The sequence below is a fragment of the Beta vulgaris genome, chromosome 9 (assembly GCF_026745355.1).
Source record: "Beta vulgaris subsp. vulgaris cultivar EL10 chromosome 9, EL10.2, whole genome shotgun sequence".
Taxonomy (NCBI): Eukaryota; Viridiplantae; Streptophyta; class Magnoliopsida; order Caryophyllales; family Amaranthaceae; genus Beta; species Beta vulgaris.
In genome coordinates this window covers 48,000,851-48,071,396 of record NC_079210.1, presented here as the reverse complement: position 1 = coordinate 48,071,396, position 70,546 = coordinate 48,000,851, and the positions used below count along the sequence as shown (strand labels likewise).

Below are 70,546 nucleotides of genomic sequence, written 5' to 3'. Positions count from 1 at the left end.
GGGTGGCCAGTGTTTGTTGATGATCTTATTGGTGCAAGGAGAAAATAGCATCATTTCTGCAGAAGGGATGTCGTGAACGTTTTGTTATTCTACATGTTTTTACTCACACTAGCATGATTTGGTAATATACTACTCGAATAGAGAATCCAGATTGGCCTAGTCATTGTAAGGTCCTCCTTTCACTCCTGTGACAGAAGTTCAATTCTCACCCCTTGCAAGAAGGATCCCCAATTTCCCCCTTTCCTTGCAAGGGAATTCTCCTTACCTTAAAAAAGAAAAATACTACTCGAATATAACTATACAAGGTCTTTTTTCTTCTTCTCAGAACTAGTGTAAAGAAGCTAATCCCTAATTTCCTATTACAAAGCACCACTATCGGTGAAGCGTTTAAACATGAAGAACCGCTACTAGAGTAACGGTGTACCTTAATAAACACATTTCTTTGTTTCCTAGATAGATCGCTACTGGGAGTAGCAGGTTATTACAACGATAATAAAAGAAATTAATTTTTCTTGCACCTAGTCTTACGTGGACCATATACTGGGAATTATTTTACACTTTGACGTAATATAGGAATTATTTCTTATTTTAACAATATTTAGGGAAAAAATTCAAAGAAACCCTATAATCTTTTTAAATTCACATAGAACTCAAGTCAAGCAACCTATTTCAGATAAGTGCGGCCTAGTTGACTAGAAAAGAAAATTTAAAATTATACGATTAGAAATTTTACCAAAATTTCCTATTTTTCATAGCGAATCTCCCAATTTCATTGAAAATTATATCATGATCATAAATAAAGATGACTATGAAAATCTGATGGTCCAAAATAATTAGGTTTTTTAATATCAGCCAAAAATCTTTATGATCCATTAAATTTCACATGGTCATCTTTATTATGACGATGATAAAAACATCCAAATTATATTATGCTTTGGTTTGTATACTTTTCTCATATCAAAATAATAATAATTGGGTAACCTGATTTTCTAGAACACTTGAAGTTTGGGAAATTTTACTTGAGAGTATAAGAAGAGAAAGAAGATGGTAAGCAGACACGTGAATTTCGCAGCACAACCTTTGCACTTGATTGTATCTTCTTTAAGAGTTAGGAACAATGGGCGTGAGAGTGTAAAATAACTTGCATTTGGTAGGTATCACACCAAGTATAATCATAGTTATAAATTGGTGTGAGACTAAGTTTTATAGCATATGTAGCACGTTGTCACATTTGAACTTACTTAGACAAGAAAGAAAGAAACAGGTGGTTAAATGGAGGTAGAGAAAATTCTTCACATGAAGGAAGGACTTGGGCAAAGTAGTTATGCAAAGAACTCCTCACTTCAGGTTTTTTTCTTCACCATGTTATCCACATTCATTTCCTACATCTACCCTGAAAATGATACTTCCTCTTTTTCTTTTAATTTGAATGTGACACATTCACTTTTTCACGTATGTTAATGTAAAACTTTAAAACATACTTCCTCTATTCTAAAATAAGTGAAACTAGGAGTATCCACCATCCCATGGCCGGACCGAAACCGATAGACCTTCGGTTCGGTCTGGACCTTAATTTTCCCGGTCTTTAAAGTCACAAAAAAAAAATCAGAAATTCCGGTCAAATTTCCGAATTTGGACCGGACATGAAACTTGGAATCGGGATTTTCTTTGGACCGAGGACCGAATTGGAATTTTCGGCCCGATCTAACTAGTCTTTGCTAAGCACAAAGTGAAATACTTCTCTAAAAAATGGAGAAAGTGTATTTGTAAACATTTTAAAGAGTACATATTAAGACGAATCTAACAAATCCCACATCACTATATTAAGGTGAAATTTGTAAATAGTGTAAAATGTCAAAATATCATATCTAAAAAGAAAGGAAGGAAGTGCAAATATTCGTATCTAGAAAGTCATTATAAGAGAAGCGTAATCTAGTGATTTAGTCAATTGACATAGTATAAACTTATCTTACAAATAATCCTTGTATAATCAGGACATTCTCATAACTCCTATAAAATACTTGTTAAAGCCTCATATATAAAAATAAATTATGATAGAAAAATCAAGATAATCACCAAAACTCTATGACTCAAAGAAACATATGCTTCAAAGTCTCAAAGAATGACAATCACCTAAGCCATTACCATATGCTCTATTACATATCAGTGTGAAAGGCTTTGAAAACCATAACCAATATTTATATTGTTCACCCATAAACTAGCTTTAGATACATAAAACTATTACACTTTTTGAGCTACTAACCACCTCAGATTGAATGTGCCAAGACATCCCAATTTTCATCGAGTACTGAGAAGAATATATATATATATATATATATATATATATATTATAATATATAATATATTATATATATATATATTATATATATATATATATATATTATATATATATATATATATTATATATATTATATATATATATATATATATTTTAATAGGGTAAGGAGAAACGACCTTGACAAGTTGGGGGAAATAAAGGAAATCCCAACATGTCAAGGGTGAGAATCGATCCAAAGACATCCTGAAACCGGGAGGGAAGCTCTAACCACTAGGCTATCCCTCACTCTCGTATTAAGAATAATATGAAACGAGTTGATCAATATAAGAGGTTTTCAGAAGAAATACGTACACATCTTTAATTAGAAAATGTTGAGTCAATGGGGGAATTGGTTATAAAAGGAAATTTCTTATCTTTCATAGAATCAACTCACTCATACAAACATGACATGCAAGAATTATTCTAGCCATAACAAAAGAAGAGGGTAAAAGCAAGTTTGAAGAGTACACATAACGATTTTGTTTGTTTGTTTTGGAACAGAAAACTATGATAGCAAAGTCAAGACCAGCAATACAAGAAAGCATAAGAGAACTGTACCATGCATTACTGCCAGAATCCCTTATGATAGCAGACTTTGGTTGTTCATCTGGGCCTAATTCTCTGCTGGTAGTCTCGGAGATCATTGATACAATCGATCAAGAACGACAAAGTTTGAATCGGAAATCCCCTATGTTTGGGGTGTTTCTCAATGATCTTCCAGGGAACGATTACAATGCCATCTTTAACTTGCTCCCAAGTTTATACGAGAGTCTACAGCAAGAAAAAGGAAGTGATTTCGGACCATGCTTTGTATCAGGCACGCCCAAGTCATTCTATGGAAGAGTCTTTCCTGATCAATTTCTACACTTTGTCCACTCTTCCTACAGTATACATTGGCTTTCTCAGGTAAAAACATATGACTGATACATATTACATATACTACTTTTTTTAAGCAACACTCTTTGGAAGTCTGTATTTGCTGTTTTTGGTCTAAGCTAGTCTAAAACTGACCCTCAGTGTGGCTTATTCTGTTATTATTGTTTTGTCTGAATCTGAGCCTACCCTCAAGCTAGTTAGTAGTTACTCTAACTTTCCTTTTCACCTCAAGTACCCGTATCGAATTCAAGATCCTTCACAATCCAATATGGCTACGGACACTTTGTGCTAAAACTATGAAAACTATTCACAAAAAGAAACAAATTGGTACTTGGACACATACCCTAGCTAACACAAGTACGTGAGTTCAGGTAACATAGCTCTTCAGAAAATTGCTTCCTCAGAAAAAAAAAAAAACACAAGAAAAAGAAGTCTTGACAAGCAAGCTTGATATAGATGCTTTTAGATCTCTGCTAATTATAATGTTTATGCACAGAAAATAAATATATCTTCAGTTCCTCAAAGTATAGTTGTGCATTTTCCTGGAACAATTCACTCTTAAATTGAATGCGGTATCGAGATGGCAGGTACCAAAAGGATTGGGAAGTAAGACTGGAGAAGCACTGAACAAGGGAAATATTTACATCACAAAAACGAGCCCTCCAGAGATATCACATGCATTTTTTGCACAGTTTAAGAGAGACTTCACTGTCTTCTTAAACTCACGAGCAAAGGAGTTGGTGTCTGGGGGACAAATGGTCTTGACTCTGCAGGGTAGCATCCAGAGAGATGACCCTGACTCAATCTGGGAGTTGCTTGGCTCTACCCTCCACAATATGGTTTTAGAGGTGAATACTTCCTCGGTCTTTTTATACTTTCGCTTAAAGAAAAAAAGTTCAACGAAAAAAAAATAACTCCAATAGTGGTTTGCAGGGTATAATTGAACAGGAAAAACTGGACAGATTCGACATGCCATTTTATGCACCTACACTCGAGGAGGTGAGAAAATTGGTTGAGGCTGAAGGATCATATTCGATTAACAAACTTGAAACTTTTACAGTTGATTGGAGCGTTGACACCAATCAAAGCCTTAACAACAGAGCCAAATTTGTTGCCAAGACTATAAGAGCTGTTACAGAGTCTATACTTGCAACTGCATTTGGTGAGGCAGTCATGAATGATTTGTTTGTTATGTTCGAAATGAGGGTCAAGGAACGTATGGCTCAAGAACGAAGTGAATACTTAAACATTGTGGTGTCAATGATTAAGAGAGACTATAGTTAATCTCAGAATAACTGTTGTATGGCTCCATAGCATAAAGTGTCAAGGAAAAATCTTTACTAGTTTGAAATAGATGCTCTAGAAGCAGAGCAAGATCTCTTATAATTATAATATTGATGCACATATTTTTCAGTTCTTAGAAGTATAATTGTACATTCTCCTGGAAACAGTTATGTGTTCTTTCATAAACTGGATGCAGGATTGAGATGGCAGGTACCAAAAGAATCTGAAAGTAGGACTGAAGAAGCATTGAACAAGGGATATATATGCATCACAAACACAATCTCACCAGAGATATCACTGGCATATTACACACAGTTTAGGAGGGACTTCACGCTCTTCCTGAGGTTTTGGAGGTGACAGTGACTGCTTCGTCGGTGTTTCAACTTGGCTTTAGAAGGGGGGAGAATGTTCGGCTAAGGAAAGATAAGTTCATATATGACTTGTGATCGCAAAAAAATAAAACAGGTTTAATAAGAGCGTAACATCTCAGTTTTCACAACTAAATAAGTTTGGATAAGGGTTCATAACTCCTGATAAGAAGCTCAATGTTTGAGAAGCGGAAAAAAAAGGTAAATTAATCAAACAGAACCTAGATAGCAGCTCTAGTGGTTTGCAGGGGGTAATTGAACAGGAGATACTGGCTAGATTCACCATGCCAATTTATGAGCCTACACTTGAGGAGGTGACTAAAATTTGTTGAGGCCGAATGATCATTTCCGATTAACAAACTTGAATTTAGAGTTGATTGGAATGTTAACTAAAACTAAAACCTAAAAAAGAGAGTCAAATTTGTTGCAAATACTATAGAGCAGCTACAGAATCTCTCCTTGCAACTGCATATAGTTAGGCAGCCTGCAGCCATGAATGATTTTTGTTTCTTAGATTTGAAACAAGTGTCAAAGAACGTATAGCTTGAAAACGAAGTGAATACTTAAACATTGGGGGTGTTTGGGAATTAGAGTTTTGGAGCAAAAAGAGAGGACTGGGCTACTTTTATGATTTTGACTAGTCAAAAACTCTAAAAGGGTGTTTGGCAAAAGAGAGTTTTAGAGAGAGTTTTGGAATAAAAACTCTCAAAATAAAAAAGCTCCTATTAGGAGTTTTTTCTTCAGAGGATTAAGTAGAAATATGTTTAATGACTTTTTTGCCTCTAATAATAATACTACACATATGTATTAAAATGTTTATAAATGTCAATTAACACAAACAAATGGCAATAAGCTTTTAGTAATCAGTTAATTTTTATCAAACACATTTATAAAAAAGTTGTCAAATCAGTCAAATTGGCTGAACAAAAAGTTAAGAGCAAACTCTAAACTCTAACCGCTAAACTCTATTTACCAAACAGGACCATCGTGATCTCACCGTCTCAGTCCTCAAGAGAGACAAACGTTAGTAATGCTCGATGTCATATATGGTTAAGGAAAGAAATTATAGTGCATCCATAAATTACATGATCTATTAAAGTGCACTGTTGTTATTAAGCACATAGGCTCCGTTTGATAGGGTGTAAAATATTTTCCATGAAAATGAGTTTTCCTTTTCCTTTCATTTTCCGTTGTTTGGTTTGACAAAGGGTGTAAAACAAGATTTCCATCAAGGGAGCTTTAGGTGAAAATCATTTTCCTTTCAAAAAGAAGGGAAAATACATTTTCCTCCCTCTTCCTTAGCAACTTTTTACTATCCTCTTATCTATCCTCTCCCTTCCCCTTCCATTTGTCTCTTTCCCATAACTTTTTTTACATTGAACCAAACAAAGGAAAATTAGTTTTGCATTTGAATTTTCCATTGTAAAATGTTTTACATGAAAAATCATTTTACATTGAAAATGTCTTACATCCAACCAAACGGAGCCATAATGCGAGAAAATGTATCAAACATTCTCTTAAGAATTTGGCATCGCTCGGTTTTCTCAAGGAATCAACGGTCTCCTACATTATAAATATTTTATGCAGCTTCAAGAGGTATACTTGCAATGTAGGAGGTATACTTGCAATGTAGGAGAGGTCTGAGTTCAGTTCACAGTTACTCCTTCCATCCAAATATTTTTGTCACTAAAATTATTTTCAATGTCCTAAAAAGAATTTATGTCAGAAAATTCATGGAGAACTAAAGTTGTTAGGGTCATAGGGATGCAGTTAATTGGAAAACAAGGGTTTTGCTAACCAAATATGGTATTAAGTCCCCGTACTTCTAAATTCAACCTAATATCCATTCGCAGTCAGAGATAAATGATGGTATGAGAATGACTTTGTATGTAATATTGTACAGAAAGTCTCATATCAATATCTATGGTAATGAATAATGTGCGCATGCCTTATTAAAGTTCAGTTACCAATCTATACCACCAGGTAATAGAAAGTTGTGACGAAAAAAAGAAGTGTATTTAAGATTGGACAGGCATTATTATGAATATTGCCACGAGAAACATATAGAAAGACCTATTAACTCATTTGCTTCTGATGCTAAATGGATCTTTAGTATCAAGTTTGACATTTTCTAACAGAAAAAAGCACCCTATGTAGTATGTACACAGTACAGACGCAAGGCAATTGTCAATTTTATTGGGGTTAGGAGCGCAAGCGGAAGCAACTAGTGATAATGAGAAAATTAGGTAAAAGATGAACAAGATAAGTAGAAATAAACACACACAATTTAACGTGAGAAAAACCCTCAAAAGAGGTAAAAAAAACCCACGACAACGAGCACTAATATTATCCAATATATGAAAAGGAATGAGAGTACAACCCCGAAGGGTAATAGAGTATGGTATGACTCTCCAACTAATATTGGTTCTAATTTGATTGAGCTAATGTGTATAGGTATTGTGTGTATAGCTCTTGTGTGTCTTTTTGAAACAAAAGGAGCATGACAGGTATTTATAATAAGCTACAAGTTGTCATAAACCTTGACCTTCAACACCAAGTATTTGCATTAGCCTTGGAGCCCAAGGACACAAGTAATAACCTTAAAGGCCAAGGGTCTTCACAAGCCTTGGAGGCCAAAGGGTCTTCAAAGTCTTGGAGAAAAAAGAAAATAACTTGTAGTAGCTAGAATTTATGACATAGACAATTAGTAAAACTGAAAGGGATAATGTCTCACTGTTTAAACTTGGTTTCTAGATCTTTTCTTATGTTTTCCACATAAATTTAATGCTTGACCCTACTGACTGACTCTTTGACTATTACACTACACTAACCACCGTTTATAATTGGTCAAACATGAAGGCATGACCAGCAACTTTGTGAACTTTTTAAATCAAAGTCAACCTGGTCAATCTAACGTGTAGAAAATAGCCAACAGAAAGAAACAATGGAATTTTCTCAAAAGCCACTGTTTAGAGGGCCACTCAATTAATAATTGTTAATTATGTTCATAATAATAAATAAGAAAGTATATTGAATACAAAAGTCAAAAAGATAGCATAATGGATTTTCGATACACTATTTGTTTGAGTGTACTACTTTTATAGTTGTAAGAGATAAAAAATTGTTTACAACCATTAAGAACCACAGATATCTCATTCAAAATACTTCTAGGTGTTGTTTAATTAACCAAAGAATAGATAGAAAGTTAAATTTCCTAGGAAGTTCAAGAAGATGGTGTTGTTTGGTTCACAACATGGGAGTTAGAACTTCTATAAAATGGAGGAATTTACTTACTTAGGTCCCCTAGGATAGTGGAAATTTTCATGAAAAGTTGAACTTTTCATAAACAACCAAACAAGACTATACATCTCCTAGGAAACAATGTTTCATGTGTGAACCAAATTCCTAGGAAAGACTAATACCTACATAGTACCAAACAAGCACTAAGTTTCACTTTAGTATCAACGTATCTTCTAAGGCTCTGACACTATAAATACAAACACAGAGGGAAAGACCCAACACCACACCCAGAGACACTCCAGACTTCAATTTTTAAAATAAGATTAGAAAACCCTCTGAAAATGTTTGACACCAACATCCATATGCCAACACTTAAAACGATCATCTCCACTGCTACATCTGCTGCTGCAGCAGCTATGCTGATACGTAGTCTAGCTAATGACTATGTGCCCAATGAATTTCAATACTACATTTCCTGTAAAATTCAATCTCTCTTTGCTTCATTCTCCTCCGAAGTAACCATAATCATCAATGAAGCTGATGGAATGGTTGAGAACCAGCTCTTCCATGCTGCAGACCTTTACTTGGGGACCAAACTCTCCCCTTTAACCCATAGGTTCCGAGCCACCTTACCTATCAAAGAGACCAAAATTGTGCTCTCCATGGATAAAAATCAAGAGGTGATTGATGTATTTAATGGTGTCAAGCTCACTTGGAGAAGAGTATCTCAACAAATAGAAACAGAGGGGCGATGGGGCTCCAACTCTTATTCTGAGATTCAATATTACACATTGAGCTTCCACAAAAAGCACAAAGAGATGGTGTCCACCAGCTACTTCCAGCATATCCTAGAACAAGAACAGGTGCTCAAGAAACAAAAAAGGACCCCAAAGCTGCACACCTTGGACCCTGAACTAAGGCATATGACCATGGGGAGTGATTGGCAATCGGTGAATCTCGATCACCCAGCTACTTTTGATACTCTAGCCATGGATATCGAGATGAAGAAGACGATCATGGAGGATTTGGACAGGTTCGTAAGGAGGAAAAATTTCTATAGAAAAGTTGGGAAGGCCTGGAAACGTGGCTATTTGCTTTTTGGACCTCCAGGTACTGGAAAATCTAGTCTGATTGCAGCCATGGCTAATTACCTGAATTTTGATATATATGATCTGGAGTTGACGGACATTAGGAGGAACTCTGACCTTAGGAGACTACTGATAGCAACTGCTAATAGATCAATACTTGTGGTGGAAGATATTGATTGCTCTGTCGACTTACAAAACACGATGAAGGAACGCAAGAAACTCCAGTATCCACAACATTTTGGTGCAGACGGAGACAATAAGGTAACTATTTACTTCGTTTCTACATGAATGCAGCAATTTGACTTTTATATTATACACATACTAGAGGTGTCAAACATATGAGGTTGGGTTGTGTTCGTGTCATACATAAATGGATTGGAATACCCCGACATGAAAACAAACACGACCCCAATTATTAAACAGGTAACACGAACCTAACCCATTTAACTAATATCCTCTACTTTTGTTGTTTTCTATCATCAAACCGAATCTCACTACATGACAGTCAAAAATTATGAATTTTCAATATGATAAATATTAAACCAGATCTTTTAAAACATCTTAAACTTTGATTAGAGGTATCTAATAATTTAAGATGTATCAATATAGGTAGTGTTTCTCATACTTCCATAATCTACTATCATTGTGTTGATTCTGCACCATTCAAAAAAAAAAAACTAAAGCGTTACTAACAAATCGGGGAAGGGGTCTTAAACCAAATTAATGTTGCAAGATAATCATATTTCAATAATCTAGCAAAAGTTGCCACATGCATTCTCTATACAAGCCCACATCAACTCTGCTTCTTAGCTTTGAGCTCCAAAATTTGAAAATAATGGAAAATTATTAGAAAATTGAAAATCGTAATGAAAATAAACTCTATAAAAAAATTGCTTACCTAATCTAAAATTACGGTAGATTGAATCTTGGACTTGGAGAAAGACTTAAAAAGGGGACCATTAGAGGGGATCTCCTCGATTTCCCTCTCTAGGTTCTTCTCCAAGTCCAAAGGACTAAATCTTCCATATTTTTGGAATATATAAGTCATTTCTTTATAGAATTTATTTCATTATGGTTTTCAATTTTCTAATGACTTCTATTATTTTCAGATTTAGAGCTAAAAGCGAGGGAACAGAGTTTGATGTAGGCTTGTATAGAGAATGCATGGCGGCTTTTGTTAGATGATTGGAATATGATTAACCTTAAAATATTAATATTGTAATTTGGTTTAGGAACCCCTTTGTAGTTTGTAAGTAATACATTTAGTTTTCAAATTAGATGGTGCACAAACAACACACTGATAGTAGATTATGGAAGTACAGGAAAAACTACCTATATCGGTACCTTTTCTTAAATACTTTTAATTATTAGATAACTCTAATCAAATTTTATGATGCTTTAAAAAATTGTCTTAATAATATATTATGTTGAAAATTCATAATTTTTGACTATCAAGATTCCATTTGATAATTGAAAACAACAAAAATAGAAGATATTAGTTAAATGGGTTAATTGGGTTAAGTTTGTGTTACCTGTTTCAATAATTGGGTTGTGTAATTGTGTTCATGTTTAGAATTTTTGACCCGCTTATTAAAAGGATCATGTTTGTATCAGGGTATCTCAACCAGTTTATGGATGACAAGAACATACCCAACCTCACTGTTTGACAGCTCTATCTATACTTCACCACATCTTTTTACTTACATATACTTCGTACAAAACAAATGTCATTGTAAGTGTTGTTAGATTAGTCTTAATATATGTTTCTAGAAAAATAAAGTCTTCATAGTTTTTCCTAATAGCTAATCAAAGAAATTAATGATCAAAGTCATGCATTGGCAAGCATGCAACTCTAAATGTTGTATTCATTTAGAAACATAGCAAATATAAGTATCAAAGAGCAATTATAACATCCAATGACTTTTTATTGACATTTTTGTGTTCAAAAAAAACCTAGGTGACGCTGTCAGGCTTGCTTAATTTCATTGATGGGTTATGGTCAAGCTGTGGAGATGAAAGAATCATTGTGTTCACAACAAATCACAAAGACCGACTGGATCCAGCTCTTTTACGACCAGGACGAATGGATATGCACATTCACATGTCCTATTGCACCCCATCGGCACTAAGAACACTCTCCTCCAATTACCTTGGGATCACAGAGCACCCACTTTTGATGGAAATTGAACAACTGATGCAAGAAGCAAAGGTCACCCCTGCAGAAGTAGGGGAACAAATGATGAAGAGTGAAGACTTAGAGGATACATTAAAAAGGCTCATGAGTTTTCTTGTTGACAAGAAGAGAAGTGAGGATCTCAAAAGTACTCAGCAGAAAGAGATAGTAGAAGTAGAAAGTAAGGAGTTGGAAGAGGAGAATAGCAGTTGTGAGCAAGACGAGATCAAGAAATGAATGCAAATACGCATATCTTGAGTTCAGTCAATAGTATTAGCAAAAACATCATCCAGTAATGTTAATTATGTAAACCCTACAATTGCCACCTATTTATAAAAGTGTAACACTATACATAAATTTTAAAAAAATAAAACACAACATCATAGTTTCAGTAAATCAAAGATGAAAGAGTATATGGACTCACAGTAACTTGTAGGAAAGCATCTAAATAAGAAAAAGAGAGTAAGCTTTAAACTGCCATCTTCATTTCAATTTTCTGATGAGGATCATATCCGACGAGTTCGAAATCAGTTGCTACAAAAGAATCTATATTCTTGTTCTGAGGGTTGATCTTCAAAACCTAATTAGAACAAAAATTAACTTTCATTTGAAAAGAGAAATCCAAAAGATTAAACAAGTGACTTTCCCACTTCAAGATCAAAGCAATATCACATCATGTTCATATGATACTTACAGGAAAAGGCTTAGGCAGATTGTGTAGTTGTTCTTGTAGTGGATCAATATGGTTACGATAAACATGAGTATCCCCAATGACATGAATAAAATCCCCAGGAAGAAGATCTGCAAGAAAGAGAAATCTTGTAAGCACATATAACTATATCAGCAACTAACCTTTAGCAAAATGAAGTTAAACAGCAATTACAATCTGCCAAAACTGAAACAGCATCATCGATATGGAGCAGAATCCATGTATCAAATATGACCTCATTGGTCCCATAGGATGCAACATTCAAGTAAAGTGTTTGGACATTTTAACCACCAAGGCCATGTTCATTTCAGTTCGATAAAATAATATTCAGTAAAAATCAGTGTTGATTAACAAATAGTCAGTTATAATCAGCAACAATCAGATTTAATCATTGTACAGGAACACACTAGAGAATCAGAAAACATGAGCTTTTATCAGTAAAAAGCAGTTATCATCATTCCAATCAGTAAAAATATGTTTTGATCAGTAAAATTAAGTTCAGTTCAATAAACTTAGGTGAAGTGAACTGGTCCAAGCAATTAGAATATTTACAGAGCAAGAGTCTCAAGGCAATGCGTACCACAGACATGAGCAATCATGCATGTCAAAAGAGCATAAGATGCAATATTAAAGGGAACCCCCAAGCCCATGTCTGCTGATCGTTGGTACATTTGACAGGATAGCTCACCATTTGCTACATAGAACTGTAACAGAGACAATAACTCAGTAAGTACTATAGAAAAAAAATACATAAAAGCAGACATGTACTTTGATCCCAACCTGTGCAAACATGTGACACGGAGGCAATGCCATCAATTTAAGATCAGAAGGATTCCAAGCTGAGAGGATGATACGTCTATCATCCGGCTTATTCTTAATCTTGTGGATAACATCTAGCAACTGATCAAATCCTTGCCCAGAGTAATCAGCATGCATGTCGGTATATCTGTAGAGTTCAAACGTAGGACTGAGAACTAACATCTGGCTTCTTTATGAGTAGCAACATATAATAACTTTTCAAACATCATGAACCAACCTAGCCCCAAAGTGCCTCCACTGAAACCCATAAACAGGTCCTAAGTCGCCTTCTTCTCTGTCTGGAAGCCCAATGCTGCAACAGGATAGACGCATGTCAAACGAATTATTGCACAAAATTAGTGTTCCAGTCGACAAATTTATGTAGCAAGTTGACAATTTACCTCTCAAGGTAAATTTTGGATGCATTTCCATCCCATATATGTATGCCTTTCTCCTGCAGGACCTGGAAACAAATCAAAACACTTTTTACATCACGAATGTCAGGCAACAGATTCAAAAGTCACTCAGACTAGCACAGCCATGGACATTGGATGCAAGGAATAATAATAATCTCAAAAGAAGGAGGATACAAAATATGTTCCTTTACGGAAGTGTATGTTCCTCTGAGGGTGAGCTTCGGGATCTTAAACTTAAAGTATCAATAAGAGAATTGCCCTTGGTTCTTGAGAAACTGTGGTGGGACAATTTGCCTTCCCCCCCCCCCCTTCCCTTCTATAAATGGTAAGGGTGTGAAGACACTTCAAAATTGTGCTACTGATTTTTTTTGCTTTTAAGTCACTAAGCCAATATGTCAGAAAACAGCACTGAAGACTACAGAACCTCCACTGTACACCAACGTGTACCTAGAGCTAAGTGTAACCAAGGCTAATTTCTTTTTGCTTCTTTTGAGCTTTCACAAAGAGCAATAAAATAGCTTGGGTGTACCTACTACCTAGAGCTAGGTAAACCTGAGTATATAATATAAATAGCTTAGTCTATTAATTAATGGAATAAGCAGTATATAGTAGTCTCTACGGGGAAAGAAACATTATGTCTCAAAGGTATTTCAGGTCTCATGTTAATACTTGATCAAGAGTCTTAGCTAGGAAAGCCTAGTATCCAGATTCACAGAAGTAACTCATTAACTGTAAGAAAGGAATAACTTCATTAAGTTACTTTTTTTGGGAGAAACAACTTCACTAAATTTGAAAGGAATGTTGGAGCCAACAAAAAATGAAGCTCGGAGTTTAATTTGGAAGAGGAAAGCATACAGTTAGATTACAATCCGATATCAATACCTTAGCACTTGTTGAACCGCTGATAAACCATAATAATTCCTCAACAACACCTCGCCAAAACACCCTCTACAATATTAAATAACAAAACCATGTGTCAGCATATAGATAAGAGTCCACATAGACATCTCACACAAGTAATATCGACACTCACAAATTCAGCTTGGCTTGATAATATCAGAATCTAAAGCTACCTGATACGTACGAGGTATGACTAGTCAAGTCAGGAAGCTACTTCAAGCAAAAATGAATTGCGAGGAGCAAAAATAGCTGAAAGCTATGTCAGATAAAAACTATTAAATTGATATACATGCCTTGGTTGTAAGAAGAGGGAAAGTCTTCCGCAAATTGAACCGCATCTGTGGACAGAAGCAAAATTATTAAAAACTACAAACCAAAACAACAATAAAGAAGAGCTTAAAATAATTAGACTAATTATGCACCTGGCAACCAAATTTTGATAGGGTACCAGTCCCCGTCCTATCATCCTTGAGATTCCCACTTGACAGGATCTCTTTAACTAGCTGAAGGTACAAATGCTCCTCATGTCTATCAAATACCAATTGAGGCAGGAAGGAGAAGTCCTGCACCTCAAACTTACCAGTAGCTGACTTGGAGCCATTACTCTGACTACAAATATCAACCGCAGTCCTCACACGTGCATACGTGACAAAAGAGTATCGTATATCATTCTCGACATAAGGGAACGATGAATACCAAGGCTGAAACAAAGAACTATCCACGGGGGGAATAAATGTGTCACATTCTATATCGGTCTCAATCTCTGTCATATGAATCGCATCACAATCTGGAGCATTTAGTGCTTCCCTGAATCCAATAAAAGACAACAAAAAATAAGTATGCAAAAATAAAGAAGTTTCTTTCCAAAATATACATAGTAACACAAAATGAATTCCCACCTCAATATCTGCCCACCACCAATGACAAACACCTTCTCAATTGAAAGATCATACGGGCACATTGCCAACAGTCTTAAGGCAGAGTCCATGCTATCACAACCCTTAACCTTATCCAGATCACCAGCATCAAAATCCCGCGAACGAGTGAGAACAATGTTAAGTCTACCTGGCAAAGGCCGAAACTTAAGAGGAATACTCTCCCAAGTCTTTCTCCCCATTATTACAGCATTCATTCTATCAGAATTAGATGTTTGCAAAGTAACATCCTTGAAGAATTTAAGGTCAAATGGCAAATTCCATGGCAATTTCCCATCTTTGCCAATACCCATTTCCTTAGTTGCAGCAACTACTACTTGGTACGACCTTCTCAAGTCTGTTTTCTCATCGATTGTTCCATTAAGAACGTTTCTAACCTCACTAGCCATCGAAACGCCGCAAATATTGATGAAAATCTGCGATATAAAGCAGTAAAAAAGCTCGAAATTGGAAATGGTTTAAGCATCAAACATTTCTCAATTGAAAACGCAAAATTAGGGCAAACAATAAAATATACACTAAAAACTGCAAAAGATTAATTTGACTCAAGAAATTGAACAAGATTACAGCAAATATCGGAAATTTTAGGGTTTAACTATATGATTATTTCACATTGCGATTATTGATGAGTTGAATTTAAATCACATGAAAATATATACTTACCGATAATCGCGATCTAAGGGAAAAGATCGATTTGATTTTGACAACAGTAGTACCAATTTTTGGAGAATTTAGTAGCTCAAAAAGAGCAAATGAGTCAAAAAGAGTAGAGAAGAAAGAAGTGAGACTGTGAGCTTGTTCATACAAGTAAAAAGCGCGCAAATTCGCGCCAGTACATGTGGTGGTTGTCTTGTTGATACTTTAGGGCCTAAGGGCCTGTTCTCTTCGGCATAAAACAGTTGAACTGAACTGAACTGAATTGAACTAAACTGAATTGAACTGAACTGATCTAAATTGAACTGAACTGATCTGAACTGAACTGAATTGAACTGAACTGAATAGTGATATGTGAGAGTAAAAGTATTGTCAAGAGCTGAACTGAACTGAACTGGTCTGAACTGAATTGAACTGATCTGAACTGAACTGAATTGAACTGAACTGAACTGAACTGAACTCAATTGAACTGAACTGAACTGAACTGGAAATAAACTGGGGAGAACAGGCCCTAAGACTAGTATTTAAAACATCCCAATTGAGGATATGATTTGATATGATATGATATGAAATGATATTCGGTTCTTTTGAAAGATCCATCGAAAGTCTTTTATAAACTGAAGTTCTCAATCCATCTATATATAAGAAATAGGAAGATGGAACTTTTAAAGAGGTATAAAAATTGTAAAGTGTTACATTTAGTGACTCGTACCGTCGTACGTATGAAAAAATAGAGTTATGTACGATTTTGTTAGATTCGTTTATGTATATAAACTTAAGATATGAATTACTACTATATATTGTCAAAGATATGAATAGTCAAGGTGTTGCATTGATAAGCATGAAAGTCTAGTTGTTGCAAGTTTGCAAATATTAAAAGATGAAGTATATTGTGGAGAAAATTGAATTAAAAAAATATAGAGTTTTGGAATTATTAAAGAAAATATTAAATTTATAAACGGAAGAGTTTTACAACAACATACAGAAGAGAAAGTATCTAAAAAAAGATGTTGAATTTATTGACACACCTTATAATTCTACCTCAAAAAGAAATATTTGGTGGGAGCACTTATTGAGATATATAGATTACATATGACTTAAGATCCCCAACATTCTTAGATATAAAATTTCTACAAATTTTTTAAATGCTACCAGATTCATAGGTAAATATAGTCATGATTTCTTGTTTGATTCGTCTCAATAAATACTTTATTAATACTTAATCATTAAAACTTTTACAAATACGTAATAATAGATATTTTAAGTCCAATAATGCTATATTTGGATAGCAAGATTACATTTCAAATCCTGGATTTGGATGAAATCTATTGTTTGGATAGCATGGGATTTGAAATTATGGAATTTGTCCAAATTCTTATCAAAAGCCTATATTAGTAGAATTTCAAATTCAAGCTATTACCTTGTCATTTGAAATTCTCTTCTCATACATATCCCAACTCCATAAATAAACCCACACTTTCTAATATTTTCTTTCTCTCTCTTTTAGCAAACCCACACTTTTCTCTCTCCTCCATTAAACCTCTATTTCTCTATCCTCTATCAAACCCTCTTTACAAAACAGTTATTAGAAATTGAAATACAAACTTTAAATTCCAGATTTCAATTCCATTATTTGAAATAAAATACAAGTTTCCAAACACTACCTAATATCATTGACAAACACGCACAATTAAAATATAAAATATTAAAAAAAAAAGTAAGTAAAATGTGAGAGCGAACACCTAACTCTCGTAGTGCTCCCTTAAGCACTTATAAGGCTTTGTAATATTATTTGTATACCATATATGTTTGAATCTCGCAAATTCTCTAAATTTATAGCATTATTCTATTTGAATTAATAATAACGAAATTCGAGATGTAAAATTGCAGTTCATATCTAATCAGTAAACAATTTGTTTAAATTAAACTTAACTATTCTAATCATCTAACTTTTGTGAAATGAATTGTAAAAAACTTAATAATTTTGAAAATTCAAAGCACTTTTGTAGTGTAAAAAACAAAAATGGAAGAAAGCAAGAAGAGAACAATAAGCAGGCCTTCAGCAGTGAATTTATTATCGGTTAATTAGAAACCATGTAGTGACTTCCAATCACGCAAAAATACATTAGGGGTGCTCCGAGGAAGATGGTACAATAGATGACTAATAACTCTAATACTATTACAAAGCATGGTGCACCCTCCAGGCAAGGCTTGCCCAAGATACATCATTATGACTACAATTGCCGAGTACACGAACCTCTTTATGTTGAATGAGAACAAAGGTTTTTCGACGTCTATAACAATTACAGACCGGTGAAGTATCGAATATGGTCTTCAAATGTCTCGCCATGACGGATTTTGGCAATTGATCCATCTTCTTGCACCTACCAAGATAATATAGCAATCAGCAAGCGCACAAAAAAAAAAATTGGTCATTGTACTCTGTTCTTTTTGTTTTCCTTTCACTTTCGAATGCACAACTATGACCATTAATACTTTTTATGATCAATTAGTAAAAACTAAAAGAAGTTAATGTCTTACATACTAAAAGTTTGTTTTTATATGTTAAATCTAAAATTTATGGTCAAGCAAAAGTGTTGCAATTGAAATTAATGAAGGTCATGTAGTACATGATATTTCAATTCTAACATCCCTCACAAGTTCATATGCTGTGAATCAGGGAGCAACATTTGGAAACAGATTTGGCCTCAACACCCAGAAAGTCAGATACAGATAAGATTACATACCCAGTATTCTGGTGGGCGCATCTTGAGATTGTATGTCGAGGCCATGCTCATGCAATAGGCACCTGCATCATGAACTACTAATCCAGTTCCCTACAAACCAAAACCCTAGGGTTAGATCCTGAATCTTTTAATTCACATATTGAAGCAATGAGCTCAAAGAGAAGAAAGAGGGAATATTCGTTACCCTCGCTGGAGTAGGAAGTTCGCGCTCCTTGCCCAAGAAATCAGCTGACTCACAGACTGGGCCAACCACATCAAAAGTGGATACCACTGCATCCGACGGAGCTGGGGAAACTAACTCAATATGCTGCAGATGCAATTTACAGAAGTTAGTAAGCCGTTTAGACAGTCACAGGAATCAGGACCCAATTTTCCTTGCTAGTTTGTGTGGTTCAATTGACAAGAACTAGCCGGGAGACTTGGTAACTCACTTGGTAAGCATCATACAGACTTGGACGGATAAGTTCTGCCATGCTCCCATCAATCACGATAAAATTTTTTGTACCGTTAGTTTTGACACCAGTAACACGATTAATCAGACAACAAGTATTTGCAATAAGTGATCTTCCTGGTTCAATGATAAGGTTGAGATTTCGTGACAGGACAAGTTCGCGTACCTGCAATATTTACATGGATACATGATCATAAATCAGTGGGACACTTTTTCCCTTTCAAGTTTATTCAGCTGCTATCAATCAAGCCAAGTACTAGAAAGAATGCCAACTAAGATATACTCAAACAAAAGAATCTGTAGGTAGTTCACAGATTCACATATCATTGTTTATATCCCTTTTTAAGGTGAAGTAGTGTTTGATCCTGCGCAATGCACAGAATTTTATTTTCAATTTCAATGTGATAACTTTTAACTGGATTGCAATAGAAGATGGTAGAGTTAGTGGACAGCGATAGCATCATGATAAGGCCGTGGCTAGTATGATGATAGCAGTCATAGTTTACAATAATGAGGAGATATGAGAAAAATGATGTGGCATTGAAATGATTTTGAAAATATTAATCGCATGCAGTTAGACGCCCTCCCAAGTAAATTGCTAAAAGATTGTCCCAAAGACACAGCTTATTTTATTGGCTTGATGGTTGATGTATGTCATGATAAGAAGCAAAAGGTCTTGTGTCGGAGCATAGTTGATACCTCTTTTACTCTTTATTTTCGTAAGGCCTTCAAGAAAATTAGAAGATACACATAGTTACATCTTTTGAAGGCCATACTTCTTAAATACTTCCTCTGTAACGAAATAAATATTACACTTTTCAAAAAACGCTTTCCAGGCAATATTTCTTAATGAAGATTAATGAAATGAGGGGGCATGTAATTAAATTAATTATGAAAGTAAAAGTGGAGCCAAGGGGTGGAAACAGCACCACCACCACTCCAAAAACCAACACCATCACCACTCCAGAAACCAACACCACCACTACCACTCCAGAAACCAACACCATCAATACCACTCCAGAAACCAACACCACCACCACTCCATAAACGAACACCACCAACATCAAGTCAACCATCGGCACCAACTCAAAAACAATCACCGCAACTCCGACATCACCCACATACCACCGCAACACCCAATACCACCACCTATTCACCACCAAGCACCAAACAGAAACCACCGACACACCCAAACACCAAACACCAAACAACAACCAACGATACAGCAATCCCCCTGCCTAATCACCACCAAACACCAACCATCGAAGATCGGGCGAAGAAGAAGAAGAAGAAGAAGAAGAAGAAGAAGAATCGGTAGGAGGCAAAGAAGAAGAAGAATCGGTAGGAGGCAAAGAAGAAGAAGAATCGCCGTTCGTATGCGAGCGTAGATCGACGAAGATAGAACATTGGTTTCTGGCGGTTGTTTGAAGATTGGTGTTTGGTGGCGGATTGACGGTTGTTTGAAGATCGGTGTTTGGTGGTGGTTGTTGGGGTGAGGAGAAAGAAAGGGTGGGTGGGTGAGGAAAGAGAAAGATGGTGGTTGACTGGTTGTTGGGCGAGGAGAGAGAAAGATGGTGGTTGTTGAATGGGGTGAGGAGAGAGAAATAGGTGGTGAGTGTTGGTGGAGTATAAGGAGATGGTGGTTATTAGTGATTTCAACACTTAAAACTTACTAAATAGGAAAGAAAAAAGTGTAACATCTATTTTGTTACAGCCTAAAATGGAAAGTGTAACATATATTTCGTTACGGAGGAAGAATATAGTATAGATTCGTAAATATACTTAAGTTCCACAAACTGAAGTCAATGAAAGATCACAAATGAAAAGCTACTATAAAAACAAGACACATGGCATTCAATTTCTCATACGGCCCCTAAATCCACATTTTATAATGAAAACTTGCGAGAGATATTCATGCACTAGTAATTTTTTGGCAAATCACGTCTTACCATTACAAACTTTTTACCATCTAATTTCAGAAAATAATTCCCCAAAGGATCATCATAGAGCATGTCCGTCAATTTTGTCGTCGCATCATCATTATAAAGTCAAGCTTATCATATAATTTAGCATAACATAAAGCTGCATTTAAGGATTTGCAAGGGCCCAAAGGATTATAGTAGAGCATGTCCGTAATTTTTATCATCACATCATTATTATAAAGTCAAGCTAATCATATGATTCAGCAATAATATAAAGCTGCATTTAAAGATTTGCAAGGGACTTACTGTGTCAATAAGATCTCTAGGTGTAGGAAGAACAGCGCCAGTGTGATAATAGTCTATTCCAAGACCACCTCCAATGTTCAAGTAGCTAATTTCAAAACCTTGGTCACGAATTTTGTCTATGTAGTCTACCATAAGGACTGCAGCATCCCTGAATATATCAACCTGTACAGGCATAAAAGGAAAACGTTCTTTAACTACCATGTGGCTCTGATATACAAAGCAAATTTAACCACCAAAAACACTAGTCCTGAAGAATAGACAATCCAAAGTAGCAACTCTGTTTTTATCTTCAGGAAGACATCAACATTCTGGAAGTTATTATGACAAATGAAAAAGAGACGAGCAACATGAAAAAATGATCAATATAAGCAGGGACATTGACAAGCTTAAATACCTTTGAAATTGTTGACCCAAGATGGCAATGAGCTCCGACCAACTTCAGCTCAGTAGGATGTGCTTTCACAGCATCTAAAAACCATTGTAATTTCTCATTCCTAATGCCAAATTTGGAGTTCTTGTTTCCAGTGGCAACATAAGGATGGACCTAGAAATGACAATAAACTGGTAAGTCATACAGAAACACAAGAAGAACAAAAAAAGAAAAAATTTCTTTTTGTACAGGAATGCAAATGCAAGTAATCATATGCGATTATGCCTCATTCACAGGTCACAGTTATGTTCTCCCGCACCCCCCCCCCCCCCCCCCCAAAAAAAAAAAAAATTGTCACCTGTTACTATCAACGATAAAAAAAACCATGCGATTGATATTTAATATACCTTCTTTTAATAATTAAAAATTGTAAGGATGCAAATCAAGCCACTCATAACCAAAGCATGGCATGATGGCATTGGGTGCTTGTAAAAGGCAAATGACTTATTTTACAAACACATCCAGGGCAACAGAAATAAAGAGTCTGTACTTGATTCTATTGTTGAAGCTCTGTAACACAATTTAAATCAGGTTTCCTATTCTACAAGAAGAAAATGTGGATAAATCAACACAGGCTTCTAGTCTCACATGGAGTAGAAAAATTGAGATGAACAAATAATTGGAAGGGGAAAAAGGGAAATCATATTCTAACAGTGAAAATGCCACTGAAGATGCTTGTATTAGGGGTTCTCAAACAGTTCATGTAGTTGGTTCACGGAGATGTCCAGAATTCAAGATTTTTATAATGTTTCAATACAAACTAGCTTACCAACGCAAGTATCTAAGTTAATCCAAAGCAATTGGTTAGTGTTGATACAGCAATAACAGGAAAGGATGCCAACAAAACTGACATACCTGGGGATCAACATCAGGGTTAATGCGGAGCAAAACATTCACCCTTTTGCCTGCAATTCTAGCAGCTGAAACAATGTTGTCCAAGTCAAACTCACTGTCGATGTTCACAAATACACCACTCTCAGCAGCAAGGACCAAATCCTCCAATATCTTCCCATTTCCATTGAAGATACACCTATCATCAAGACATCAAATCAGCAGACAAACTCCATCATTTCATAGTCCAATCAATTGAGAGAATACACAACATAATTTCCAACGTAAACAAATTTCCATTAGGCTTCAACTTTTAAAAATCAAATCAAACTGGAAACTTTACATCATTCAATGCAAAGAAAAACTAATAATATTATTCGACACAAATTATAACCGAGATATAATCTTGGGAAACCATTATGCTGCATGAAACACAATACTATTATCACTCAAAAACCCAAGCCACATCACTCACTGTGACAATATTAGTACACAATATCCCCAAAATTAATTTTGAATCAAAATTTAGCACGAGCACAAGTATGATAATTCAATGACACCTTTTACTAATTGCTCCAACTCACGAAACAAGTTTTTTTACCACTAACTACATGACAAGCTAAGAACACATAGCCTAAAAAACGCTCTTCCGAGACAAAAAGGGCAATATGAGCCTATAAATCAGCTCCAAATCCGCCCCCAACTAAAAAATCATCATCAGACCACTCAGAGGACAGATATACACTTCATCCCTCACAAAACACACTCATATACAATTAGAAATAGACGTTACAGCCACACAAAAAATCAATAGCATAAACAATTCGAAACATTGAACAAATAATCAATTCCTCCATAAAACTCACAACTTAATCATACTTAACACTCCCAACACATTTACACCAATTTACATTTAGCAAATGAAAAATCTTCAAATTACAACATAAGGGCATGTTCTCCCAAGCTTATTTTCAATTTAGTTCACCTCAGCTCACCTGTGGACAATACATTTACTCTCACATATCACTATTCGGTTCGGTTCAATTCAGTTCAGCTGTTTTATGCCGAAGAGAACTGGCCTAAGTCGGTAAAATGATCCGTTTCCCAAATGAAAATTCTTAAAATTACAGCATAAGTCAATAAAATGATCCATTTCCAAGCAATTAAACCATATAATACAATCATCAACTTCACCAAAAAAAATAAATCAAAAGATGAAATCTCTTACTTGGTAGGATCAAACCCAGCAGCCAATGCAAGTCTAAGTTCATTACCACTAACAAGAACAGCTCCACAACCCAAACTCCTCAAATGTTCCAAAATCTTCAAATTATTATTAGCTTTAATAGCATACCCAATTATTGACCTCAACCCTTTAAGAGCATCTGTATAAGCCTCAACATTTCTAGTAATTTGGGGTTTACTATACAAATAAAATGGCCTTTTTTCAACATTTTCCATAATATCTTGCACTTTATTCCCTTCACAATACAAATACCCATCTTCTTTTTTACTAAAACAATGCTTTAAATTGCTGGTTTTAGGGTCTAAAGTTGCAGACTTTGTTGTAGTGGGATTGTTTTGGGAAAGAACTGACTTAAGAATTAAGGGTTTTGGAATTAAGGGTTTTCTGAAGGTGATAAATGGTTTTGAAAGAAATGGGGTTTTAGGGTTTTGGTAGAGATTTGGGGTTTTAGAAAGGGTGGTTGATTGAGAAAGAAGATGGGTCGCCGCCATTGTTGCAGCTCTAAAAGTAGGAGAGAGAAAGAGAGAGTGATGGTGTAGGTTATTGCTTGGATTTTGTATGGGTCAATGATGATGGAGATAATAACGGTTGAATTTGATGATGGTTGGTTAATCCGGTTTGAATTTCAGTATCAGAAATGAACTTATTTTGGTTTTTATGGGCCTCTAGGGTTTGGATTGCCCAACTAAATATAACCCTCCCAACCCAAGAAAACCTAGAATATAATGGAGCAAGAATAATTTTTTTTGGAAAAATTGTGATTCTGATAATGTAATTTTTGGTCGGTTGAACTTGATTCCGCCTTTTGGTTATTTTAGAATAATCATAATTTTCGGGGAATAAATTTTTAAAATGATTCAAATTTCTAATTTTTTTTCTTGCATACAATAGACCTAAAACAGATTGCTAATGGGTCTAATGACGGAAAAAAATAAGAGTTCGAATTATCTTGGTAAGCTTCCCTATAAAGTTGTGAATTTGGAATTATTTAAAAACAATTTGTAGGAGGAATTATTACCACCCTATTGTATGTGTGTGAAGCATGTGATAATCGCTCGTTGACATGTGATGTAAATGTGTCATACTCAAGCATTTGCATGAAATTTGTAGATTAGCTTATAATGTGTTGAAAAGATGAGTGGGTGTTAAGAATACAAGAACGGTAAGATAACTAGCAATGTCGTGATATATCTAACTGATCAACTTTTAAAAAAAAAATTAAAACAAAAGGTTAAGTTTTGATACGGTCCGAAAATTCCGCTTGGCCTGACCCGAATAAGTGGGTTTTTGAGTGAAAATTTCAGCCAGTGACTTTGGGACAAAATGGGCTAAAAGTCCGGTCCGACCCATAATTAATCAAATTATAACCCCACATCAACAAATGTTGTTTCTCATATTGGATGAAAGTACAACCCAATTCTTTTTAGGAAAACACAAACAGGGGAAAGTACAATCCAATTTGGCCCAGTACGAATAAGCATCAAATAGCATTGTTCAGTAGTAATCTCTTTCTTGGTTCAATTTAATTTGTTACCCACCACTCACACGCATCATTGATCTAGATGACATTCTTTGGCTAATATATTTAAGTGATCAATCTCTATTATATAAGCCAAGGGAGGAGGTGTGGTGTCCTCTTTTGAAGTGTCTAAAATACCCTTAATGATCTAATTAATGAAATAAAAAAAATTACAAAAGCAAATCATTTAAAAATTCTCATTCCAACTTACCATTTAAAACAAGTTTAAAATGGTATATGAATCAAATACTTCAATCAAAAGTTAAATGGACAAAATATTTATACCTTATAAAAAAAGATGACATACATAACGTGCACATGAAAAGTCTAAACATTCACTACTTTTGATACTCTTTAATTCAGTTAAACCAACTCATCATTTTGTTCTTTCCGTTCAATATTCATTCACAAAAAATTAATGTTAACAATCACTCACAACCTTTTTATTTTTTTACATTAGCGAATTAATATATCTAAATTCATCTAACTGTTGAATTTTTCACATTTAAGTTCAATCATAAATAAAGTACGAATGGAGTATCTAATAGAATAACAAATTTTGAAATTAACGCACGCATCGCGTGCATATGAAGGCTAGTAATACTATACTCAACTACTAAGATTGTGCCACTTATTTGCATTGTATTATGTATTATGTTCTTCTTTTATCCAAAAACAAATCAATTCTTTTTTTATTTAATTCACTATAACCAAAGCAAATTCCGGCAAGACATCACATATATATATATATATATATATATAATATATATATATATATATACATATATATATATATATACATATATATATATATATATATATATATATATATATATATATATATATATAGGAATGAGATCTCGTGAAAACTATCTTTAGGCTGAAAACTGAAAACAAGGATAACTTTTAACCTCTTTAGGGTAACTTTTAACACTTTTAGGATAACTTTTGCCAGTTTTGGGGTAACTTTATTATATTAAGAGTAGTTGTATATATTTGAAGGATAACTTTATTTATTATAAGACTAAATATTACCACTTTTAGGATAATTTTACCGTTTTTAGGCTAACTTTTAGCAATTTTAGGGTAATTTCATATATATTTCAAGGGTAACTTTATGCACTTTTAGGGTAACTTTATATTGCGTGTTTATGAAATCTTATGGTTACATTACTTGGATGTTGTTGCTTTCTCTGATGTAAAACTGATAATTTTAATTTTCCTAATCTTTCGTTTCATGTGGTATTGTCTACTTTTTACTTTTGGTGTTCTCTCTGTTATTTTTATCTTGTTCATTATGGTGTAGCATACTCTGTTTTTATTAGTTTCCAAAAATTGTTATTAGTTGCTGTATTAAAGCTCTTTGTTACCCCCTCTCACTAACATATATTTGGCGAAATTCATACAACCTATTAGCTCAATTGGCAAAACATTGTGTAAGACACAACGATGTAGGTTCGAATCCTTCATAGGTTTAACTATAATCAAAGTTAAAATAAGTTACCCTTAAAATCTAAAAAGTTGTCCTAAAAATGGTAAAAGTTACCCTAAAAGTGGTAATAGTTACTCTTATAATAAATAAAGTTACCCTTGAAATATATAGAACTACAAATATAATAAAGTTACCCTAAAACTGACAAAAGTTACCCTAAAAGTGTTAAAAGTTACCCCAAAAGGCTTAAAAGTTACCTTGTTTTCAGTTTTCAGATTAAGAGCTGTTTTCAGCGGATCCTACCCCTATATATATATATATATAATATATATATATATTATATATATATATATATATATATATATATATATATATATATATATATATATGTTTGATCCATATTAACTACAAACGCAATTAAAGTAAGAAGGGGATTCGAACCTATCGTTCGCATCACATTAATTTTAACTATTAGGTGAAGACATTCTTGATAAGACATCACTTATATCATACAAGAAGAAGGTAGGTGGGCAGATTGCCTGCAAATAGGAATCTATAAAAGTGTTTAAAAACTTTAAAAAAAATTATCATACTTTAATAAGATTTTACATGCATTTCCTTTGACTTGTAAGCAGGCAATAAATATATTAATATACAATATAGAAGTATTAAAATTTAAAGAGAGTGACCCCAAAAACTTCGTGGAGAACCTCAATCATGCATATTCTTCTGGATTTCATCATCAAACTAGCCTACCTAATAAATAATAATGATAAATTAAAGGGTAGACTATTTTATTTTGTGTAGAAACATTACATGTTGGCCTCAACGCTTTCTTGCAGTCGGTTCTCCTACATTTAGGTGTGAATTTATTACCCATTTATAATTTACTAGGAATTTTCATATCTTCAAAAGTTAACTAGTCAAATTGAAGAACAAATCAATTGGAGGCATTTTGAAAGCCAAATCTTAAAATTACCTGGTTGATGAATTATGAATATAGAGTAGAAAGTCGTGGAGTACACTGCTACTGGGAGTGAAGATTGAGCAATGTGGCAGAAAAGATAATCGAGTTGCGTATGTATATTAGCTAAAAATTGTAGCTATGCGGATAGTAGAAGTAATGTAACTAGGATTTTTCCCCCCACCCCCTAGTTACTGTATGGATAATTTAATCTCGGATTGTAAGATGCTATTTAATTTCGTAATTTAAGTTCGCTTCGTTTTCTATCAAAAAAATAATAATTATGAATATAGTGATTAGTTAGTAGAAAAAAATTAGTATTAAACACCCATGATAATAATGCAACCATCGCAAAAAGAAGAAAAACGATTGAGGCTGGTGGAATTATCATCCTCGTCATAGTATAGGCCAAAACTTCATTAAAGAAAGAAGTGTATCATTTCTGGATAATGGATATAAACATATCAATTTATATTTATTTTGGAAAAAAACATATCAAATGTCAAAAGCATCATAGTCATTTGCAACATCATGCAGGTAGAGGATGATACACTTGATTGCTGGATATTACACAATGTATAACACTATAATATGCGCTTTGTAAAGTTATAAAGGATAGTAACACTAATTAGCTTTGATCTTCTAGTAACAACGTATTTAACATTTTGTATCTCCTATAAATCCATATATCCAAACCCTAAAAATAAAGTTTGATGTTCAAATATATAACATGAGAAATCAACATATATGAAAGTATTACAAATCTTTCATAATTAACAAATAATAAGTCATATTTAACTTTTATGATTGAACCTTTTCAACTTTGATCATTATTTTATATCGTCATGACACATACCACGGTAAATAATACTGAATAAACAATCTTACAAGATCATTACTAGAAGTTATAACTAGTTACAATGGATTCATCATCAAAGTTAAATTTTAGAATTCAATATGATACACCAAAATTATGTTTGAATAAATATGATATTAATTCTCCATGATTATCATATGGTAAATGCAAAGAGAAAAGGGAAATCCACTAGAGCTAAGGAAGGTGCCCATGGTTGGTAAAGATATTTGGAATTTGGCGGGTAGTACACCAAGAATCATCCAAAAGACAGTAGTTGACAAAGTTAATCACTAATCAGCATCAATAATATCATTTTTTTTTTTCGTTTTTGTGTGAAAGCATCAAGAATAATATTATTAACAAGACTAACAATGTCTCCCCAAAAAAATTATCTTAACGTTATAAGATACAAACCTTATCATTATACTCTTAATATAATTATCTTCTTGTTTAGTATGCCCTTTTACCTTTAAATCGTTTCTAATGGAGTTCAATCCCACAATTTGAAGGCTATAAAATACAAATCTTACCAGTTACAACTAGACCAAATACTACTTAAATCCTTGTTTGATTAGTATAATAATTTCGTTGTACTTTAACCATTAGTCTCTTTATAAATTCAAACTAATTAGTTTGAGTAATCAAACTTTATTATACTATATATATTAAGATAAATTAATTAAAGATTTTTTTTTCTAATTGTTACATTTGTGATTTATACGTAAATAAAAATATAGTCATGTGCGATATTATTAGATTCGTCTTAACTTGTATTTTATTAATATGTACTTTTAAAAATTTTACAAATACAAAACTAAAGGTATATGTCGTCAAAGTTATGCATTGGCATGCGTGAAAAGTGCAAGTGTAACAATTAAAAAAAAAAGGAGGGAATAATATTTATATTGGTAAAATTTTATTGTTGAAAATTTGAGCTAGTCTTACATGGACTTGGTTCATACTAATATTAGTGTGAATAAAATCCACCCATGTGATATAGCGACCTTTTTTTTCTTCTTATGATCACCTTTTACAATCTGAAATGACATTAATTTACCATTATTTATCATAGTGATAACTTTTTTTTATACAACCATCATTTCTTACATTAGTTATTATAAGAAAAAATACAATTTATAACATAATAATCTTTTTCTTACTTAGTCATTGTTTAAATCTATAACTAGTCATCTTTCATATCTATTCCTTTTAACATAGTAACTCTTGCTTCATAAATTACATCTATTAGTAGTAGGTCCACATTAGTGATGGCCACTAGTGCAAGCTGGACGGAACGGGTCGTGGACCGTAGCGGGTTGGGCTGAGATTTCACATCCCAGGACCAAACCGTGAAATTCATGCATGGGTTGGGCGGGTTGGTTCGCGAGCTGAAAAATCTTGGCCCATACCGGTCTGTTATCGATTTTCACGGTTTGGGAAGCGATTCTGACGACTCGTGAGTCTAGTGGGCTGGGCCGGACTGGCGAGCCAACATGAGAATTTTTTTCCAAAATTATTTAATCAGTTAAATTATTCATTAGTGTTACATAAAATCTTTAAAATGAATTAAAAAATATATAATTTTTAATATTAATGAATAATTTCATTATTTTTAAATTTGATTAAATTATAATATGTACAATTTGATTAAAACATACACTATTTGGTTCAATATTTACTTGGATTGGGCTGGTCCGGTTCATGGATCGTGCTGTACCGGTTTCGTGGTCCGACTGGGTGGTTTTAGTAGCGGACTGTAGTGGGTTGGGCTCAAGAAATTTGGCCCACGACCCACGCACCAATTTCATGATTCGAGTTCGGCTGGATCAGGATTTTTGCGGGCCCTACACACACAGCCCACGAGGTGAGCTGGATTGGCTCGTACAGTTGGCCATCTTTACATTTCAAAGTAAATTTAGCGTGAACCAAGTCTATAAATATTTTTTACTTAAATAATTTTTACCCTAAAAGTCAAATTACATTATTCACAAAGTATATATTGAAAGTAAAAAAATCATAAAGATGGACATAGTGCCTTGCATTTCTTCCTCAACCGCCTACATGTCTTTTTATTTTCTTTCTTCCTCTCTCTTTCTGTCACTTAATCACTAAAATGACTCAAATTACAGAATAACTAAAAGCATCATCTTCTTCCTAAGACTATTTCAATGGTGATATAATAACATCTGTATTAATACAACACAAATGAAAACTATTTTTCCTTCAAAAAACAAAAAATAAAAACAAAAAAAACCGAACAATGAGATTATGTTGTCGTGTAATCCTGGTTGTCCCCTAGCCGTTGTGAAGAGTCTTCTCACTCTATAACTCCCTCCAAATTCTCTCTCCTCCCTTCATTTTTTTTTTTTGCTCTCTAAACTATTTTTGTTTTACAGGTAATTATTTCTTCATGTTCTTTTTTTTTTCCAAAAATAGAAATCCCAACTTTTTTTTTCATAATTGATGTTCATTTGATTGTACATTAGTAAGTACTAAGTTGGTTTATTTCTTTATTGTTTGCTTATGATTTTTGTTTTTCTGAATGTTGTTTTGTGAAATTGAGCTAGTAATTAATGATTAGTGAATCATAAGACTGTGTTTATGAGTTTGTTGTATTGAGAAATTTCATTAATTCAAAGCCAAACGACATTTACCATCAATATTTACGAAAAGTAAGATATAATCAGATAAGATCAAATCAAATTCGTGTTCGAAGAAATTACTAATGAATCATTTGTTGTATTTGAGAATGATAATATTGTAGTTTACCATAAAAGGAAGCTTTTATTATTTTGATTTGTTTCTGAATAAAACCCTTTTATCATAATCAATGGTTATGAAAGGCAAAAATCAAAGGGGAGTTTTTTTTTTCTTCATTTTAGTACAAAAAGTGATTAACCTTACTAGGATTTGCTTAATCCAAGATACTAATCATAAATGTTGTTTTAATTTTTTGGTAAATTTACCATGTTTTTCTTCCAAGTGTTATCAGTATCTTTCATGATCTTTCACTAACATCTAATATAAATGGAACAATATAACCTGAAAATTCAATTATACATGACATAGTTTGTTACTATACAAATATTTTTACTACATTGTGTGATATGTGTGTTTGCATTGTCCTTCAATTGCAGAGTTTTTCGCGCTATGACTAGTGTACAAGCCATGGCCATGACTGATCCCATGTCCGGACCTCTTTCAGGTAACTGTTGCGCGTTTCTGGATTTTGCTGACTAAATACAGGCCTTAAAATTTGGTTGTATTGTGATAATTTATGATCAAAATTAAGTTGATTATTTTGATTTCCTTTCTCAGATTATGAGAAACCTGACATTGATTACTATGAAGATGAGAAGAAAACAAAGCTTGGTTCCTTCAAGAAGGCGGCTTTTAATGTTTCGAGTAGGTTCAGGAATTCGCTGACAAAGAAAGGAAGAAGAAACAGCAGAGTTATGTCTGTTTCTTTTGAAGATGAGCATGATGCAGAGGAAATGCTGGCAGTAGATGCATTTCGTCAAGCACTTATTTTGGAAGAATTACTGCCTTCAAAGCATGATGATTATCATATGCTGCTTAGGTAACAATTTGTTCTAACTTATATATGTTAGATTTATCAACATGGGATGCGATCATACCAGCACTAATGCAATGGATCCCATCGTAATTCTGCAATTAAGCATGCATGGTCGAGAATTGGACTAGGATGGATGAAATCCTAGGCAGTACTCGTGTTGCACCCCTTCTTAAACGCGCCAAGTAGAAGAAATATCAAGATTGTTCCTAGACATTTTGATGAACTTGATCACAATATGTCTCACAATGTCTATTTTTGGTTTCAAAAGATAATAATAGAAGTGTTATTTTGACAGATTCTTGAAGGCTAGGAAGTTTGATATTGAAAAATCAAAGCAAATGTGGACTGACATGCTCCAATGGAGGAAGGATTTTGGTGCTGACTCAATCATGGAGGTATATATAAATTGAACAATTAAAGAATATACTTACAAATTTATATGTTTCTCTCATTTGGCCGTTTCCATTTGAAATGGAGCTGGTCAATCTAAATTTAGGTTTTGATTTTGTTTAACCAATTTTTAGTAGCCTTTCGAGGTCTTCACCCAAATTCAGTCAGTTTTTTTTTTTTTTGTGTTTGTTCTCAGTCGAATGGGTCGTGTGAAATTTTATGCTACATTAGCATGTTATTTGTGTAGCGAGTGCCGTTTTGGGGGGTTCGAAGTGCATCTTTAAGCTTTTTTTCACATATTTTCAAATCAGTGTAGGTCAACTTTCGAGTTGGATCAATTTTTGACATGTCTAGGCCACTCAAATCTAATGAGGTTCTTTCATCTGCTTAAGTCGAATGGGTCATGTGCAATTTAGTGATATGTTAGCATGTCGATTTAGGTAGACCACCAATGCCAATTTTTGGGTTCGAAGTGCATTTTTGAGCTAATTTTTCACGAATTTCTAGATCAATCAACTTTCAAGTTGGATCAGTTTTTGACGTGTCTAGGCCATTCAATATATCTCAAGCGATATTTTTTCTCACTACCTTTGAATACCCTTTTGTTTTCCTGAATAGGATTTTGAGTTCAAGGAAGTTGAAGAAGTTAAGCAATACTATCCACAAGGACACCATGGAGTTGACAAGGAAGGCAGGCCAGTTTACATTGAAAAGTTGGGTCAAGTTGATCCAAACAAGCTGATGCAAGTCACCTCCATGGACAGATATCTTAAATATCACGTTCAGGAGTTCGAGAGAACCTTCATCGATAAGTTCCCAGCTTGTTCAATCGCTGCTAAGAGACACATTGATCAAAGCACCACCATCTTGGATGTTCAAGGAGTGGTATGTATGAGATGTATTTGTAGCATTGCATAAAAGTTCTATGTAATTTCCTGGCATTAAGGGTAAAAAAAATTTTAATTTTGGTGTGTACGATATGTAGGGGCTTAAAAACTTCAACAAAGCAGCAAGAGAACTCATCCAGCGCCTTCAGAAGATAGATGGTGACAATTATCCTGAGGTACAAATCTTGTTACTAATTCCTACCATCATTTTGGTTGTTGTGTTCATAGTATTATGATTGGTTGTTCAAAATTCCAAACTGAAAATGTTAAGAAATTGTCAATTTATTTGCTTTCCACAGACATTATGTAGGATGTACATCATCAATGCAGGATCTGGTTTTAGGCTGTTGTGGAGCACTGTTAAGTCGTTCCTTGATCCCAAGACTACTCAAAAAATTCATGTAAGAATTTGATTAAGAAAACTTCTCGATTCTATTGCTCTCTCACTCTCTAAATACTTTACTTTTTGCTCCGTCAAAGTCAAAGTTCATCAACTTTGATCGTGTTATTTCAATGTGAATCTTCGAACAATTAACTTTATTTAACTTTCTATTCGTACATTATTAAAAAAAAATGGTTAAAGACGTGTCTTAATAATCGTGAAAAAAAAAAGAGTGAAAGTATTTGAGACAAGGGAGTAGAAATTTAAATGGAGGGTCTTAAGCCTAATATTGGTTTTCTTGTCAAGGTATTGGGAAACAAGTACCAAAGCAAGCTGCTGGAGGTCATTGATGCCAGGTTACTATTCTTTTCCATTACCAATTAATTTGGTTTGACATCTTACAATAAGCTTATTATCTTAGAAATTTGATTGCAAGTTGCATAATTTTTGAGACTTATGAAGCCTCATTTTCATATGATGTATAGTGAATTGCCAGAATTTTTGGGTGGTACCTGCAACTCATGTGCAGATAAAGGTGGCTGCCTGAATTCCGACAAAGGTCCATGGAACGATCCCGATATAATGAAGGTAAAATCTGGCAAAGAATCTGTCTTTAGTAGATTATTTTGGTAAATTCACTTGTTGCGAGTCTTATACCAATTCCTCCTATCTGTTTGGTGGAGAACAAGTTCTTATTTGAGCCTTTTTCTTCACCTTATATTACTTGGAGTTGCCTATCTATGTTCTGATAGTTTCTTTCTATTATTCCCACTAATACAGATGGTTCGTAACGGCGAGGCCAAATGTGCATCAAGGGGTCCTTTTCCAGTAATAGATGAGAAAACCATAGCTGAAGATGAGATGGCCAAACCCAAGGTACTGTTCTAGAAAATGGACCTATATCTTGTAGAGTTAGTATCTATGCTGTGTTGCTGATTTAATTACTTTGTTTCATGTAATGTGAAGGGGTGCGAGTGGGATGATTTTCAGTCTTGTGGACTCAAAGTAAGTGTTCAAATGTCATTCATCATCATAGGCTACAAGAATATTTACATAAATGCTAAAAAGTTCACATCTGTTCAAACTAAGGCTACCTAAATTGAAAGATAAAGGTTTTTTATGTGAAAAAGATGAAGCCAGAATAAGGCGCTGTTCTTTTGGACTTATTTTCAGTTCAATTCAGTTCAGTTAGTTTCCTCTCACATTTTTTATTCAGTTCAGTTTCTCGTAGTCCAAAAGAATAGGGCCTAAATAATTAGCAGCTAATTGATACCCTATCCATCTAAACTACGTTGTAATAAAATAAACCTCTTAAAGAGGGCATTTTTACCAACTAAATTGGGGCAGATAGAGTACTAAGCAGAAATTTCAGCACTGGCCATACATAATAAACATTCTTTTTACAAAAATCCCAACAAATAAAGAATAGGTTTAATGTATAGAACCTCTGTATGAATATTTTGCTCTTGGTTATATTTCAAAGTATTATGAATAGTACATTTTTCCAACATATCTGACACAAGAGTTTTCCAGGAAAATTACTGCAAAGATGCACCAAGTTCCTTCCAATATGAAAGTTTCAAAATAGTAGACAAGGACATGGAAAAAATCTGGATGAAAGCTGTGGCAAATAATAACATGGTCATGTCCAAAGGTAAATCATCTGTGCTACAAGTGTTGTTAATTACTGATGCACATTTGACTTGTACTAAAACTTGGTTCTTGAAACTGCAGGTTGTTTCCAATCAAAGAACAGTTCTAAGTGTTCTAATCAGAAAAGCAGTAACCATCTTATGACCGGTATCATGGCCGTTGTCATGGGATTTGTAACGATGATCAGGCTGAGTCGAAACATGCCCAAAAAGTTCAATGATGCAACACTATATTCTACCCTGACTTATGGTGATGACAAGGTGAACTCCCACAAATTGCCAGAGAATGAAATTTCTGAGGAAGAGTATTTTGCTATGATGAAGCGTGTAGGGGTATTGGAAGGGAAGGTGATTTCGCTTATTGCCAAACCAACAACGATGCCACCCGAGAAGGAGGAAATGCTCAACAATGCATTGAGCCGTGTAGAAGTCCTTGAGCAGGAACTTGCCTCAACCAAAAAGGTAATTTTTTTGATATGACTTATTAGTAACTGTGTACAATTTATCCAAATTATTAAGATCAAATAAGTGTTTAAGCTTAATTAAGACAGTGAAGTAAGGTTGTGGTGAAGTTTCTATGCTAAGAGTGGAATTCTGATAAAAATGACCTTCAATCGGCTGAACAAGTTCCTAGCATAACAGAAGCACGTAGTCTCTATCGTTAGCATACTGTCAGTTTTTTTATGACAGTATGACACGATCATATTGTACAGAAGTTTTGTGCAACTCTTAGCCTTTTAAGGGTTCTTTTTTCATAACTTTTACGTAACATACGAGAATTAGCAGTTTGCCTAACCAATTAACACCGCGCAATTTACTATTATGGCAATATGACGTGCTTAATGCACCATACTAGAGTAACTTTGTGACTAAAAATCAATACAATAAAGGTTGGATAGACTTTTCTCCCCCTAGCAACTTCATCATAAGTCACAAATCTTACTTTTCCCTAAATCCTAGAGAAGTTTCTAGAGTTTATCATGACAGTAAAAAAATTCTAACAAAAATTGGCCTGTTGCAGCTTCTTGAGGAATCTCTACAAAGACAGGAGGAGATTATGGCATTCATTGAAAAGAAGAAGAAAAAGAAGAAGATGGTATGCCATTATTTATCACCTACTTAGTTTCCTTCTTTTCTGCACTTGGACTTGCTGAATCTAATTCTTGTTTTGCTTCCTTTGTTGCAATTGCAGTTCCTTTTTTGAGTGCATTTCAGTTTCACTGATCAGAGATAGTAGACGTGAGCTATCTGTATACTGTGTGCGGTACTTCTAAGAATCGGAAGAGTCTCTAACCTGGTGGCGATTGTGAGTTTTAGCCCCGCCACCCCCCCTTCCTCCTTCCCCCCTCGACGTTTGCTTGTTGCTTTGTATATTACAACTATCATCACTACTATCACAGTTTGTCTTTTCATTTCCTGTGTTGTTTCTTCTGAAAACTTTGTACATCGTAAGAATGACTTGGAGGGACATTTGCTGTCAATGACACTATCCCTTGTGTTTTGTGACTTCTGGTGGATAAGAAGCAGAACTATGCAGTTAAGCTTCTCATAATGGTGGCTTTGCCACATTTTCCAGGGTAGTATATCTAAACTAAAAATTTTCCCACCAAAATAAAAAGAGCTGAGTAATACAAGCTACTGATGAGTGCAGAATTATTCCCCCTCATCAACCACTAACTATCTCCAGGAAGTATGAGAAGCGGAGGAAATTTCGTGTGCACGTAAGTTGGGTCTCCCGTGCCATCAAACGAAAGAAACGAAAGAATTTCAAGTTCAATTAGATAAGAGGCATGATCGATAGCTCAAGGAGGAAGATAGGCTGCAAATGTTCTTATTCCAGTCATTTGTTAATATTGTGGTTTATGTTTCTCTAAAACAATGTCATGTTTAGATTGAGCTTTTAATTCAATGTCTTCTAATATCGACGTTGTTGAAAGAAACAAACATAACAGGGTTGATGTTTCTGGATTTTCCATGGAAACCAGAGACATGTACATACACATTACTAATAAGAGTTGCAAGCCCAAAAAGATTAGATTAAACAAACCAATTCCCTAATAAAGCATTCTAAAATCTGTTTGCAACTTTTTACTAAAAAAAAAAGGTAAGTATAAAAACCTACTTGACCAGCCGTTCTTGTTGATCAACTTCCACCTTAACAAAGTCAGGCTCTTAGAAAATAGGAGGAACATTACTTACCTTAGGGCCCTAGGCCAAATACTAGTATACTAGAGCTTTTTAAAAGAAACGTTTCATTTATTTCAGAACGAAGAAAATATAACAGAGCAACAATATTCAACACTAGACTACTACGTTTTAATGGGTAGGAGAGCCTATGTCTTATAGGCGGTTAACAGATGACAGTTAGTTTGGAACAACCAACTCCACGAGCAAAAAATCTCAAAATTTGTAACTGGGCGCTTGAACAAGCAAGGGCTGCGCTACCACGAAAGCCGTTGCGTGCCGCGCATCCTTTTTCTTGGTTCACCAGATCTTGCTACTAATCTCCCAAAGTTGGACGAGTACTATAGTGGCACAGAAATTACCACATTCTAGCAATTCCTCAAAACCCATTCTCGATTTTTCAGCACATGCGGAGCCACAAGATTTTAGTTTACTGAACAGAAAAGCAGTCAAAACCAATGAATAGAATGCAAATATGCACCGTAAAAAAAAAAACAGATATTTTATCTTCTTCGACGGCTTCGTTCTATTATTGACTGAAAATTCAAACACAGCCATCTCTGCTTAATCTGTGAATAGCTTTAAGGTAGTTTAGCCTAAAAGACGGAATCTAAATGTTTTGAAGGAAAAGATGCCATAATATTGGTAAAACAAAATACCATTTCATCCGGTTAAAAAGATACGAGTTCGATAAATAAATGTATTAGACGAAGAACACCAGAAGTCACACAGGTTTCCAGAAACATTATGTAATTTCACTTCCACCCTCCCCTTAAATAGGAACTGGGGGGTATTTTACTCAACATACACAGATTCTCTGCATCTCTTTACATCATAGCAGTAGCTATTTTTGTGGAACATAAAGTTGATATAGATTCACATATATTTCGCTTATGGAGAAGATATTGTTAAGAAAATGCCTCAGCTCTCATTATCGATCCGCTCACCAGCAAAACTTGTTCTTTTTCTGTTCCAAATGCAAAAAAAAAGGAATAACAGTAAGAACACAAGAACACAGATTTGATTCAATGATATCATATAACAATATTCTGTTCACTTGATGCTTACCCGAAACTTGGCTTCCTCTTGACGATCAATATAAGCAAGAAGTTCCTCTTGCCTCATCAAAGCTTCATGTAGAGCCTGTATGTAAAATAATGATATCTAATTATTGGACTTAAAAGCATTTTTATATTTAAGAAACACATAACAAATTTACTTTGGATTTCTAAAAACTAAGGAGTATTCCCATAAAATTTAAAGAAATCAAAAAATAGACAATAGACCAAAAACAAAAATATAGAAGTCCAAAACATAAAATCAGATACAACTCCTAAAAGTTATCTAGGCTACAACATTTCCCTCAACTTCACTCTTTCACCACTACTTAAAATTTATAACTTAGCAATTATTAAAGCTCACTAATGCATAAAGATTCCTATTTGACAGGAAAGCTTATGTTGAATCGTAATATCTCACAGGACAGGTACTCTCACGGTAAAAAAAAAAAGTGTCTTTTGCACAAAATACATATATCATTAGTCTCATTACCAGTTTCTTAATAGCAAGTAATTTGTTGTTACTCTAAGATTTGAGAAAACGTCAAGAGTTTTACAAAAATCACGATTTCTGCATGGGAAAAAAATGGCCTGATAAATTTGATCCATACGAATTTACGAACTGTTATCAGTCAGACCACAGCTACGGACATATTGCACATACTTTCATGTATATAAGCATCAATAAAGATTGTTGACCCAGCTAGAGATTATATTATGGCTTGCTAATCATCGATTATCATAATGAAACAGAACAGACACCAGCACAAAGATTATAACATATACAGCTTTCTTTTTGACAATTCTATATTAATATATTTCACCTAACGTTAGGTATGACAACATAGACTAGAGCCTAATGAATAGTCAGAATGTGGACTTGAGAATAAAAAAACATCCGGGCAGGTCGATTTTATGACTTTGTCACTGCATTATGCTGCATGATTTCCCAGCAACTTGGCATGGATGAGATAAATAACAAATAAAACCACTGACGGTCAAAGGACACATGACATTGGGAAAAATATGATGATAACACAACCAAAAGTATAACTTCTCACAAAAGATAGCAAAATCCAATATTACAAGAAAGCAACATATAATGATACCAGCAATGAATGAGCTATGCAAATGATATACCTTCTTGGTAGCAATTAATTCTGCCTCCAATGCGTCCACACGACATACAGCGGCATTCAGCAATTCCTCTTTCTCATATGGCATTTCAGAAGGCTTTGATTGAAGTGTATCTACCTTCTCCTCAAGGACAGTCAGCCTCTTCAATACATTGGGCATGAAGTCGGCTTCAGCGAATGCCGGAAGTGGAGAAGGGGGGCGAGATTCCTGGGGAACTGGATCTAAGGTGACGTCAGTCACATTAAGCTCATTACTCGATGCATAGGTTAGTTTCTTAGTCACACGGCCTGCCAATGACCGGAAAATTGTGAGCAGGGCCATGAAAAAGGCCATAAGCATCATCAGCACACGGTCTCGGATTCCTTCTGGAGTCTTCTTCGTATCCGGCTGCGGAAATATCCCTGCATCAAGAAACAAAGTTTTTTGCAAACTTAAATTAGAGCAAGTTATACAAAAAAGTAATGTTGATATGTGAATTCACATTATATTTAACCGACGTGTTTTCTATGTCCCCATGCATTTTCCCTTTAGCAACTGAAGCCCATTAAAGATTTCTATTCAAAGAAGGCCAAAGAAGCAAAAACTGCAGAAATACTGAAGTGGCAGGATGATCAAGGATATGCTCAACATTAATTATAACCCTATAGTATCACAGATTAAGTACAAAGCTAACATCATACAGTCATTGCAAATCCAAATACAAATCCAAATGAGCCCAGAAGAGGAGAAGGGAAATCTAACATCATAAAGTCATTGCAAATCCAAATGCAAAAAGAATGATACATCGATGAAGCATAACTTTGTCAAATTTTGCAAACCAGCTGACCTTTAGAAGAATAAGATCTTTGAATTGATGATTGCTTCTTCCAACCAGCATCAACGGGTTTATCCACCATGGGTACATACTCGTCATAACCCGAATAGCTGCCAGCAAAGCCTGTCTTTCCAATTGCCTTGACCTACATGGTAACAACAGCAAAAGAAGTGAAAAAATACATCTATTTAATTTAGAGAAATTGTTCAACATGTGGCGTTATACAAGGATTAACAGTATAACTAAAACTATTAAATGAAATTAAAGCAAGTTGACACTTGAAAATTCACCTCTTCACGAACAGGAGTCAATCTCAAATGTGAGTAATTCATTGCCGCCTTAGGTGACGCAATATCTTCCGCTTCAGATCCCGACTCAGCAGTAGATGTATCACTCCCTTTCAGCTGTTTAAGGATACGTCATAAACTCAAACCAATGACTCAAACATCAGAAGCTTCATTCAGTTCAAGCAATAAATATTCATACCATTGGAAATTGGGGCTTAGCATAAGCAAGAACCTTTCCATCACTGCTCAAGACCTTAACAACTTGTCTTGCACGCCGCGGCTCACCATTAAGAACCATCTGTGGCAAATGAAAATGCAAAGTTGATTATTTTTAAGGAAAAAAACACAAATTTTCTCAAGGTAATCAGAAGCATTCTACGTCACTTGTACTTTCTCCTCTAAAGAGACGGATGCAAGAAAAGAAGTTCTGCAAGACAAACCTTTAAAATTTCAGGATTCTTCCAAGGTCCCTTATCAGCCAGCATACATCCTCCTTGCTCCGCACAAGTGCAAGTCCCTCCAAGGAATTCTGGCAACTCACTGCATATGGTAGTATTCCATGAGGAAAACTGCACTCAATAGCATTCTACATGCTGCAAGGGAAGCTCCATACCAAGAGATATAAATCATAAAGAAAGACAAAAGATATTACCTGGCATCGACTACTTCAAGTAATTTGCTCTGGAACTTGGTACCAAGAACCTATGGAAACAATTTCCCATCAATACTATAAAAAAGAACTCCTATAGAAGGAAGGGCATAACGATATGTAAATAAAGGGAGGCAGTAAAAGCATCATACATGAATCTTTGAGGTGGTTTTTGGATCCAGAAAAGACTTAATAGTGTTCCACAGTAGCCTAAATCCCGGACCAGCATTAACAATGAACATCTGGTACAGGGTCTGCAAAAGAAAACAAGTATAATTATAATTACTGCACATAAGGAGAAAAAGCTAATTCCTTCTCAGCAATGAGTTCTGGAACATACCTCAGGATAATTGTCACCATCAATCTTCTGCAGTCGTGTTATAAGTTCCCTAGCAGACTTGGTAAAGTTTTTCAGACCCTGAATTTTGCATCAACAGAATTATACAACTAGCCATATACTCAAACAAAACATTCCTCGAAAAAATAAGCGGAAAAAGAAGATAAATGCAGACGACATACCACACCCTGAACATCTAAGATTGTAGTGCTTGAATCTATGTGCCGCTTTGCAGCAATGGTGCAAGCTGGGAACTTAATTGCAAAGGCTTTCTCAAATTCTCGAACATGATATTTTATATAGCGATCCATCGTAGTTACTTGCATGAGCTTGTTTGGATCAACTTTTCCTAGTCGTTCGATGTAAACAGGTCTACCCTGTTTGTCCACACCATGATAACCATGGGGATAATACTTCAAGACTTCATCTATCTCTTTAAACTCAAATTCCTGGAGCCATGAGATAAAACCATCTTAGAGAAGTGAAATAACCAGAAACTTGAAACAGAAAGAGATCATAGGGTTGATACAAACAAGAATTAGCAAGATAGATGTGACCCAAAAGCTATTACCTGCACAAGAGCATCAACACCAAATTCCTTTCTCCACTTGACCATATCAGCCCACATGCATTTTGCCTTTTCAATATCAAATTTTCTAGCTTTAAGGAACCTGCACAAAAGTTGCAGAAATTGTCCAGCTATCTCCATGCATAGTTGATAAAAAAAAAAGACAGCCAAGAGCATAAAAGACAGCCCACCACACCTCAACATCATATGATAATCATCATGCTTATTGGGTAAAAGTTCATCCAATAACAATGCTTGTCGAAATGCGTCAACAGCCTGCAACTCTTCTACATCTCGTATATCCTCTATTGAAACTGAGCTGACACGCCCATCACTTTTCCTTCTGCCGCTACTCTTTTTCTTAAGAGAATGTTTTAATTTGGACGAAGCATTCATTGCCTTCTTCTTCAAAGACCAGTTCCTTGACCTCCTCTCATCCTCCGAGTTCTCGAAATCAGATTTTCTTTCCCTTCTCTCATCGTGTCCGGAGAATCCCTCAAAACCTGTAATAGATTAAAAAATGGCAAAAAGGCAGTAGATGAATTTAGTGCAAATGGGAAATGATTCCTCAGCCAAAATTATATTACAATAATTTAATAACTTGAAATATATAACTTGAGACTTAACATATCTATAATCCTGATATCTCATAATGGTCCCAACTTTAACAAAATTTTGAAAGAAGTTAGGGATTGAAGAATCTTCAATCAACAAGTTGCCAATAAAGAAAACTAAAACGAGGAGCTCAAACATTCGTAAACATTGAGAGAAATAAATTTCATACCTCTTCCAGCATGAACATCAATTTTAACAAAGAATGCAAAACCTCTAATGAAAATGATCTAATAAATGCTGCAGAGCTCCGAGGTAAGAAGAAAAGAAAACAAAAGTGGCGCGAAATCCCTTCGTTTGTTGGTCATGAAAAAAACAAGTCCTTCGAGCATCAGCCAATGCATTCATGAGGTTCACATAACTACCTCAACAAAGCTCGTATTAGGCCACCTTGTTCACCTCCATATCAGACGATTAGAACAGCAAAATTGCTGCCAAGCCATAAGGCTAACAATGCCATCAATCGCCGTATATTAAACCTAAATCAGTATATCCAAGCTTCATATCTTTGGCCCATCATAAACAACTGCTAACCTAGATATTTTGTCAATTCAACCCACATATAATTGTCATTGACAACAATGTGAGACATCTTCACCAGCTACCCTTCACCCCCAGGTCCCAACCACCACCACCAAACAAACAAAAATAGCAAAAAAAGAAAACAAGAAAATAAAATTCTTCATAATTTCTTCATTTCACAATATCCCAGAAAAGAGGATATACAGTATCAATTTATGTAACCTTCTATAATTTCACAAAAAAAAGAAACAAAGCTACGATTAACTGAATCAAAAAGAAAAACCCTAATTCTAATATGAACAAAAGTTTAACTAAAAATTCAATTAGGATAAGAAAAAAAAACACCTAAAAATTCAGCCAAAAAAAGAAATTTCCAGAAATATAATAAAGAATCCATAAAAAAAAATTAAAAAATTAGAAAACTCACAAGGTCGAGCAAATCGATCAAGAGGTCCCGACATTTCTCCAATTTTCCGTTTAAAATTATAACGGTCAATTAAGCATCACCGGAGCCCCTTAAAATCGACGATCCTCCTTTTCCGAATTTTTCTTTAACCTGCATTTATAATCAATAAACCCCCAAATTCGTCAAAATTCGAAACCCTAAAACTCAATTACAAAAAAAAAATCAAAAAAAAAAAGAAAAATCAAAGGAATTAACGATGAAAATTTCAAAACCCTATACCTCAAAAAAAAAGGTGATATCAAGATCACAGAAAAAGTGAGAGAAATATCAAGTGATCTGAATTGTCGGTGCTAATTTAAGGAGGAGAGAGAAAAAGATAGGATTGATATAGTAAAAATTGAAGAAGATAAAAAGATTCCAAATTTAGAAGAAGCTGAAATTTTCAGAGTTTTCGATGTAATAATAATAATTCTCCACAATTATTACTAACAATAACAAAAATTACGATGATATGATATTTTAGGGTTTAGATGATGAAGTCAATTGAATGATTATATTTATATTTAAGATTGGTATAAATTGAAATTCGTTTCGAAAGAAAATAAAATTCTCCCGAATTTGACGGCGATATTTGAGAGAGAGAAAAAGTAGAAGGAAACGAGGGAGAGTAATTTGAAGAGAGAGAAAGTAAGAGAAAAAAGGGTTGATGAACTGTGATTCGAAGGTAGTGTTATAGTGGGACCTGCGTGAGGTGGGGCCGAGCAATGTCTCGTGTTTAGGGATGGCAACTCAGTCCGGATTTAACCCTAGTCCCTTCCAATTCGAAGGAAGAGTCGACTCCGAGAAAAAAAGTATTTCGAGTCCGTTGAAAAAGTCCGACTCCGAGTTAGACGGAGTTGGAGTCAAATCTCACAAATAACCCGACATCCAAATTCGACCTCGACTTTGACTCCATCAATATTTTTTCTTTTTTATACTAATGTATTATTTATTATTATTTGACTTCGACTTTCAACCAATTGTATTATATATGATTTTCCCATTGAAAAAATGATTGCTAAAAATAATAGTAATATTTAAATTATTTGTACTATATTAAATTTCCATATGATTATTAGAATAAATTGTAATGATTTGATTATTATATTATAGAAGGCTATTCTATTATAAAATATGGACTGAAAAAATAAGTCGGATCGGGTTCGGAACCGGGTGTTCAGATTTTAAGTTGAATGTTCGAATTTTAAGTCGGAGTCGGGTTTTCGAATTCAGATTTTCGGGTGTCGGGGCTGGACTCGGATGTAAAGTCCAGCTCTTTGCCATTCTTACCCGTGTTAGTTACAAATATCAAATACTACCTCCGTCTTTTTTTAGTTGCAATATTGTTTTTGTGCCACTATTCATCAACCAACTTCGTTAAACTATCTCGCATCATTATGTAAGAAGAAATATAGTCAAGTAGGATCTTGTTAAATTCATATCAATACGAGGATTTTAAATATCAAATTTTTATAATTTTTACTTATACATAATAAGAGATATTAACGCTCAAAGAAGCGTTTCGGCAAACGTGAAAAAGCAAATGATGCAACTAAAAAAAATACAAAGATAGTATATTATTATTCATAAATAATTCAATTAGTTTTTTCGTAATATTTTGTTTAGTGCAAAATTGAGATTAAAAATAAGAATTTTAAATATAATGTGGGTGAGAGAAGCCTAGAAGGTAGGAGAGAAAGGGTAGATGAACGGTGATGGGAAGGTAGTGTTATAGTGGAACCTACATGAATGTGGGGCCCAATGTTTAGGTTGAATTTGTCTTGGTTGCCACGTGGAGTTATGGTTGGAGATGAAGGAGAGGAGATAGATAGTAGTACTGTAGTAGTAGAGTAGTAGTAATGTTGTATTGTTGTTGTAGTTACTTTTTTTATGCTGTTTGCCTAGCCTGGTTTTGCAGCTACTTTGGTTTTTTCGTTCTAGTGTAGTTGCTGTTAGTACTTTGTCTTTACAATAGAATACGGAGTAATGTCCATCGGAAAGAACAGATACTACTACTATGATAAAAGTACTTCAAAGTTCAAGGAATCTAAGGCTATAACCTAGTGAAAATATGAAGAAGATACTCAAGCTTGTTCTCTTTTGCATAAAATAGCTGAACTGAATTGAATTGAAATAAAATGAATAGTGATATGTGAGATTAAAAGTATTGTCCAGAGCTGAGCTGCACCGAACTGAATTGAATTGAACTTAACTGAGCTGAACTGATTGAACTGAACTGAAAATAAGTTGGGGAGAACATGCCCTCATTCAAGGCAATTTAGGATCCCCTTTATTCACCCTAACTTGTCGATGGATTTATTTGGTAAACAAAGTTTAGAATTTAGCTTTTAGAGTTTATAGTTTGTTGATAGAGTTTTAATTTTTTCTTCATCAGATTTGACCGTTGATTTGACAATTTTTTCTTTTCTAAATGTGTGTTAATAATTACTCCTTTTGTCTCAAAAATATTGCTACATTTGCTTTTTCACAGTTTACGAGATGAAACTTCAAACACTAATATCTTGAGTTACATATATGAAAAAAATATAAAAATTATATATTTGAAAAATATGTGAAAAAAATATAAAAATTATATATTTGAAAGATACAAATTGGGACGAATCAAATAATATCCAACATGATTATGTTTTTTCTTATGTATATCAACTAAAAGACAGTCAAAGTTACCAAGTGAATAGTGTCAACGGTCAAAACGTAGCAATATTTTTGGGACAGAGGGAGTAGCCAATTTTTAGAAGCGTATTGGCATTTGTTTGTGCGAAATGACATTTATAGACATATTAATACATATGTGTAGAAATTATTATAAAAGGCAAAAAAGTCATTGAATATATTTTTACCTAATCCTCTAAAGAAAAAGCTCTTATTATGAGCTTCTTCATTTTGAGAGGTTTTATTCCAAAAACTCTTTAATTTGTAAAACTCTATTTTACCAAACATCCTTCTTAAAGTTTTTGACTAGTCAAAACTCTAAAAGTGGTCCAAAACTATTTTTTCGCTCCAAAACTCTTATTGCAAACACCCTTACCTTATTTAAAAAAATACGAATAAGGTACTTCATCCGTTTTAAAATACTTACAAGGTTTGATTTTTGCATTATTCACATATTCTCTTTCGATCGTTTTTTGTGATTTTTCTATAAGGTAAAATATAGTTATGTGATATTTTGTTAGATATGTCTCCATATATATTTTAAAAATATCAACTTTTTATAATTCTTACTTATAAAAAAATAGAGATATTGATTATTAAAAATATGCATTAACAAGCGTGTCAAGAGAAGTATGTAAAATATTTTGAAACATATATAAAAAGTATTAGAGTATTGTTATTTTCTTCATTCTTACATTGAAAATTTTATTAGAATAAGGTTGGGTGGCCTAATGGTCATGAATGATTTATAGACAAAGGTTGGATTCTCACACTTTACAAGAACAACCTTCAATATCTTTCTTCTTGAGAAGGAATTCTTCTAGACTCCTACCATGAAGGAAATATAATTTGATAATTTTATGGAGAATTGTACATATTTTTATGGATAATTCTTAATATTTGTTTTTTTAATTGTAGCCTTTTCCTTATTAGGAGGTTTAAAATATATTGTAATATTTTTCTATTTAGTAATATCTTCTCGTAAATTCTGTCTTATTTTATAAGTCCTACTTTTATATAATTTTGCCAAGAGATAATGTTGCAACATGGGAGTTTATTTGTAGTTATATATTCCAAAAATATATTATGTTGGCAGCTTCAAAAAATAATGAAATTCAAAATAAAATCATATACGTAAGAGTATTTAGAAATTTATGATGTTTAAAAATAAAAAAAATTATTACTTTGACATTATATATATTATCATAATATATTGTAAGCGATAACATATATTGAAATTAATCCAACGGCTTCTTACATGCTAAAATTTGTATATACAACGATCACAAATGGTCAAAATAGAATATATGAATTATGTATAAGGCAAAACGTTGCAACTAGTAAAAAAGGAACGGCGGTATACTATTTTACACATGCTATTCTGAACAAATAATTCAACTTATATTGTTAAAATATTTATATCAATTCAACACTTTTTTTTTTTTTTATGTTTTGGACTAAAAAAACTATAGAAGAGCTAATCATACAAGTAAAAGAAAAAAGAAAAGAGTAGCTATGACTATGAGAGGTGCTATGTGTTAGTTTTGACTTTTCGTAATTTTGCCAAAATTATTCTTTTCATGTGACGAAAGAAAATGTAAGGTCAAAATAAATCGAAGATATTGAAAATGTGGAAGGAATATCCTGCTTGAAGCTGGAAAAACATCATCAAAGTTATCTAAGTCATCAGATGCATGTAATATTTATTAATTTACTCATGGTATCTATTTTTTAAATAAGATTTTAACTTTTTAAAAAGAATAAAGATGGCTTATGATGACACTAAGCACGACACATCATACTATAGCTGGACTTAGAGTGAGAGAAATTTTTTAAAAAATATTGAATTCGGCTCAAAATCTTATTCGAAAGTAAAATATACGTATTATTTACTTTAAGACTGCATTGTCTTCTCCTTAACCCTAAACTTACCTTAACTGAATTAAACTTATCTTAATTTATTGGACATGACCCAACTTATTAACATGAGAAACAAGAAATAGAGAGAATTTTATGTAATATATATAGTGGTTCTTGTTTAATCATTTTGATTTGTTGATCGAAATTTGTGCGGAGTTGCAACAGATGTCAAGACTTTGTTTACAATCACTTGGATTGAATCCGGTTCTACTTCAAAACTACAAAAGATCGGCACACCCCCCTGCAAAAGGTTGCATCAGACAGCGATGTGAAAGACAAGGGTTTTCAGAAGTGTTAGATCTACTCAACGATCATGGTTTTATCATATTAGAATTATATTTATTTCATTTGATATGTATTTGTTTAGTTTTGACTTTTATTGTATATTTTGTATGATTTTGAATCAATGAATTAATGTTAATTTAAAACAAAAAATTAATTTAAAACAAAAAATCATTTTGATGAGTACTTTATTAATATTTAATTATAATAATTTTTTAATATGAAATAAAAGATATTTAAGGTCAAAGATGTACATTAATATACACACGTAGCTAAAATAGGAAAAACAAATGTAGGAAGTATTAGAAAAACTCAGTAAGTGCCATAATGGGGGTGTTTGGTAAATGGCTTTTGGCTTGGCTTTTGGCTTTTAGCTTTTTAGTTTGGTCAAACAACCAAAAATCATGTTTGTGAGAATATTTATAGTACACCTGGGTGTACCATGCTCATGGTACACCCAAGACTATTTTCTCCAAATGAGCAAAATGAGCGAATGAACAAAATGAAAAAATGAGCAAACATTTCTGCTCATTTAAGAAAATGAGTAAACACTTTTATTACAAAATGAGCAAAATGAGTAAATGAGTAAATTTGGTGTCAAATGAGCACCTGAAGTTCTAATTTATTACAAAAATACCCCTGGGTGTACCATGCTCATGGTACACCCGAGTGTACCATGAGTGAACTCCATGTTTGTTTTGTGGCTTTTTTGTTGGCTTTTCGGCCAAAAGTCAAAAGCTACTCCAAGTAGCTTTTCTTCCTTGGCTGTTGGCTTTTTAATAATAAAATTACAAATATACCCTTATGGCATAAGTTGGATGAAAAAAAAATCAATGCCCATAATGATCATTTTATAGTGTAACAGTCAACATCCAAAAACAATTTTACCAAACATGTTTATAAAATAAAAATAGTCAAACAACCAACACAAACAGTCAATGCAAACAGTCAGTCAAACCAACCACATAAAACAGCCAACAGCCAACAACCAACCGCCAATTACCAAACAAGGCGAATATCTAGGTAGTTGGAGTTTGGTATGGAAACAACTTTATTATGACAAGGTTTATCGTTTATGATATTATAGGAGTTACGTCTACAATTTATTTTCTCCATTTATCAAAGAGCAAGCTTAAAAATAAATAAAGTGCTCATTCATTGATAGCAAAAAAATGCTTATAAGATTAATATTCGAGCTTAGTTATCCACTAAGGAAAGCCAAGTTTATCATGGTGGGTTTGTTTGTCAGGCACTTTTTATGTATTTGTTAAATCACAAGATGTAGAGTTTCGAGTTAAAGGTTTTTTTTTTGATTGAAAATTGTTTTGGGCTGTAAAAAAGTCAGCACGTATTCTACAATAAGATGAATAAAATTCGGTTTCACTTCAATATTACGGGCCTGTTCTCCCCAACTTATTTTCAGTTCAGTTCAATTCAATTCAGTTCAATTCAGTTCAGTTCAATTCAGATCAGTTCAGTTCAGACCAGTTCAGTTCAGCTCAGCTCTTGACAATATTTTACTCTCACATATCACTATTCATTTCATTTCAGTTCAGTTCAGTTCAGTTCAATTCAATTCAATTCAGTTCAATTCAGTTCAGTTCAGATCAGTTCAGTTCAGTTCAGTACAGCTATTTTATGCCGAAGAGAACAGACCCCCTCACATAAGGCTACGTCAGACAACGATGAGAATTACAAGGTTTTTTTCAGTCCAAGATTTACTCAATGATCGTAGTTTTGCCATATTAAAATTATGTTTATTTCAGTTTGATTTATATTTGTTAGTTTTTGATATCTGTTATAGATGTTTCTTATGGATTCAAATCAATGGATGACTTTTCGCTTCAAAAAATAAAAATAGAGAAAATTATTTGTTTTATTTATTATGTTTTTTTTGGAAAATAACATAATATGGAAATGGGCCGTTTATATGTAACTGTCGGCCCAGGTATTTTCTTCCGCGTACAGCATCGGTCAACTAGCAGAAAAGCTGTAGAAAACCTTTAATAAGAAAATTTTACGAACGCCATATTTCAAGTTTTTTTTTTTTTTTTTTTGTGTTGTTGTTGTGTGTGTGACTGGATAGTCCAAGACTCCAAGTCATACCAATATGAAGTATGCTGTCATGTAAAATTTAATAAAGAAAGGACTTATTACAATGTTGGTATTGCATTTTATTTTCCGTTTACATTTATTTTTTCTCTTATCACCCTGAAAACATTGAAAAATATACATTTTGTTCCACTATTTTGGTTAGGCTATGTCTCGGGTCAATTACAATTATTAAATATATTATTATTCATAAATTTCATAATTAATTTTATTAGTTTGTCATAATTTTTTTGACTAGTGCGAACTTGAAAAATTGATTTTATGGCATGATAAGTTGTTTTGAAAAAACTAATATAAGAATTTGGGGATAGATTTTATTATGTTTTAATTTTAAATATAAAACATTGAAATTGTATTGGATTGATGGTTAAACTCTCACATTTCTGTTCAAAGGTCATGTGATATTTTGTTAATGAGATCATAAACATGTTAGAATTCCGATCACCGACCTCATTTATAGTACGGACTTTTAATCATGTTTTAAGCGCCCACATCATTATATTTGTACCTTTTAAATATTGACTTTTCCTTAATATATTTTAATGAAAACGGAAAAAAATGCATATCAAACTTGAAAAACAGTACCAACCCGGAGCAACACCCGAACCCAAATACTAATTTCTCTTAAAACTTTGCCCATTTTCTATTTTGGTGATGTGGTCTATAATATCTTACACTCCTATACAGGAAAAAACAAAAGTATTTACCAATGAATACAACTTTTTACAAAGTATAGGAAAATAATAATTGGACAATCAATAGAGGATGAAGGGTGTAAAATTTAACCAGATAAGATAGTAGTCAAATTCATACATAAATGAAATATACCTACACATTATAGGAAACATTGATACTTTTTCAAAGAGAATCTATTCTGTACTGTTAACAACCCGGCAGTTACGCGTATCAACAAATATTGCACCAATTTGTTCTGCAAAACTAAACCAGCTTTAAAGCTTTTAGATTGTAAAGCTAAACTAAGCTAAGCTAAAATAATTTAAGCATGTTTCAGATTGTCTCTTATGTGCTTGTAATAAGCGCACATTACGATAACAATGCGAAGACATTATGATCAGTAGACACAATAAGAGTATACTTTACGTGCATGCTAAGAGTTTTTCTTTTTTCGTTCCACTTTTTTGTCTTTAAATCTTGATTATTGTTAAGTGGAAGTTGACAACTCGTGAAGTTAGTCACGAACCCCAATAAGTTGACCTAGACCATTTCCTCGTTTGGGGGCCAATGTTCAACATAATAGTTTACCATAACGAGGAAACACAAGCTTAAGTTGGGCCATGTCGGACAATGTTACATCTACCCGGTGGATAGTTAACCCATTAGAAATAGAGCATTAAAAAACTATTACAACTGATGAGTTGGATCCCACTATTTATTTATTTTTATTAGTAGTGAGTTGTTAACCCACTGGATAGATAAATTTTTTTCCACTCAAGCCTTTTTGCTCATTAACCAAGCAAATACCAAATAGTATTATTACTTTGGTAGAGGATAGTTTCATGGTGACTTGCATTTGGGCCTGGTTTGGCAAGTGTAGGAACGTAAACTGGTAACGAATAGAAAAAAACTTATCTGACAATTGTAGCGTGAATTAAACATTGTCTTAAAGTTGAATTTGTCCCGTTACAATCAATGGCAGATCTAGAAAATATATTCAGTGGGGTTAAAATAAAAATGATGAAATTTAGAAGAATCAAATAGTTAAATTTATAAGGAGATACACCAAAATCTCAAAAAATTTAGGAGAAAGTTCCATATTTTTTAGGTTTGAGTGGGGTCAATTGATCCCACAACTTGCGATGTGGCTCCGCCACTAGCTACAACACACGACATACAACAATCAACCTTCAGGGATATACAAACCCTTTTCGGTGTCGATAGAAAATCAGATTGAGAACGTTGAATAATATTGCCTAGAAAAGTGAAACTGGAAAAGAAGAGGAAGATGTGTATTTATGTGTTTTCAACCAATACCAGAACACTGATATTTATAGGAACTGGAAAAAACAAACGTGAACAACAATCAACCTCCAGAGATACACGACTTCTACCTTTCTAGTGTTGCATAACTTGCATTAGAGTATTAAAGTAGAGTGCCACATGACATAGACATTCTTAGGAACGCCTTTTAATATATCAGTATATATGTAATGACATATGAGTCAGTCAAGTCTAAGAATAAACCAGGTCAAACTTTTAGCCCAATAAATCCAAATTACCCAAGTCCGAGTGCATTTGGGCACTTTCGACTTTCGAGTCACAAGTCACAACATTTTGCTCACAACTTGGTTTTATGTATCCGGATCTTTGACATGTTAACCCGTTAGTCTCTTCCTCCCATAGTCCCAACTCCCATTGACTATTTTGTTTTGTTGTTTTATAGCAACGACGTCGTTTTATTCTCTATTACAACAAAAACAAAAAGAGACAGAAACAAATTCCAGATAATAAACAGATCTATATTCTATCTTCCATTGAAGTTCGATATATTCTTCCTCAATTTCCACACTTTTTATCACCATTATTATTATCAAAATCATCATTCTTAATCATATTCTATAATTCAATCAGAAAGAAAAGCCGAATTCAGGTAAGTTTTAGTTTTAATTTTTATATTTTCTTAATTTTTTTTCCTGCTGATTAAAGCAAGAAATTTCTGTTTACAATTAATATTCGATTCGTAAGCTATTTTTCGAGGTCAATTTTCTTAGAAATTGATTGAAAATTTCAATTATTTGTGTCTGATTACGATTTTATTGTGTTCGAAAATAGTAATGATTGCATTTTTATGTAGGAAATTTAGTAGAAAATGGTGAAGGAAACCGAGTACTATGATTTACTTGGAGTTGGTGTTGATGCTACGCCAACGGATATCAAGAAGGCTTACTACGTTAAGGCAAGCGCATTTTGATTTCAATTAATGCTCTTATTTTGAAGATTTTGGATGAATTTTGACTTTGTATTTGTGGTAGTGTTTATTGAGATTATTTGCATGTTGTTTAAGTGGTAATGAATGTTTGGTCCTCTTGAGGTACAATAATCTAGTGTTAGAGGGTTGTGAGTGTGAGCGGAAGAGAAGATGTAGAGATTGGGAAGAATAAATAGAGATAGAAATATGGCAAGAAAGGTAACCTAGATGGATACATAATTTAACATGGAAAAGATATCTAAATGATCTAGTGTTAGGGTTGTAAGTGCGAGGAGGAGGAAAGATGTAGAGATCGGGAAGATAAATAGAAATAGAGATATGGCAAGAAAGGTGGTAAGGTGTGTTGAAGAGGAATCATGAAGCGAGTAGGTGAAGGAACAAGCTAAGGTATTGTTGTGCCATGTGTGTGCGTGTTGTGTTGAGCTACAACATTGCACTAAAGTTAGAGCATTTGGGGAAGCACAACAATGGATCAAAGCATGAACAGTAGAAGACCACGGCCTACCCGTGGTGTTGAACAGCACGGCCTGCCCGTGGAGTTCACTGTCTAGGAGTTTCTTTGGTGCTTTGTACAACTCAAGTTCACGAGCTGCGCGTGGCTTGAGAGGAAGGCCACAGCTTGACCGTGGTGTTCCGTGGCTACGAGATTTTACTTGTTTTTCTACTCGGATTCTATTTCCTATTGCATTAGGTTTTGCGTTTTAACCTTACTATAAATATGTTTGAGCCTTTTATTCATTATATGCTGAGTGAGATTAGAGAACCTACAAAGAGATTAGAGAGTCAAGAGAGATTAAAAATTCTCCTTGTATCATCATCTCATATTCAAAGTCTAGTGCAATGTTCGTGATTTCTCCCTATTTAAGGGTTTCCACGTTAAATCTTCGTGCGTTCTTTATTGCTTTATTTCTTAATTCATCCGTATATTATACTTCGATTGCTTGATTTGTTAGCGCCTACGTTACGTATTCCTAACAAAGGTAACATAGATGGGCACACAATTAACATGGGAAAGATACGAGGTAAATAAATCTAACGACGACGAGTACCTGGTAATTGAGTACAAGAGCCCTAAATTATTAGGGTGAATAATACATTTATAACTCTCACTATTAGTACAAACTCTAAGAGGAGTAGTTGACAAGAAATAGTGGAATAGGAGATTTTAGTGATGCAAGGAGGAATTGTATTGGAAGGCTTGTGTAGTTAGTATGGCTTCATGCATGGTGGTTGATGATGCAAAATTAACCCAATGGCCATATTTATAAGTGAAGAAAGTCCGTTAAGATTTGCTTGATTAAGTCAGTCAAGATGCATCCCAAATTATCTAGAATTCTCCAATGCTCCAATATATGGAGACATAATTGCTCCAACTTAGATACTAGATAGCTTGATTTCTAGAGAAGTCATGATGATCAAAGAAAATCTTGGTCTTCTAATACCAAGTCAGATGGAGCTATGTGTACCGACATAGATAGTGGGCATTTTTTTTTAAAGATGGGTAGAATAGGTACTTGGAGGCCATTATAATAAAAATTGGGCCACAGCCCAACATCTAGTTATTCAACTATTGCCTTCTTTTAAGTAGTTGCTGAAATTTTGGTCTAGTTTGAAGTGTTAGTGTCATGAATCATATTGTATGGGGGTGTTAAGATTTAAGAGGGTGATCACCGATAATGTGAATTACCAATAGTTATAGGAATAGACAGGTGTTCAACAAGGAAGAAGTGAATTTATTGATATGGAGCGCTTCTTATGAGCTAACTTTACACGGAGGTTGAGGGATAACTTTCAAATGGATACGAGTTTACTTGATGAGAAATGGGGTTGAGTTTGGTCGTCTTAATATATATACCCATCCTATTTTAGAATTTGCTTTGGATTAGAAATTTAGGATTATTCGGTTGATCTACTATGAGAAGGTAGAAGGTTAAGCCCGGGCGTAGAGGGATGTGTGATATCAATATCCAATCTCGAGACTATTGCGCTTGAAGTTGGTGCAAAGTTTTAAGCTGAATTTGGTAAAATTACTGAATTGGCCTTTTTGTCTAATTAACTCGGCTTCTTCAAGCCATGATTGTTTCTCTACCCTTCCATTAGGCTTGAGCTTAATTGATTTTTGTCTTTAGAAGCACTTGATTCAGCTGCGACAGACAGTGGTAATTTAGGCAGCTCCTAATTCGCAAAGAGCTGACTTGTTGCTAGATAATTTTTAAGCATTGCGTAGCCATCAAGTTGGCTGTGTCAATTATGTATAACTTCTCCCCTCCAAAGAAGATAAGAAAAAATTTTGCTGTTAAATATAAGCATAATCAGTGGAAACCTATGTAATTTCAGCTTTGAGAATTCCAATGTGAATTCCAACTTCTCAAGCTTTTCTACATTTTCTCACTAAGGATCATATTGAGGTAGGAGTATTATAGTGCCAGATGCATGTCAACATGAAAGTATGGTGAAGTAGAACGAGAACCAGGTTAGTAGAGGTGGAGAATGGAAAGTGAAGTGGTATACATATGCGGTAAACATGCGAAAAATGAATATGTGGCAGGCAAGCAATTTGAAGTACAGAATGAGGAAAAAAGAAAAAGAAAAGAAAGAAGTAAGAATATGAAGATTAACGTTCTGTTTGGTAGGATGGATGAAATGCTAGCTGATAGCTGACAGTTTGATAAACTAGCTGATTGTATTAGAAGTATTTGGTTAAATTAGTTGTTGAATTGGCTAGAAGTTGTAGATGATGGAGTGCTGAAGACATCAAATTTTCAACTGATACCAGCTAGCTTCTGTTGATTTGAACAAAATTGGATCTAAAAGCAATTAACTATGTTTTTTTTCAAGCATCTTGCCAATGTGGCGTCACTGCTAGAATCATAAGCTAGGTGAAAATCTCAACGGGCTATCATTAAAGCTACTTGAAGTTGCTTTCCAAAAACATTTTTGATACGATGTTCCTATATAAAAAGAGTGCCATCAATTGTGATCTTTCTCCAGGGTTAAACTTCTTTCTGAACATGTGGGCATATAATTAATCATATCTAGACAGGCTAAATCCTGGGATTAGAACAATCAATAACGAGTCATCTTCCTTTAATGTTTTTGAAGAACAGGTGCACTTGTTACAGGCATTTACTTCTTTTTGCATTTGATAAGTAATACAAACATCTGAACGAAGGAAATTCTCCATAAGAAGCAATTTTAATGTTGTTTTAAATCCACTATGTATGTCAACTGCAGATGGATCATAGCCATAGGCCCACAACTTTAATTGCATTTTTTTGATGCACTCAAGTAAGAGACTGGTAATTCTGTAGTTAACTTCTCGCATGCTAATGCATTTTTTCTACTTATAAAAAAAGCTCAGACAGGATGACCTTGCTGATTCTTTACATACTAGTAGACAAGTTTTGCAACCTTCTGTTAATTATTGACAGCTTCCTTTTGGTTAAAATTGCACCGTAATCAGTAAGGATGCTTGGGAACTGATTTTATTCGGTTCGAGAACTGCTGTATGTTGACTCCTCAGCTAAATAGGTCCCTCATGGGGGATCTTCAATTTTCATAATCATATATGTTCATTATTAATTATAATTTTGCTGGCCCTCAGGCAAGGATCGTTCACCCTGATAAAAATCCTGGAGATCCACAAGCTGCCCACAGGTTTCAGGTATGATATCCGATGGTGTTTCCGTGTCCTCAGTGTAAAACTGTAAGTAAGAGATGAGCGTGGGACATAGAATATATCTATATTATTTTTTATTTTTAATCCCATGTTTGAGGCGCTGAAGTTTCTTCTTTAGTTTAAGTGGCAAAGATGCTAACATTTGTTAAGCTGGAACTAGAACCATTTGAATGTTGGAAGTCTTTCTTCATTTCGTCTTGATGGATTGGATTTTCCTAAACTCACGTTCTTTGTTGAAATGCAGGAACTTGGTGAGGCTTATCAAGTATTAAGTGATACTGAAAAACGCGAGGCATATGACAAATATGGAAAGACAGGTGTACCTCAGTAAGTGTTACAGTTGTAAGGAAGATGTTGGTAAATTGCTCTAATATATGGTTTAGAAAACTGATTATGAGTAATTTTATTCGCTTATTAGTCTATCCAGTAATTTTATTCGCTTATTAGTCTATTTAGCATTTAAATTCTCCCGGTCACAGAAATATTGTGTGGCTGTCTCATGCTGTCAGCCTGTCATTGTACCTTGAACCTTGAAGTGGATGTTTTACTCATTAGTCTTCTACTATCCTTCTCAGGGATGCCATGGTAGATCCAGCAGCAGTATTTGGGATGCTGTTTGGAAGTGACTTTTTTGAAGATTATATTGGTCAACTTGCGTTGGCATCTGTAGCAGGTCTTGAGTTTGAAGAGGATTCCCAGCTTCCTGAGGAACTCAGGAGGCAGAAAATTCAGGAAAAGATGAAGGTATGTCATTCTGCTGTTGTTACCTGTCTTAAATATTAAATTCAAGCATTAAAGCAGAACTAATTTGGTTTGCATTACGTCACAGACCATGCAACAGGAAAGGCAGGATAGACTCATAGGGAATTTAAAAGATCGTCTTCAACCATATGTTGAAGGTCGTATTGATGAGTTTGTGGATTGGGCAAAAACAGAAGCATCTAATCTCTCAAAAGCTGGTATACATGTTTATATTTTTCCACTATTTTGTTGTTATTCATTGAAGTTGGTGACTGCGACATGTTATCGAGTTCTGAATTCACTGTCCATGTTTTCACTGAAGACAGTAATTTTAGATGTTTCTCTGTGATTTTTTTTTGGCTCAATCACCCGATGAGAAATATTACAGAGCATTTTATGTACTTTAATGGGTTTGGCGAGGTAGACTTGGTCAAAAGGTTCTAAATAGTTTGTAATTTATAATGTCGGATCTAGTCAGCCTGGACTCTGGCGGTCATGTAGGAGATGCTTCACCATACAAAGTAGTTGCATGGTAGGATTCAGGTAGTTGACCACAAGTACGAGATAACTCCTTTCTTTAGTGTATAGGCTTGTAGGGAACATGTTCTTCTCTCAACCCCCTTTTCCTTATGTTTAATTTACTTGCTGTCTTCCCCCCCCCCCCCCCCCCCCCCCCCCCCCCCCCCCCCTCTTTTCTTCTATTGTTCTCCGTTTTCATTATATAGTTATCATCCTATTTTTATTCGTACTTTTCTTTTCATTCCACCGTCTGTCGCCTCCACCATTTCAGCTTTAGTGCTTTCAAATTTCAGCTTTTACTCTATATAACCTTACTTTATTCTTTTCTCGATCTCATTTCAGAAACCAGAAAAAAGGGGAATTTCTTTACTGTCTTTCTTGTTTCGTTCCTTTTCCTTTGTAATGATCTATTGGCCTTCTATAGAAACAAGCTCTATAATAGTCTAAAGACTGCTTTGGGATAAGATTGTGTAGATATATGATGCATACTAGTTTGTTGTTGCTTGGGTTGTTTATCGACTATATGACAGGGTGGCATAGAACATTGCTTCTTACCTTGATGTCCCTGTAAGGTGGCACTGTAGTGAAAGAAATAACCATTATGAGTTTGTGACAAAGGATTACTTGATTCAAGCTTGTGATGTGTGACCCTACTAGTGATTAATTATCAACTGGAAAGGCAGTTCTATTAGATGAGGAAGACATAGAAGAACATTAGAAAATCAATAATTCGTTGGGTGAATGCAACTAAATATATAAAAAAGGAATATGTTTTTGATGAGTGCTACCAATGTGGAAAGAAGACTTTGACCACTTTATGATATTGAGATCTAATGGAAGCTAATGAACTCCACTCTCCCTTTTAAGGGCATAGCTTCACTCACAGGCATTGTATCGTGTACTAATGTGTTAGTATGCTTAGGAAGAAGCATTACTGATTCTTATTTTGACGTTGGATACTTGTATTCTGTCACATGTATATTACCCTTTTGCACTTATTGTTATCTTCTTTACTGCTTAGTTAATTTCTGATTTGACTCTATATCATGGAAAGATACTCGGAAGTATTGTCTATTCTTACTCTGAAGTATTGTCTATTCTTACTTGCTTCAGAATTGATTGCTAAGTTACATTTTTATATGTAGTTTTGTAATTCTTGATCACCATATACAGTTTTTGGTGAGGCCATGCTGCACACAATTGGTTATATTTATACAAGACAATCTGCCAAAGAAATTGGAAAGGACAAAAAGTTCTTAAACGTACCCTTTCTAGCAGAATGGGTGCGTGACAAAGGACACCAGATAAAGTCACAGGTGATGGCAGCTTCAGGTAAAAAATTAAGAATTTGTAGACTTTTTATTTCTTATTTTTTATTTATTTAGAATCTTATGATGTCCAATTATTATGTGCTTTTGGTACTTAGGAGCTGTTTCATTGATTCAAATACAAGAGGATATAAAGCGGTTGAGTCAAGGAGAGAACAAAGAAGAGAATTTGATGAAAGCCATGGAAGAGAAGAAAGATGCCATGTTAAATTCCCTTTGGCAGCTCAACGTCATTGATATAGAGACAACCTTGTCACGTGTCTGCCAAGCAGTGAGTATATTTATATTACTGTTTGCGAGGGCTATGGGGATTGTTTTTTGACATCTTTATGCAAAAATAAAAGATATAAACGATAAGCATCCAGATTGAAGCAATCTACATAAGCAGACTTTGAGAAGGGGGTAACCGAGCAGATGGCCTCATATACATTTTGGGCAAATATGAGTGTTTGTGAACTTAGAAGAGGTAGTATGAGTCCTATGAAAAGCTTCATCATATTATTCAGACCAGTAGTTATACTTCTTTCTGAACTAACATGTGCTGTGAGCTATTTGAGTTTGCTTTTCTTGTTCTTACACATACAGTATAATGTACTCCTTACGTCACAAAAAGAAAGTCGTTATGAGTATGCTTTTCTTGGAATAGTGCCAAACTACCAATACATTGCCGTAGGCACTTCTGAACCATGCTCCAGTTTATTTATAGTCTCTTGCATTTTCTTATTAGATTCCATATATTTTCTGGTTGACACTACTTTGGAAATCAGATAGAAATTTACGTGAAATGAATTGAGGCCAGAATTGGTGAGATTGCTGCTTAGATGAAAATCCAGTACCTGGTAGTGGTGGTTTTATAGGATCTTTGTTCCTTGTAGGTTCTTAGGGATAGTACTGTTTCAAAGGATGTTCTCAAGTCACGTGCAAAAGCATTGAAGAAACTCGGAACAATATTTCAAGTAAGTTTATTTTGATCAGCTTGTAAACCATCTGGATTTATTCCTGTTTAGTTATTTGTTTATATGTTGTCTATATTTTTGCCTTCACACTGGTTTACACTTTACACTGGCTAGAGTGGTAAGGTTGTGTACACTTGGATTTCTCAAACCTTGCCTTCGTGGGATTCCTATTAATGTAGTATGAGTTATTTTGTCATTTTTTAATTGTGATCATTATGCTGATTGCTAATCATCCATGGAGGGCTTTGGCCTGTGGTTTGTAATTAAAGCATGAAAGGAAGATTGTCTAGATGACTGTTTACAGTAAACAACCAAAGTGAAGTATCCTAGGTTCATTCAAGCAGCAGGATGTGCTGATAAAATCCTCACTTAACTATAGGATCTTAATGTTAACTTTCATGATGAATGATTTAAGGTGATCAAAGTTGTGCAGCTTTCAGCCAGTTTCATATGTTAGTCTGCACGTATATCATTCTGTGTGTTTGCCTTTGAATGTCTCCAAGTTGTAACTTTGCTTCACCACAGAAAACAACTTTGCTCTTGGCATGTCAATGAAATTCATACTATAGAGAAGCTAGGCGAACTTCAGTTTACTTGTACTTAGACTCAGTTACTTGTCTCCAACATGGTTACAAGTGGTCTATTGAGCTATTTTTGAAAGTTTTCCATGATATTGATTATTGGCCTTAAAAAAGTGAAAGTGCCCATATCCTTGTCAGAATGTCCAGGACCAAACATGGGTTCTTGAGGTAAAATGAAAACTCCAAGTCACATAGGTTTACTGATTCCGTGTAGACTTTAGATACAAGCAAGTTCCTTTTGAGTTGGCTTTTGTTGTGGGTGCCCCCTTTTTTAGCTAACACACTTCGAGAATTAGGTTCATAAAGAAATACCCAAATCTTGCTTTGTTTCAGGGTGCAAAGGTTCCTTACAAGAGAGAAAACAGTCTCCGGTGCGAAGTGGCCACCCAAGCGGACACATCAGAGCCAAAGAAATCTTAGATCTCTATTGACACTTCAACGTTGTTGTGTATGTAGTTGGTATATTCAGAATATGCTATTCAGCAGTATGTGTGTTCCTCTGCTGTACTCAAATTTAGTTGACATGATTCTTTAACTATTGTTTGTACATTATTTGAATCTGGTCTTGCTTACCAGTTTGTAATGCTTGCATTATTAAAATATATGCAATGCTTGTATTATTAAAATATATGCAATGCTTGTTTTCAGTTTTCTTGAACTCGGGTTACATCTGAAGACTATTACCTGGAAACCAGTTGCATATATTTTGTGGTTTTTCACTGAAAGACTTCATGCACCAAAGATTTTCTTTTAAGAACTTACTGCTCGTTTGGTGGATGGCAACGGATGGCGTAATGGTAACTGACTTTAGTGTAATCTTGTAATGGAAGTCTCATGTCATTGTCCATGGTAATTTTTGTCCATCCCTAAAACATCTCCATTCTTCATGCAATTCCATAACTATCTCTTACCACTTCGGAATGTGGTTTGGAGCTTTAATTATTGTTTTTTTTATGAAGAAAGATGCATGTTTGAAGATGAAGTTACATTACCATGGATATCGACGTAGAATTCCTTGCAATATTACACTAAAGTTCGTCATCATTACCGCTTATCAAACAGGCTGTTAGTGGTTGCTTTTGGATCTATTTGCATATGGCTTTTCTTGCCATTCCCAGAGTCATTCAACAAATAAAGTAGCCAATAACAAGGTCAACGTTGGAGTTGGTAAGAACTGATGTTTGAAGGTTAATCGAAGGCTATTGTCAACGACTTTTACATGATGATTCTTTTATTGGAGCAAATAGATTGTCATTATGATCTTCCACTTCTTTTCACTAAACTCCTCCTCCCAGAAACCCTGTATACACAATTAACACAAACTAGCCATCTATGGATTATGCATGAAATAAAGTATGTTTTTTCCTGTAGATAAAATTTGATCTCAAACTTTGAATATTAGTCTTCCAAAACTAAAGCATCAAAATTTCAGTTAGTCGACATCTGTATTGTAAAACGAGAGGCCTTTTTATTATTCAATTTACAATGTACAAATATGATATGTTTTGACAACTACATTATTGAATTTGTCTATATATTTAATATAGTTTATTTTTTTATTTTTTTTTTGTTGCAGAGAAAACTCTAAACTATGTTGTTGCTAGTGGCATATAATCATTTGTAATAAGAAAGAATATCATATCCATCTTAAGTATTTCCTTATGGTGTTCGTTAGATTTTGTCTTTCTTCTTGAAGATATGAAGAATTCCACCCAAACTACCTACTTCCTTCGTTCGAAATTACTTGTAATAATTGGACTTTTACACTATTCATACATTTCTGTTTTAATCATCTAATATGATAATTGATTAATAGGTAAGATTAACCATAGTCTTGTAAGATGTTGAATTTGTCTCAATGTATACTTTCAAAATTTCAACTTTTTACTATTTATTAATTATCGAAAATATCAATCGTTAAAATTGTACATTATAAGCCGTAAAACCGTTGCAAGTAAATTAGAATGGAGCTAGTTATTCTAAACTACCACCCTGAGAAGGAGCTCATCAGAACGATCGTTATTACACTCATTAGCTGGATTGATTACGTTAGCTATCAAAACTTACTATAAAAGAGTATTGTAGTACACTAACAAACACACATACCAAACCATGCATATCCAATCAAGTACGACATAAAAGTACATATTATATTATATTAAGATCCCTCGTTGATTATCAAAACCAGCGGTACAAAAGCAGAACATATAGTAAATGAACACATACAAGACGTTGCAGTAGTGATTGCAAGTTTTATTTAGTACTATTAGTAACACTGCACCATAACTTGATGCATCAAATTCACTCCCAAAGTACGTTCACGTCGATAGAGCCAGGATAATCTCCGCTTATGGTATGCTGATCACTTTGACCAGGTTCTCCAATTCCAAAGCTATAACTACCACCTACAATTTGTTCACTACCATGCCACAAACGTGCATCAATTAAAAGATGATCCACATATTCAGGTATATTCACCTCCGACATATTTAAGGGCATGTCTTCCACAGGTGTTACCATAACATCGTCACCAGCTGCATGATAAAAAAACTCAACTCGATCATCTGTGTACCGTGAACCAGTTATGTCTCCATAAACCTGAATAGGAACATTTCCATAGTTGAGCACTATATGAAGCTTTGCTTTGCTAGATTGTTGAATGTTGGCCGTCTTTGATTATTTTCTCCTACATTGAATCGAGTAAGTAGAGTAAAAACAGAGACGGACCCATGTGATTGGAGAAAGATAGAGAGAAAGGAAACGCAAAAAGTAAAAAGTGTTGCAAATAATTAATTATTTTTCTTTTAAGAAAGTGTTGCAAGTAAAAAAAAAATAAAACGGAGGAAATATGTTAGAATTAGTTAACTTTGTTTAATTTGCTCATCAAAAAATAAATATCTCATAGGAAAATTATATCTATATATAGATTACTTAATGATGATTTACGCATTGCATGGCTAAAGAACTAGGATATAAATCATATAAAAGTGCAACATTGATGAATATATGTTGCATGGAAATGCACTATCAAGTAACAACTCCTTTATTAAGATGAACAAGGAGATGAGGGCCCTTACCTTAACTTGCAAGTGCTTCGATGTACTCCGACTGGTTTTGTACTAAATAATCCTATGTTTCGGCACCTTTTTATAGAGACCACACTTGAATATATTTTTTTCTTTTTTTTTAGCAACGACACAATTTATATTATTCGATACTCTTGATAATGCTAACCCAATATTCTTCTTTTTATCATCTTATATGAGGGTGTGTGGGTGGATGTGGGACACTGAAATTCTATTCTTTAGGACCGAGGATTTTAACATCTTTATTTTATTCTTTGAAGGAATTTTCTAATATATATAATGTGTGTGACATGTGTCCATGGAGCACATGTGCTCCGTACAAACTTTGCCCTTCATTGCTAAAAAAATACCACAAGGAACAACAACAAATTAAAAGCATTAAACCTCCTTACACGTTTATATTTGATAGAGAAAATAATTCTATCAGCGTTAATCCAATCACTTTCAAAGTTTGAAATTCTGTATTAACTCATTCAGAATTGATGCACATTGTTGAAAAACAAGGATGAAGGATATGGATGGCAATATAAGGTGGCGATATGAGTCGCATCAAATAATGCATTGAAAGTTTTTTAGAATTGACGACAATGATGGTGAAATGACAATCAAAGGATAACCTAATGACTATTATTGTTAAAACTACAGTTTTTTCATCATATTTTTCGTACCATATATTCTTACAACTTTCCAAATTTAACATATATCCTTCATTTTTCAAAAAATCCACAACATGTCCTTAATCACTAAATGACGTCAACTCCGTTAGTCATTAACCTCTAATTATCCTAATTAAACCCTCTAACCATAATTAACTCATCTAAACCTAACCCTAACCCATAATCTAATATCCTAACCCTTAATCTAATACCCTAACCCTAACCCTAAACCCCCAACCCCAACCCCTCACCCCCATCCACCACTGCAGCCAAATCCACCACCCCCTAATTATCCTAATTAAACCCTCTAACCATAATTAATTCATGTAAACCTAACCTTAACCCTTAATCTAATATCCTAACCCTTAATCTAATATCCTAATCCTAACCCTACCCCCAACCCTTACCCTCTCCCCCATCCACCCCTGTAACCCTATCCACCACCCTCGCAGGCCCTTCCCCCTCTCGGGTAGCCCCACTCCCCCATTCCTGCTATTGTTGACTTGCTGGGCTTCAATTCCCTCGCCCCGATTCTTGCTGTTGTTAAGGTATTAGATTAGGGGGTTAGGGTTAGAGGAGGTTAGATTTAGATGATCGTTAATTAAATTTAGAGGATTTCATTAGGGGTTAATGACTTAATGAGTCATTAAGGACATGTTGTGGACTTTTTGAAAAGTGGAGAGTATATGGTGAATTTAAAACTTGCAAGGGTATATGATGCAAACTTTTTTTATCAAAGGTATATGGTTAAATAACCGTTGAAGCTACAATATTTAAAGCCTTAGGAATGGATTTATTTGAGCTTCTGCTTTAGTACATTATATGTTGCATTGGATGCACATTTTTTTGATATAAAATAGCACTTTGAATACAATCTAATTGTTGCATGTGAATCATAAACAATATATAATGTCTAAAAGTCATAAATCAATTTGTCAAGCATATCAGGGTAGAAAAGGGTAATTATCTAAGAGAATTGGTGGACAGGTTAAAACCAAAAGAAAGGAGGGCCTTAAAAAAGATAAGAGATGAACAAACAAATCTAGCTAATTACTCCCTTCGTCTCAAAATATAGTTCCTATTTCTATTTTGGGAGTCAAATTTTAAAAACTTTGACCAAATATTCTTACTAATGTATACAAAAAAACATATTCATGAGGGGTCTTGTTAGATTCGTCTTAATGTGTAAATTCGTAATATCAACTTTTTATATTTTTTTACTAATAAGAAATAGAAGATATCGTAGGTCAAAGGTACGTCTTGGAGACTGTGCAAAATAAAATGGGAACTATATTTTGGGACGGAGGGAGTATTATATATAACTAAATCATAACATAAACCGGAATCTAAAAGTCAGGTTGCGAGACCAAGATATTTGGTATCCTTATTCAACGTCATTTATCGCATTTATTAAGTGTTATATCATTGTTTGAAAAACAAGTGGTTTCAAATTGATAAAAACATATCTATGGAGCTCAGAATAAGAAGAAATAATATTTGGTTTACAATGAAAAACTTTAGTATAGTAATTCAATTATAACTTATAATATCTATTTCAAAATTTTATAATTTTTGTGTCATTCGAAAGTATTAAAAAAATATTTTAAAATAACTCATTCATAATATTTTTCAGTTCTATAGTAAATTAATGTGTGTATAAGAAGAAGTACTCACTATATATGCTAATTAACGTATTAAAGTAAGTTGTTGCGTGCAAATTTTTTTTTTTTTTTTGGTACATATTGAAAGTTAGGACACCCTTCTCTCAAGGGATGCGTGCAAATAGAATCAGGAAAATATACACAAACAAAAAAACAAAAAAAAAGTCAGAAATCACATCTTCTTCATGAAAAAACTACGCATTTACCCGGGTCCTTCGACTATATACATATTTTCGAGAGTTTTAAGCGCGTCTCATAAACAAACACCCATTTTTAGCCAATCGGATCAATTATAAGTAATTTGTTAATTCTAAAAGCCACATAGGTAATTTTGGCAAAAGGGATTTAAGATTATAAATTAATTTAAAATATTAAAACGCAACATATGTGAATTAGCCAAATGAGATTTAAGATAATAATAAACGGAGGAAGCATTATGGAGATATGGAGGAAAATAGATAAAGTGGGGAATACATGGTGTATTAATGATGGTCAACTAATTTTAATGACTCAAATAGAGGTCAATTAGGGTTTAGTGAAAGTGGCAGGAATTTCATGAAACAGAGGGAGTAGTTGTTAGTTTAGGATGATTAAAGTATGAAATTCCATATTATTTGATGTTGTTGATAATGCTAAGCCAATATTCTTCTTCTTAACGTATTATATGCGTTGGGTAGGGGGAGACTGGAATTCTATTTTTGGGGACCTGAGAATTTTCACACCTTTTTATTTAATCTTTGAAGAAATTTTCTAATGTGTACGTGTTCATAGCACACATACATAGAGCTGGGCACAAGTCGTTCCCTTCATTGCTAAAAATTACCACTTGGAAAAAACAAAAAGTTAAAAACATTAAACCTCCCTTACTCGTGGTGTTAACCCAATTACTTCCAAAGTACGAGTACATTTATATTATTATTACTAAAGATGTCTTAGTGTAGTGATTAATATTAAGGCACTGTGAACGATATATCATAGGTTCAAAATCCCCCTCTCCTTCTTTGTACTTCCAAAAAGTCGCCCAATCGGCTTTTTATGAGCTTGATTGCGGGGGCTATGGGGTTTCATTTTGGCGTTTTGACATCTTTATGAAAAAATATAATCATCCGGAGTAAAATATATATGAATTCTCTCTGATTAAAATGATTTTACATTTCTGAAATTATCATCAACCATCTGGATTCATTTCCTGTTTAGTTGTTTGTTTATATGTTAGTCTATGTTATTGCTTTCTTACTGTTTATACTGGTTAGGTGTAAGGTTGTGTTAACTGTTAACTTGGTTTTCCCAAACCTTGCCTTCTAGGGATTCCTATATACTAATGTACTGTGAGTAATTATGTATTTATGTTGTCATTTTTTAATTGTGATCATTAAGCAATCATCCATGGAGGGTTGTGGCTTGTAACTAAAGCATGAAAGCAAGATTGTCTAGATGTCTATTGCCACTTTGGAATGTGCATGGCGGAGCTTTAATTTAATTTTTGTTTTTAACTAAGAAATATACATGTTTAAAGATGAAGCTAAGCTACATCACCATGGATCTTGATGTGGTTTGACAGTTTGTGTTGCAAAATTACACCAAAGTTCGCCATCTATGTTTAACAGGCTGTTAGTGGTTGCTTTTGAATCTATATGGATATGGTTTTTCTTACCGTTCCAGGTAGAGATGGCCACTGGTGCGAGCTGGTTCGTGGGCCCTAATGGACCGGGTTGAGATTTCACGGCTCAGGATAGGACCGTGAAATTCACAATTTGGGTGGGCTGGTCTACGGGTTGAAAAATCTTAACCCACACCGTTCTGTTACCGATTTTCACGATTTGGGAAGTGGTATTGGTGGTTCGTGGGCCTAGCGGACTGGCGGCCCAACATAAGATTTTTTTTTAATAGTTATATAATCATTTATTATTGTTATATAAAACCTTTAATATTATTATAAAATCATTAATATTAATGAATAATTTCTTTATTTTTGAATTTGATTGAATTATAATATATGCAATTTGATTAAAATATATACAATTTGATTAAAATATATACAATTTGGTATAAAAATAAATAATAATAATAATACTTAATAGTAATGATATAAAATAAATAATATAATAATAATATTAAAAATAATAATAAGAGTAATTAGTAAAATAAATTATACCAACATAATAATAATATTTAACAAAATGGTTATAAAAGAATGGAGTTGAACTGAACTGAATTGAACTGATTGGAGCTGAACTAAACTGAACTAATTGGAGCTGAACTAAACTGAACTGAACTGAAAATAAGCTGGGGAGAACAGACCCTTAGTTAAAAAACTGATGTTTGAAGATTAATCGAAGGCTATAGTCAACGACTTCTACATGATGATTCTTTTATTGGAGCAAATAGATTGTCATTATGATCTTCCAGTTCTCTCCATCTAACCTCTTCCAGAAACCCACTATACACATAAATTAGTCATCTATGTAGAAAATAAAGTCAAGTTTCTTCTGTAGAATAATTTGATCTCAAATTTTGAATATTAGTCTTCAAAAACTAAAGTATAAAGAATTTAGTTATTTGACATTTGTATTGTATAATAAGAGACCTTTTATTATTCAATTTACAATGTACAAATATGATATGTTTTGACAACTGTATTATTGAAATTGACTTCATCTTAACTAAGTTGGTAAGAGAGAGAATGAGAGAGAATTCTAGAGAGAGAATCCCCCAAATCCAATGGCAGATTGTGTCAAACAAAAAACACAGACACTAAACCTTTCAAGCTCGACGCACCTGCTTCGTTAACTTCCTCCCAATCTCCATCACCAACTCAGAAATTGCAAAGATATTCAGGTCCCATGGATACATTTAGTACATATACATTCCTATAGTGAGAGAACATCAAACCCACAAATATGCATTTGTACAATTCAAATATCATTGTACAATTCAAATATCCTCAATCCCTTCCCACTGCGATTCGAGATGTTCATGGACAAAGATTAGAGCATCTCCGTATCACAGTTCACCCTGCAAAATCTGATAAAACCCCTTACCCCCATAACCCAAACCTATCCTTCTTACCTTCACCTCCCCAAAACCAAAACCCATAAATAAATCTCAAACTCCCATCAGTAAAGAAGCAAGAAGGGATGCAAGATCATACAAAGAAGTAGCTTCTGCCATTCCAAATAATGAGCTCTAGAGCGTTAGGGGAAGATACAGAAATGATCAGGGAGTCTCTTGGAGAAATAGACATTGAAGGAGACTTTGTCGCAGCTCTAAAAGCCAAGAAATGCGAAGAAAAGGAGGAAATGCTACAAAGAAGCTCCATTGCTGTTGCTTTGTCTGCCCAATCATCGGAAATGCTAATGGATATTATCCTCTTGCAGGGGGTAAACAACTTATCAATCTCACCCATGGGTGGTATGCTACA

At 34.1% G+C, this 70,546-nt stretch overlaps 7 protein-coding genes and 1 long non-coding RNA gene across 10 annotated transcripts; 4 read left to right on the top strand and 4 right to left on the bottom strand.

Annotated features, from left to right (window-relative positions):
- Positions 1-1,272: 1,272 nt before the first annotated feature.
- On the top strand, positions 1,273-4,616 carry LOC104904322 (probable jasmonic acid carboxyl methyltransferase 2). Its single transcript, XM_057391715.1, has 4 exons — positions 1,273-1,347; positions 2,840-3,244; positions 3,802-4,062; positions 4,148-4,616. Exons 1-4 carry the CDS (start codon positions 1,273-1,275, stop codon positions 4,496-4,498), a joined length of 1,092 nt encoding a protein of 363 aa, XP_057247698.1. The 3' UTR covers positions 4,499-4,616.
- Positions 4,617-7,997: 3,381 nt separating this feature from the next.
- On the top strand, positions 7,998-11,604 carry LOC104904323 (AAA-ATPase At3g50940). The gene is made up of 2 exons (XM_010692542.4): positions 7,998-9,455; positions 11,152-11,604. The coding sequence occupies exons 1-2, from the start codon at positions 8,448-8,450 to the stop codon at positions 11,602-11,604; spliced, it is 1,461 nt and encodes a 486-aa protein (XP_010690844.1). The 5' UTR covers positions 7,998-8,447.
- Positions 11,602-15,980, bottom strand: LOC104904324 (bifunctional dihydrofolate reductase-thymidylate synthase 1). Its single transcript, XM_010692543.4, has 11 exons — positions 15,789-15,980; positions 15,090-15,541; positions 14,613-14,997; positions 14,484-14,528; positions 14,173-14,238; positions 13,276-13,337; positions 13,113-13,187; positions 12,857-13,022; positions 12,657-12,780; positions 12,062-12,168; positions 11,602-11,947 (listed from the first exon to the last, which is right to left on the bottom strand). The coding sequence occupies exons 2-11, from the start codon at positions 15,512-15,514 to the stop codon at positions 11,837-11,839; spliced, it is 1,566 nt and encodes a 521-aa protein (XP_010690845.1). The 5' UTR covers positions 15,515-15,541; positions 15,789-15,980; the 3' UTR covers positions 11,602-11,836.
- A 1,840-nt stretch (positions 15,981-17,820) lies between these two features.
- LOC104904321 (diaminopimelate decarboxylase 2, chloroplastic) lies at positions 17,821-24,360 on the bottom strand. Its single transcript, XM_010692540.4, has 8 exons — positions 23,695-24,360; positions 22,491-22,665; positions 21,600-21,749; positions 21,206-21,367; positions 18,958-19,143; positions 18,711-18,833; positions 18,527-18,616; positions 17,821-18,163 (listed from the first exon to the last, which is right to left on the bottom strand). Exons 1-8 carry the CDS (start codon positions 24,201-24,203, stop codon positions 18,083-18,085), a joined length of 1,476 nt encoding a protein of 491 aa, XP_010690842.1. The 5' UTR covers positions 24,204-24,360; the 3' UTR covers positions 17,821-18,082.
- Positions 24,361-30,421: 6,061 nt separating this feature from the next.
- LOC104904320 (phosphatidylinositol/phosphatidylcholine transfer protein SFH3) lies at positions 30,422-36,877 on the top strand. The gene is made up of 15 exons (XM_010692539.4): positions 30,422-30,879; positions 31,621-31,688; positions 31,802-32,063; positions 32,356-32,455; positions 33,069-33,335; positions 33,436-33,513; positions 33,637-33,738; positions 34,026-34,075; positions 34,205-34,307; positions 34,500-34,595; positions 34,686-34,724; positions 35,253-35,373; positions 35,454-35,833; positions 36,393-36,467; positions 36,564-36,877. The coding sequence occupies exons 2-15, from the start codon at positions 31,634-31,636 to the stop codon at positions 36,573-36,575; spliced, it is 1,740 nt and encodes a 579-aa protein (XP_010690841.1). The 5' UTR covers positions 30,422-30,879; positions 31,621-31,633; the 3' UTR covers positions 36,576-36,877.
- Positions 36,878-38,241: 1,364 nt separating this feature from the next.
- On the bottom strand, positions 38,242-44,642 carry LOC104904319 (phosphatidylinositol/phosphatidylcholine transfer protein SFH6). Its single transcript, XM_010692538.4, has 15 exons — positions 44,225-44,642; positions 43,967-44,095; positions 42,602-42,908; positions 42,409-42,508; positions 42,020-42,286; positions 41,841-41,918; positions 41,653-41,754; positions 41,504-41,553; positions 41,292-41,391; positions 41,051-41,149; positions 40,855-40,968; positions 40,577-40,709; positions 39,754-40,151; positions 38,624-38,698; positions 38,242-38,522 (listed from the first exon to the last, which is right to left on the bottom strand). Exons 2-15 carry the CDS (start codon positions 43,998-44,000, stop codon positions 38,499-38,501), a joined length of 1,881 nt encoding a protein of 626 aa, XP_010690840.1. The 5' UTR covers positions 44,001-44,095; positions 44,225-44,642; the 3' UTR covers positions 38,242-38,498.
- An 8,760-nt stretch (positions 44,643-53,402) lies between these two features.
- On the top strand, positions 53,403-63,281 carry LOC104904318 (chaperone protein dnaJ 10). Of its 3 annotated transcripts, XR_007269515.2 has the most exons (11): positions 53,403-53,579; positions 53,784-53,885; positions 57,523-57,582; positions 57,842-57,924; positions 58,173-58,341; positions 58,427-58,556; positions 60,031-60,189; positions 60,284-60,456; positions 61,061-61,141; positions 62,371-62,571; positions 62,682-63,281. XR_007269515.2 is itself a non-coding variant. In XM_048635896.2 (10 exons), exons 2-10 carry the CDS (start codon positions 53,799-53,801, stop codon positions 62,377-62,379), a joined length of 951 nt encoding a protein of 316 aa, XP_048491853.1. In that variant the 5' UTR covers positions 53,403-53,579; positions 53,784-53,798; the 3' UTR covers positions 62,380-63,281. The 3 variants fall into 3 exon arrangements, 2 of the variants coding, with proteins under 2 accessions (XP_048491853.1, XP_010690838.1); XM_048635896.2 differs by having other exon boundaries at positions 62,371-63,281; XM_010692536.4 differs by lacking the exons at positions 62,371-62,571; positions 62,682-63,281 and adding an exon at positions 62,056-62,350 and having other exon boundaries at positions 53,405-53,579.
- Positions 63,282-63,812: 531 nt separating this feature from the next.
- LOC104904317 (uncharacterized) lies at positions 63,813-65,284 on the bottom strand. The gene is made up of 2 exons (XR_791603.2): positions 64,800-65,284; positions 63,813-64,408 (listed from the first exon to the last, which is right to left on the bottom strand). It is a non-coding gene; the product is annotated as an uncharacterized LOC104904317 (long non-coding RNA).
- Between the last annotated feature and the right edge of the window lie 5,262 nt (positions 65,285-70,546).

Bases quoted from the DNA above. Each gene is read 5' to 3' on its own strand.
- LOC104904322 (XM_057391715.1), top strand. From the start codon at position 1,273: ATGGAGGTAGAGAAAATTCTTCACATGAAGGAAGGACTTGGGCAAAGT. The intron at 3,245-3,801 runs GTAAAAACATAT...TCGAGATGGCAG, and splicing joins GTATACATTGGCTTTCTCAG to GTACCAAAAGGATTGGGAAG. The intron at 4,063-4,147 runs GTGAATACTTCC...AGTGGTTTGCAG, and splicing joins TCCACAATATGGTTTTAGAG to GGTATAATTGAACAGGAAAA.
- LOC104904323 (XM_010692542.4), top strand. From the start codon at position 8,448: ATGTTTGACACCAACATCCATATGCCAACACTTAAAACGATCATCTCC. The intron at 9,456-11,151 runs GTAACTATTTAC...AAAAAAACCTAG, and splicing joins GTGCAGACGGAGACAATAAG to GTGACGCTGTCAGGCTTGCT.
- LOC104904324 (XM_010692543.4), bottom strand. From the start codon at position 15,514: ATGGCTAGTGAGGTTAGAAACGTTCTTAATGGAACAATCGATGAGAAA. The intron at 14,529-14,612 runs GTGCATAATTAG...TTCTGTCCACAG, and splicing joins TATCAAAATTTGGTTGCCAG to ATGCGGTTCAATTTGCGGAA. The intron at 12,169-12,656 runs GTACGCATTGCC...TCTTTCTTGCAG, and splicing joins CATGATTGCTCATGTCTGTG to ATCTTCTTCCTGGGGATTTT.
- LOC104904321 (XM_010692540.4), bottom strand. From the start codon at position 24,203: ATGGCGGCGACCCATCTTCTTTCTCAATCAACCACCCTTTCTAAAACC. The intron at 18,834-18,957 runs GTGAGTTACCAA...TTGCATCTGCAG, and splicing joins GTCTGTATGATGCTTACCAA to CATATTGAGTTAGTTTCCCC. The intron at 18,617-18,710 runs GTAACGAATATT...TTTGGTTTGTAG, and splicing joins AACTTCCTACTCCAGCGAGG to GGAACTGGATTAGTAGTTCA.
- LOC104904320 (XM_010692539.4), top strand. From the start codon at position 31,634: ATGACTAGTGTACAAGCCATGGCCATGACTGATCCCATGTCCGGACCT. The intron at 32,456-33,068 runs GTATATATAAAT...TTTCCTGAATAG, and splicing joins GTGCTGACTCAATCATGGAG to GATTTTGAGTTCAAGGAAGT. The intron at 33,739-34,025 runs GTAAGAATTTGA...TTTCTTGTCAAG, and splicing joins AGACTACTCAAAAAATTCAT to GTATTGGGAAACAAGTACCA.
- LOC104904319 (XM_010692538.4), bottom strand. From the start codon at position 44,000: ATGTCGGGACCTCTTGATCGATTTGCTCGACCTT. The intron at 41,150-41,291 runs GTTTGTCTTGCA...CATTTGCCACAG, and splicing joins AGAATCCTGAAATTTTAAAG to ATGGTTCTTAATGGTGAGCC. The intron at 40,152-40,576 runs GTCAGCTGGTTT...TTCTTGATGCAG, and splicing joins AAGATCTTATTCTTCTAAAG to GGATATTTCCGCAGCCGGAT.
- LOC104904318 (XM_010692536.4), top strand. From the start codon at position 53,799: ATGGTGAAGGAAACCGAGTACTATGATTTACTTGGAGTTGGTGTTGAT. The intron at 53,886-57,522 runs GCAAGCGCATTT...GCTGGCCCTCAG, and splicing joins AGAAGGCTTACTACGTTAAG to GCAAGGATCGTTCACCCTGA. The intron at 58,557-60,030 runs GTATACATGTTT...CACCATATACAG, and splicing joins ATCTAATCTCTCAAAAGCTG to TTTTTGGTGAGGCCATGCTG.